Raw genomic sequence first — 72,089 nt, 5'->3', positions numbered from 1 at the left:
CCGACCTGAACTAATCGAGGGTTCTCCTCATCACCCAAGTTTATCGAGATTATTTCTTCTTTTAGAGGCTGAGCATGCCTTTCATTTTCACGCTCGATGAGGGAACGGATTTCCTTGGGGATGTCCCCATCGAAACCTATTCCTTCATCGTCGGGATCCAAACAATTTATTTCAAAATCCGGCAAGTAAGCAAAGGCGTCGTTCATTTTATTGATAGGCTCCTCGGAGGGAGGGAATACAGCAGTTGACTCAAACTTGAAGTAAAAGCTACAACGAGGAGGGCCAATAGGCACAAACTCCAACTCACTACTAGACGAAGAGTCAGTATCAGACTCAGACTCGGAGTGCGCGTTACAAATGGAACGAAAGTGCAGTTTTCATAAGCGCCCATGGCGTCCACAATGAGCTTAGAAGGGTCTTCCAGTTCATCTTCTCCCCTCAGCATGAGCACAGCCGCGTCTTCTATCATACCCTCTGGTTCCTCACCTTCGAACAGAGATTGGAGACTACCCAAACCAAAGGCTTCAAGCCAATCCAGTGCTTCAGACAATTCTTCCATCTTAGTTACCTCTTCATCATCATCCCAAGTGTCATTGGCAAAGATTTCAAACCCATGGTATTTCACTTTTGTCTCGAGGTCAATGAAAGGCTTGGGCTCTCCTTGATACGGTGCTTCCTTTTCCTTCTGCTTCTTTCCGACCGCATGAGCTTGGGCACGGTTGCGCCACCTTTTCTCTGGATTACTCTTCTTGAACTCATAACCCAGGCCAAAGCGTTCATTGCTTCCGGGGAAATGAGGGAACTCGGAGACTCCTTGCTCATAGAGCCCCAAGCCCATGCCTGGCAGGTAATTCATTCGCTTCATAATTTCCAATGCCGCAGAACTCACCAAGAAACCATCTTCAGCCCGAATGGTGCAAACCTTTGAGGTCATGACAGCATACCCCCCCATGGCCACGTCTTCTTCTCGGTGCATGATTTCCAGCAGTGGGGAATTATCTTCGAAGTGTGGACGAATACCGGAATCCCCGTGGATGATAAGAGTCCCAGAATCCAATCCTAGGATGAGTTTCTGATGCAGCGTAGAGGGTACCCCCATAACGTCAGAACGGTGGAGCCATGGTCTCCCCGGTAAGAGGTTGAACGAAGCAGGTATTTCTAGTACACAGAATTCCACGGTGGTCTTGAACTTCCCAGTTGCCAGCTCCAGGTTGATTGTTCCCAGGACATCACGCCGCGTGTTATCATAAGCACGGACACCCAGAGTCGATGGCTCAAAGTCCTTGCTTTTGAGGCCCAGGCAGTAAGCGGTGCGGAGAGGGCACACGTTGATGGCCGAACCATTGTCTATGAGTATCGCGGGGACCCACTTTCCTAGGCATTTCATGGTCACGTGGAGAGGCTTATTATGATCGGTTCCTTCAGGCGGGAGGTCTTTCTCGGTGAAAGACAAGGTGTGTTGGGCAAGGTTTGGGGTTATGAGGGCGATGAGGGCTTCTGGGGCTATGTCGGAAGGGAGCTCAAGCTTGGAGAGAGAGTTGACAAGCCTTCGGCGATGCACGCGGGAAGCTGCCAACACTCCCCACATGGACATGCGGGCAGGGGTTTCATGAAGTTGCTGGATGATGGGGTCGGCGTTGGTATTTGGGTTTTGGTGGGGAGAGGCATTTGGGTTTGAGCTGACAAATGGATCAAGGTGGGTGGGCGAGCTAGGTTGACGTGGAAGGTTATTGGAGTTTGAGGAGTTATTTTGTGGAGCTGGCGAGACAAGGGTGAGGTTGGCGGGATTCTCGGGAATGCGAGGGTTACTCTGTTGAGGGGGTGCTGCTCAGGACGAGCTCCCTTGCTGGAGGTTGGCAGGCTGGTATACCCTACCGCTTCTGGTAAGATTACTGACTACCTTGGGGACGGATTCCCACCGAAGATCCTCCCAGAAATCGGAGAGATCAGTATTGGCCTTGCGTTTTCCCTTGTCGAGCTTTGTCTTCTCCAGGGTGTCATTCAAGAGTTCCATCTCCAGGGTATCCCATATGTTCTCTTCTTCCAAAGAGTTCCAGAAGTTGTCATTGTTGCCGTTGTTGACTTGCAGAGAGCCTTCATCCAACATAGCCTTGTTGACGGTTAGCTCTTCACCATCGACCCATACGTTCACCATTTCAGCCCTACCCCAAAGGTCTTCAGGATCTAGCACACAGATATGGGGTTCGTCAGGGATCTCAACAACCGGTTGCGGGAAGAATTCATTAATAATGTACTCCTGCGGACAGAAGACATGATCCAAGGTACGGGCGAGGGCGTCAGAATCCCTGGCGATATTGATTATGGCTGAAGTGGAGAGTCCGGAGAATAAGCAGGGGTTCATCAGATCAGGGTCCTGTCCCTCTTCCTGCTCCCAGAACAAGTACACCAAAGATGTTTCGTCAAGAGGGTCTGAATCATCTATCCAGAGCCACCCACCGGGTTCCGGGTCCCATTCATCAAATTCCTCGACTGGTTCAGGCTCCAAGAATAGAGCAAACAGGGAATATCCATCAAATGGGTCAGCCATCATCTCATCCTAGACTTGTCTCCACTCACCACGTTCCAATTCTTCGACTTGTTGAGCATTAACTGACACGGGCCACACTCCGCTGACAATGGCTCGTTGTTCCACTGCAAGGAAATCACTTGCCAGGTCCTCCCACCTTCTTTGAAAATCCCAATCCACTGTTTCAAGTGCACAGATGGCTTCCTCGGCCGGAATCTCGACAATTGGCTTGGGTTCGGTGATAGGGATGATGTGAAGGCTTGGGTTGAAGGGGTGGCTTAGGGAAATGTGGTTTGTGCGGGCGTTTGAATGTTTTGGGAGTGGGTTGGAGACGGTATTGGACTTTTGGTGAGGCATAGGAAGGGTCTTGTTGTCTATGAGGTCTTGAATGGCGTGGCGAAGGCGGAAGCAGTTGTCGGTTAGGTGGCCAGGATTTTGGTGATAGGCGCAGAAGGCGTTGGGGTTGTGAGAGGTGGAGAGCTTTTGTGGCAGTGGGGTGGGAGCGAGCGGTTTGAGGAGATCACTTTCGACCAATTTTTCAAACACCGCAGAGAGAGGTGCTGAAAAATTGGGCTAACACACGGGGTTGGGACCGAGGTTGACTAGTTTGGGTTACAATCTGGTTGACGGGTTCGGCTTGGGCCGTGTTTGAGGAGGTGTTTGAGAGTTGGGTGTAATTGGAGTTTCCGAATAGCGTGCTGCTGCTACCGGAGTAGACCTTCTTGGCTTTGGGAGGAGGTTCAGGTTTGTCGAGGATTCCCAGTTGAACTGCTTCTTCGACGGCCAAGCCTGTGTCGAAGAATGTTTTAAAATCAGAGCAGGCCTGAGCCATCACCATATGCCTTGCAAGGTTGGGCTGAAGATTCCGGACAATCATCCGAATTTGATCTCTATCGGTCGGCCTATCCTTCATCTGTGCTGCCTTAGATCTCCACCTTTTCACAAAGTCTGCGAAGGCTTCCTTGGCTTCCATCTTTGTAGATTCGAGTTCCCGAGTGGTAATCTCCAGTTGGATATTGTAATCATATTGCGCCACGAAAGCCGCACATATGTCTTCCCATGAGCGTTTCTTTCTTTCATCCAACGAAGTGAACCAGTAAAGAGCATGTCCCACCAAGGTCTGGGAGAACATCTGGGCCATGGCGTCCCTTTCTACACCCCACATAGACAGTGCTCTGATGTACCAAGTCAAATGCGCTTTCGGATCCCCAGTCCCGTCGAATTTAGCAAAGTCGATTGGTCTAAACTTCTCCGGAAGCTTCGCATTGGGAAAAAGGCAAAGCTTGTTGATGTCAAAACCAGTCGAGGCAATCTTCTCGTTTCTCGCAACAGACTGTTCTAACTGGGTGATCTTTGCCAAGACCGCTGCCATCTCGGCGTTCTGCGGGGCTTCCATTTCGAGGATTGGTCGCTCTGGGTTGGGATTCAGGTTTAGATTAGGGTTTGGGTTAGGAATAGGGTTTGGATTAGGGTTTGGATTTGGATTGGGGAGTCGTCGCGCAACCCCAGTTATCATCATCATGAGTTGGGCGATTTGGTTGTCGGTACGTTCGCTCAGATGCTGAATAGCTTGCGTGACTTGCCCTATCTCTCCATTTGGGATTTCCTGGTTCGGTTCCGGGTTTGGATTAGGATTGGGATGCAGATTTGGATTTGGGTTTGGATCGCCTTCGTTAGGATTTGGATTGCCTCCGTTAAGGTTGAGGTGATTAGATTTGGGTTTGGATTGTCTCCGTTTGGGTTGAGGTTTCCGATTAGCAGGTCCATTTCCGCCCTTGAATCCGATGTACTGGCGGGGTCTGCCTAAAGTTGGAGCCGTTCCAATCTCTGCCCCAAGGGTCTGGTCCAGGAGGGTATGATATTCTTCTTCCTTGGCCCAATTGCTCAGAACTGATAGCAAAGCAAAAACCGTGCTCAGATGTGATCCCTGTTTACATTTTATGAAATTTGTGCATAATTCTTTGGAAAACGTGTGCATCACCATCACCGTCATCGACTTTGATTTTTGAAAAATGATTGAATATCTGTTATGAGAGGTTGCCTTGATCCTCGAATTTTTAGGGTGTATCCTCATTTAGGAAGCGTCGTTCTCCAAAAGATGCTAAAATAAGTTAAGTATTCAGCTAGTATTTCATCAAGAAATTGACCATCGGTTTGGAATGACTTGGGGTGAACAACGTGATACGATAACCGAAGCGGCGTAAGCAGCACATTTGCTTTCAGTCTGGGCGGTGTCGGTATCACGATGTTCTGTTTCCGTGTCATTCCTCCCTTTGGTTAATTCTCCGACCGAACACTAGTCAAGGACTTAACAAAATCCTAGTTTCCCTTAGGTTTTCGCTTGAGGACTCATACGGTTAACAACACGCACAAGGGTGCGTGACTCTTCATCGGGTCTCGGTAACCTCCCGAAGACCGCGCGAGCAAGTCTCGAGAACCGTGGCTGACAGCATGATGACGTGAGATGAAATGCATCACATAGATAGGATATAGCACATAATCCTACCCTGCAGGCTCCTGTCCTAATTTGGAATGTTCTATGGCTTGTTAAACATGTACAAAGGCCGGTTTTGGCTTGAAATGGGTTCCCCGGACTAGAGTCAAAGTATACCTCCCACTATTGAGCGTACACCCAATAATGGTACAAACGGTAGAGATAACTCATCACGGTCGAGGGTTGCTGAGAGTTTCGGGATTCCCCATCACCGGCAAGCTGGGTAGGATTGCCGAAACACAACAGCGGGGCTGCACAAGATATATACACAAGAAATAGACTATGAAACAAAATCAATTTGAAAATCCCACAAACATTTTTCAAGCTTGGCTCACAAGTTTAATTAAACCATTTCCCCAGCGGAGTCGCCACTGTGGGCTACCACAGCCCCGGGTGAGATCGGGGCGGCTTAAAAAACACATACCGCTCCATCGTACCGATTTGAGAAATTTTGAAGAGTCGCCACCCGGATTTATGGTTCGCCACCCGAGAAACCGTTTTTGGATTTGAAAATTGATTGATTTGAATTGAAAAACCAGAGATCATTTGAGGGTTCGGAAGCCATGTTATGAGGGGGGAAGGTTTTTACGGCACCCCCCTCGCCCGACGTGATGTCGGTCTCTACTAAACATTTATGGGATTTTTCAAAGGGATTTTGTTTCATTAAGCATGTAGCAGGTATCCACAGGTATAGCAAACAGAAGGTGTATGCTGGTGCTTGTGTGCAAGGAGTGATGAAATGATGATGGACACATGCATGATGGCAAAGTTGTGTAAACTGCCACTGGATCAACTTTCGAGCGCTCGAAAGAACTCTCGAGCGCTTGGGAGTGTTACTGACCAAATCCTGCAGAGTTTGTTAGTCACAAATAGGATGCCAAATAACAGTGTATGCTGGTGCACGTGTATAGGAGGGGTGATTATGTGATGAAAGATAGCAAGATAACAGGTAATGAAACACTGTTCACTGGCTTCACTCTCGAGCGCTCGAGAGCACTCTCGAGCGCTTGGGAGTATCTGAACCCCCACCTGCACTTTCTGTTAGTACTGACAAAACATAATATAAAGACTACAAAATGAAATACTATTAAACTGACCACTGACTCAGCAGAGGACTTGAAAGACTGAGATAGGACCTCAAGTTTCAAGTCATGCATCCTTGCCATTGCACGAACAGATCTACACTTTTAAAAGAGCAAATGTACACATCTATGCATGCAGAAGCTCAGAAAATACAGAAAACTGGGAAAATGGAATGCAATGGCATGCATGCACTCCCGAGCGCTCGGGAATGGCTTCGAGCGCTTGGGAGTGAGCTGCATGCCAGCTTACTCTCAAATAGAAAATGGCACCACTTCATCATGCAAACACCCTTATCTAAGTTTTCAACAAGAGATCTTATTTTTGACTTAGGATAACTTTGTTCTTACTTGAGATTTGTAAGAAACATTTCTATTTTAGGAAAAATGATCTTTTGTGTCTGCATGCCAGAATAAAACCATTTTATTTAAAAGTGCACCTCACCCCCAGCGTACTGCTTACCAAAATGCCATGCATGGGACTGGAAATAGTCCCGAGCGCTTGGGAGCACTCCCGAGCGCTCGAGAGTGTTTCCAGTAGGGGTTTTGGGAAAACATTATTCGTGGACTCTTTGCTCTTGCTTTTTCACTAAGGTCTCCCAACCATGCACCCAGCATTAAGGACTGGGACAGGCTGAGAGACCCCCCTCAGAAGGGAGAACAGCCTCTTGATTTGAACCAAGGATAGAAATATTTCTACCTTTGCTTGACACTTTGCTCCTTGGATGGTTATGAAAGGTGGATGTAGAGTGAAGAAAACCTTTGAAGAAGTATGAGTTTTTAAGCCTTTTTCCTTTGAACAAGAGAGAGAAAAGAGGAGGAGTTTAGAGAGAGAGAATTTTCGTCCCCCCTTTCTTTGCTGAAAGACAAGGTATATATAAAGAGGATATAACCCATGGTTTTTGAAAATCAAATGATTTTGAAATAAATCCCTTTTTTAAAGAAAGAAATCTTCAGCTGATCTCTTCTCTGACTGAGATTGAGTGTTGACTCATCTCAGCCGGTTCAAGGGGAATGCAATGATGGCTTGCATGGATAGTGGGAATCTTCTTCACCTATTGGGCACTGGGAGAGGTCTCGAGCGCTCGGGAGTGGTCGCGAGCGCTTGGGACTTCACTCTCGAGCGCTTGAGAGTGAGCCAGGCCAGTGGTTTTTGGAAAACAGTTTGGAGCGCTTGGGACTGCTTCAAAGCGCTTGGGAATGATTTTGGCCATTTCCTTTAAGGAGTAACGTCTCTATTGGTACATGGCTTGTTCTGATCCATATTCATCATCGGGGAGCCTCAGGGCCACAAATTAAGGAATTTTGACAAGTCCAAATTGGGGTGTCTACACCTCCCCCTGAACCGATTCGTTTGGAATTAAAAGTGGACCGGGTTCACAGCCTATAGGGCTGCACGGCATTTTGACCAAGACGCGCGGCATAATGATCAAGCATGTAGAATGTTTTGTTTTGTCATGTCGTGCATCTCTCCGTAAGCTATGCACGGCGTTATGGTCTATTTTGACAGTTCGAATTCTGGACAGATTCCTGACATTTGGGGCTATGATCATTTGGATTTGCTGGAGTTTGTTCAAAAGTAGAAAGCAGATAGAAATAAGAAAGGAGAGGGGGACTTTCATTTCATTTATAAAACTGGGAGAATCCTGGGAATTCCGTTACAACCGTTAAAAAAAAATTAAATATACATCTTCTTTATCCATGCCATGTAAGAATTCATCCTGCCCTTTTTTCATGCTTATGTTTTCATCTTCTTAGTGTGTGAATTACCTTTCTTACCATTTCACTATGATATACATATATTATGTTTATTGTTTTCCTAATTTAGTGGGATTAATTGGATTGGATTATTTTTCCAATTTAGTAGGATTGGATTGGATTGAATTGGATTGATTTCCTAATTCAGTGAGATTTGGTAAATTTTAATATGATTGATTACTTTTATTTTTTTATCCTATTACTTTTATATTTAAAATTAAATCGCATCAAAACAATCATAATTCATGATTTTTTGGTAATTTTAATATGATTGATTACTTTTATATTTGAATGATAATATTTGGAGGTATGTCATGTTTATTAAATCCGTTGCAAGCTAGATTACGAATGGTCATGAAACGTTGAAATTGACATGATAATTTAACTATGAAACGCTGATCACGATAACACCTATTTTGATGGTAATTTAACTATATTTCATGGATTAAGATCGATTTTTTTTAAGAACATGACATGATAAGTTGACCACATCTTTGCATGTTTTCTTCATTCTTAGAGTTGGCCAACAAAATAACAAAAAGTTATATTTTCCATAAATCTTATTACATGGAATATGGCTAAATTACCATAAAAAAAGAAATAACATGATATACTCAAATCGTTACATGGTTAAATTACCATGACATTACATGGTTAAATTACCATGACGATTACAACGTGAACACGATAAATATCTCATGATTCGAACAAATATTTCATGGTAAACGGTTCAAATGATTTATGAAATGAAAATAACCAAGAGTCATATTTTCTCAACGGTTTCAATTTCATGGTAAACGGTTTCATGGTATACAGTTTCAATTTCTTTGGATATTTTCTCAACAGCCAAACAAGAAATTACGGCAATAAACAAGAGTTTTGGAAGAGAAACTCTAGCAAAGGGATTTCCTCTACAACCCAGTTAAATTGAATGGGAGTAGTTGAGAAAATCCTGAATAAATTGAACCAAAATAGCCCTCAAATTATGAATCGAACCAAAACATGAATAAATCGAAAAACGTGAATAAATCGAACCAAAATAGACATCGCAACCAAAGCGCAGCCCTCGCCGACCACCAGCGCCTCAAGCCCAGCCCTCACCGACCACCGGCAAACGTTTTTCTGGCCACCGATGACCCTCGACAGATCCACTCTAGGTTCGGCAACAAGTGGGCCAACATCGCTAGGTTCCACAACAGCCGGTAGAACAACGTGATCAAGAATCACTGGAACTCCGTGCTCAAGCGGAAGCACGCGATGGTAGCGATCGACGGTGTCAAGGAGCACGGCGGTCGGAGAGGCCGCTCTCTCCAAAATCTGCAAATATGAAAATGGGATTTGGGGGGTGGGGGATGTTGTTTATTGATTTTTCCAAAATTTATGGGATTTGTTGGGTTGATAATCTTGGGATCCAAATTTTCTGGAATTGAATGGAAATCGTGGGACGGAAATCGTGATATTCTCGCGAGGACGAAAGGGATTAAGGTTTCGTCCCTAATTTCAACTATATATATATCACTTAGGATCCAATGAGGGATCCCGCACGGCCTTACCGTGCGGGACTCCCCTTTTCCGATCGAATTACGACGATCCGAGCCGCTCAATGTGTTCAGAACGTGATTTTAAGGGTACCCGCGAAAAATCAGCAAAAAAATTGATCGAGAAGGACGAAATCATAATTAGTTCAAAATGGGAGGACGAAATCTTAACTCTGTTAGGCTTCTAGGATGAATAATTAAGCCTCCCAAAAAAAAAAGAAAAAAAAATCATACTGTCTCCCCTCCTTGATCTTCGTTCTTCCTCGTCTTCAGTCGCTCCCCCCGCCGAAAGCATCTTTCCCTTGGTCCGAATCATTCGGATTCCCCTCGGAATCCTCTACAGTGTCATCAAACTCGCGCTCCGGAGCATACTCTGGGTCGTTCTTGTCATCCAACTGGTCGAACGCGAAATCCTGAAGCTTCGACACCGCGCGACGAAGGGTACGAATGGTGGAGATAATTCTCGCAATCTGTCGGTTGAGTTCTTCAATTTCCTCGCGATAGAAAGGCCATTTCGACCTCCAGGGAAACCACTCGAGCCACCAAGCTGTTGTCCGCCATTCCTGCTCTTGAAAGTCTTGAGTATAACCTGTTCTCGAACGATGTGGAAGGATTCGAAGAGACTTGAGAGAGTTTTGATGGTGGTCCATGGAATGAGGCACCACCCTCCTTTTACAGGAGCGTTAGCTGTCGGAAGGGCACGCCTGTATTAATGGGCACCCTTAAACCAACCGACTGTTCTCGAAAATCAAAAAGTTGCATGGGAAAATGAAATACCGCGCGGTACCCCTATAAACCGCACAACATTTTGGCACCACAGAATTAAATCATTTTTCTTGGAAATTTTTTAACCCAGCTACCAAAATCCCCTTGGGAATCAAATATTCCAGCCGTTTTGCAAAAAAATCTACTAGGATGTTGTGCCTTCATTAAAGGGTCCTCCGAGATCCGTAGAATTTTTCGTCCCCTAAGGACTCGCCGTGTTATGTGTTCATCCTTTGGGGCTCGTTATAATAACCCCTAGATTATACCATAATTTTTGCCTCCCGAGGGCTCGTCTTAAATCTTCGCCTCCCGAAGACTCGTCTCGAATTTTCGCCTCCCGAGGGCTCGTCTCGAATCTTCGCCTCCCGAACGCTTGTCTCGAATTTTTGCCTCCCGAGGGCTCGTCTCAAATCTTCGCCTCCCGAAGGCTCGTCTCGAATTTTTGCCTCTTGAGGGCTCGTCTCAAATCTTCGCCTCCCCAAGGCTCGTCTCGAATTTTTTCCTTCCGAGGGCTCGTCTCAAATCTTCATCTCCCGAAGGCTCGTCTCGATTTTTCGCCTCCCGAGGGCTCGTCTTGAATTTTCGCCCTTCGAGGACTCGTCTCAAGCCGTCTCAAATTTTAGTCCCCTAAAGATTCGTCTTAAAATTTTTAGTCCCCCGAGGACTTGTCTCATTTGTCTGATGGATTTTCTGACACTTGGCACTACAGGCACCCAATCTTTTCAAGTTGGTTGCATGATTTTACAATTCGTCCTCCGGGACTCGTTTTACTTGCATTGTCCCTATTGAACTACGTTGGTCTGATCCTTGCATACAGGGTACGTAGGCAGCTCCATGAGTGCGACCATCATTCGTATTTACTCGCATTTTGGTTTTCATGTGTTTTTCTTGTCTCCGTTCAAAGGCCTTAGAGCGATGGATTGAGATGCCTATTCTTTAAGCATTACTCGTACCAATCAATGGTATCCGAGTTCCGTTAAAGAGAGACTACTGTAGACACCCCAATTTGGGCCTCAGAGGTTCTTTGAATGTCTCGATGATGAAATAAAGGAAACAATACATTTGAGAGCTTGGATGAAAGACTCCTCAACCTAAAAGGCCCAGATAAAACCAAAAGCCCAGATAAACCAAAAACCCAAAAACCCAAAAACCCTAGACTGGACTTAGAATACCGTGCGGAACACTTCTACACCGCACGGCGTAGTAAAAAATTATTATTATGCCATACGAGGTCATGAGGTTAACCACACGGCATTTCAGGTAAAGTTTCCGCTAGCTCAGAAAGCTGTCGGCCATGCTCACTTGAGCTACAGCTACAAAATGGCTTAGCTGAAGAAGGCACTTCTAGCCCGCCTGGAAAAACACCTCCCCTATTTGAATTCAAAATCTTTGGCTCTTGCCTATAAATACACCTCTCCACTCAAGAGAAAAGGGTCCAAGCTCTCTAAAGAAAGGGCCCAAGCCTTGCTTCATAACCTTTCTCTCTTCTTGCCTTTACACCTACTCTCTACTTTTAAGCCTTGAGAATGTTATTCCCAAAGGACATACTTTAAGCACTTTACTACATTTTTCTTCTCACCATCAAAGTTAGTCTCTTACTAACTTTGAGACCTTATCCACCAAAATACCCAACCACCACTCACACTCACACCTATCTTTTCTCACCTGATCTCGTCCACCCACATCATTCATCATCCGCTATCATTTCTCATCATCTGTCCCCATTCAAGCTCAAGATCAAAGGTAAAAACCAACATTACAAGAAAAATTCAATTGGATGACAAACGAAAATCGTCACAAATTGCATGTTTTTCGTCACAAATAATATAGGTGACGAAAAAAAATTTGTCGACTAAAGGTTGTCGAGGATTCCTACCTGGTGACGAAATTTATTTTTCGTCACCTATAGTGCCTTTTGATGACGATATATTTCATCACCAAAAAGTGAATAATTGGTGACGAAATTTTTTCCTGACTTATTGTGCTTTTTGACAACAAAAAAATTCGTCACCGATGGGTCACATTGGTGACGAAATTTTTTGTCACTAATATAAGAAATCGGTGACGAAATTTTTCGTTGCGAAAGATGTTTTCATATGGGAAAAGAAATTCATCTTTCTTGCTCCTGCTAGGTTTCGAACCCGAGTCCCTTGAGTTTTTCGCGCAAGCTCCAACCAACTGCACTACACACACTTTTCAGTAAATATTTGAAATATCTAATATATAACACATATGTTTAACATGAAAATATATTTCGAATTCAATTTTGGACCTTTAAACATTAGAATTAGCAATTTTGATAAACATGAAAGTTGTAGGCAATTGAGTTATTGTTCAAACCCAATTTGAATTATCTCAATCGGAGATTTTAGTAAAGAGTTATGTCTGAAATACATTTAGTGACAAAGCGCAATTCATAAATTTCGTCACGAAAGGTACCCATTTGACAACGAAATATAATTTTTGTCGCTGAAAGCGTTAAAATGGTGACGAAATTATTTTTCGTCACCAAAGTTAAGCATTTGGTGACGAAAAAAATATTTCGTTACTAAATTGCTCACATTTGGCGACGAAATATATTTTTGTCACCAAATGATTATCTTTGGCGACGAAAAGTAATTTTGTCACCTTTTTTAAGTTTTCGGCGACGAAAAATGTATTTTATCACCAAATAGGTACCTTTAGTGACGAAAATATTTTTTTCGTCGCTAAACAAGCATAATTGGTGACGAAATTATTTCGTCACGAAAGTTATCAAAATAGTGACGAATTTATTTTTTCGTCACCAAATATACTCATTTAGTGACAAAATTAAATTTCGTCGCCACTTTTTCGTCACTAATTTTCATTTTTCTTGTAGTGCAAGTTTCCTTGGGCCAGGCTCTGTCCTGGCCCTGAAGGGGCTTTTATGCCATTAGGCTTAACCCCTTTTGGTTAAGTTTTGACTTAAAAATCATTTCCAGAAAAATAAACCAGACACTGTGCTGAAGATACCACGCCGTGCGGCGCCTTGATCTATTGCACGACATAGTATGTTCGAAGTGCACGGCCTTTTGTTAGCAGCTGCTTTGTTGTTCAAATGTCTGGATCATGACCATCCTTCGTTAAGCTTGTTTTCGTTGCTGATATGTCTGTCATTAGCGCTATCAGAGCAAGACCATGTCTACAAGCCAGGTTTTATCTTATAAACAAGGTTTTCTTAATCATTTCAAGCGATTACATACGTCAAAAGTTGTTTTATGTTTAAGGCTTGAAGAAATGGTTCTGTTCCGAGACGATCCAGTGTTTTTACACCTTCTGATGTTTTTGAAAAACGGCGCACATGGTTTAACATATGTCGGGTGGTGTTCAGGATGCTGATGACAGTCTGGTAATAAGATGAGTACCCCGCACGGCGTACTGTGATGCCGTGCGTGGCATTGTGGTATGCCGTATGATGGGTGGCTGTAGTCCAGGCAGTTTGTTGAGTAGTTCCTTCTTTTTTTTTATTTTTTTCTTTTCTTCCTGACATCATTCTTATCATTCCTGTACAGTAAGCACCACGTACACGCCAATGAGATATATTCCCAGTGTCCCTTCCCCTCTTACTTGCTTTATTAAAGAATTTGATTTTCTAAAAGTTATTTAAAATTTCCCCTTTTGAAAATGCTTAGTAGAGACCGGTTTACCGAGTGAATGTGGTGCTTTTTCTTAACAAAACCTTCCCCATTCATAACGTGGCTCCCGGACCCAAAGTATCAACGTTTTCATTAGATCAAAAGTCTTTTTCCAAACGAGTTTTTGGTTTCTCGAATCATCCATCTCAAAAATCAGGGTGGCGACTCTTCGAGCGCGCGTTGGTCGGGAAGCCCACAGAGTGCAGTCTAGCAATTAGCGCATGCAAAACAATTATGGGTTCACATACAATATCTCAATCACTGTCCAATGATTCGAACCCCACAAAAAACAATAACTCAATTATAAGATAGGGAATAATAATTGGCAACTCTCAACTGTTAGTTTGTGATAACTAACTCAACAGAAACAAAATTGGTAACTCCCAATTAAAATTTCAGAAAATCTAAACACCCGATTAATAGAGTAGTGATGATAACAAATATTAACAATAGAAATCATAGTTCATGGTATATGGAAACCCTTGCTTTAGAGATTATATGCAAACTAAACTCGGCAAATCCCTTTTCTCGTCACAGCGAGTGATATCAAAGATTGGCATGCGATGATGCATGGTGGGTTGAGAGAGAGGCAAACTGCAAGGGTTTTGTTGAGAGCGAGGGAGTGGCGGGGAGAGAGAAGTAGAAAGAAAAAGGTGACGAATTTAGCCGAGGAGAGAGAGAGAGAGAGAGAGAGAGAGAGAGAGAGAGAGAGAGAGAGTACAGGTGGTAAGAATTGAAAACAATTTGAATAAATGATTTAGTGTTTGTTGGGTATTCTCCTAGACGCAATCAAGGCAATAGATATTCCGTAAACGGTTAGATTAATAAGTTATTTTACCATCCATCTCAACTATATAATTTATTGTGATAACTCTAGATTGTTGGATTTATGTATAAGATTAAAAAACTTTCCTCCCTCATTATATAGATTTTTAGATAACTATTTTTAGGCTCTGCCTAGGGCTTCTAACAATAATTTAAAAGGTTCATCTCGTATTCTCTAGTGAGAGCATATTTGTAGAAAAATTAGCTTGATCAAATATTGAGAGATGTGTTTTAAAACCACATTTTTTTACAAGGTAGATGATACATAAAATTATAAATTCAAACCGTCAGTTATTTGAAATGTAACAAAAAAGTTGAACATTTACCTACTTATGTTCTATGAAACTCAATTTTTTGCAAGGAAACTGATTTTTGCGATTTACTTTTTACTGATTGCGTTTCACTTTTAACATGAAGTTAACGTGACGTTAACTTCACGTTAAAAATGGAATGCCATCAATAAAAAGTGGAATATGAAAACTAAAATCCTTTTTGCAATCATGTTTTCCTCTGCATTAGTAGCTGAGTTGAACTATTTTGATCATAATTTCATGACTAAAATTGGACCCAAAAATAATAAGTTTAGAAATTGAGGGATTGCGTATGGAGATTGTGAACCCAATTTCATTCTATCAAATGAAAAGTTTTTGGGTGGTCTTGAAGCACGTCCACGTGATATCCAATACCTTTCTCTACCACACATTTCTCTAGTTCAAAAAATTACTCCTCTCTGACGAACGCTTTTGTTGTCCAAATACATGTCATAACTCGTACAACCGATTAATTATTGGGTATTCTCGGAGTACATGCGACCCGCAAATAAAGATCGTCATGACATAATGTGGGTCACTCACACCCAACAAAAGCGAATGAAAATGTACCTATATCATAATTTGTCGCTATGTACCTACCCACATGCATGCAAGACGGATGACCTTAAATTCAAGCTCCTCCGATATCCCAAATTCACCAAAAAAGGCTTCAAGGATTCTAGACTCCTCTCTCTACTTACATAAATCAAGCTAGACAGAAAATCAAGAAAGCTTGCGATATAAACATGGTAGATATTCGGTTCATCTCCACAAGCATAGTTCGATCGACAACTCCCTATTATTCAACTGGTCATGAAATGGTTGAATTAGCTCCATGGGATCTTCATCTCCTCTTAGTAGGCCCCATTCAAAAGGGTCTCCTCTTTCCCAAGTACAACACCAATAAGATTGATCACCTGAAAACCACCATCTCCTTCACTCTACACTTCTTCCCTCCTCTCTCCGGCCGCCTTGCCTTAGCCAAACACGACGACAACACCACCTCTTTCTCCATTCACTGCAACAACTCCGGGCGGAGTTTATCCATGCTGTTGCTGAAAACGTGGTCGTTAACGATATCCTTGAGCTAGTGATTAAGCCTCCCTTTCTCCACTCTTTTTTCCCATTAAATGGGATTCGAAACTACGACGCGTTTCCAAGCCCTTGCTTGCGGTGCAAGTAACCGAGCTTTCCGACGGCCTTTTCGTTGGTTGCATCATCAACCACCCGGTTGGCGACGGTTCTGCTTTCTGGCATTTTCTGAATTCCTGGTTCGAAATAGCTCATGGTTCGGACCGAATCTCGCGGCCTCCCTCTCTTCAACGTTGGGTCCCTGAAAATATCAATTTTCCGATTCGCTTCCCTTCGTGTGAGTTCCACGTAGATGATAACTTTCTTCCACCTCACCTAGAGGAAGGGGTTTTCCATTTCACAAAAGAAAAAATTGCAAGACTGAAAGCAAAGGCCAATGGTGAAATAGGTGACGCCAAAGTAATAATCTCATCTCTCAAAGCCCTCTTGGCTCACATATGGCGGTCTGTGGTACGTTGCCGACGCATCAGATCCGACCAAGAGACTAAGTACAAGTTACTAATAGGAGCGAGGCCGCGGTTGCGGCCCCCACTCCCGGAGAATTATTTCGGTAACGCGGTTCATTTCGAGACGGTGATGATAGAAGCGGGTGAGTTGCTTCGGCACAGACTAGGTTGGGCGGCTCGGGAAATGAATGAGAGAATTGCTTCCCAGACGAATGAGAAAATCTGGGGGGTTTTGGAGAAATGGGCGGAAAGCCCTAAGTTGGTGAAAATGGGGGATGTGACCAGTAATGCTTTAGTAACTAGTAGTTCGCCATGGTTCGATGTGTACGGCTATAATATCGGGTGGGGGAAACCAGTGGCGGTGATGAGTGGTTTGGCAAACAAGCACGACGGGAAGATAACGGTGTTTCCAGGGGCTGAATAAGGGAGTATGGACATTGAGGTTTGTTTGTTGCCAGAGACATTGGAAGCAGTGGTTCATGATTCAGAGTTCATGGATGCGTTATAGACGGTGTTGTCAAAATCTTGCGATACGCGATTTGTGATGCATCTGATTATATATTCAAATGAATGATAGGTAATTAGGGAAATATGTGGAAGATGCTTATTTTTGCAAACACTAATATTTTGTTGGAGAATAAATTATATATATTGAGTGGCAGTGTAAATATTTGTTTCCTCCGAATCAATTATATTGCCTCAAATCGTCAAAACAATAGTCCCAATTAATAGAACATGACGACATGGTGCAATATAATTGATTTGTAGAAACGGTGTAAATATTATAATCTCATTTTGATGACCATGTTTTGGTAAGATATGCGTCATATTTGTCATTTGGAGCATATTTTACTAATGCAATGATGATTCATTGCATGGTTACTAAACTGTGGTCATCAAATATGGTCATGAGAAAAAAATATCAAGAAAGTTATCAGAAAATTGTGTTGTTATTTAGAATGAATTTGTTTGGCACATATCAAATTCTTGATGCATGTTTTGGTATTTTGGGCATAGGCCCCATTTCGCTAACGTTCTTATTTTTCAAGTACTTATTTTTCGTTTTATGAAACAAGTTATTCTGTAACGACTCTGATTTTTTTTAATAAATAAAAATTTCGCTATATATTGGAATTTCTTTTTAATTACTTGGTATTGTTTTAAAATTCCTTTTTAATTTATATAATCTGTCATAATTAGATTTAAGCCCTTTAAAATTATATTTCTTAACTAGAAATCCTACATGGCAAGTAGATTTAGTTTTCAACCGATTAGTTGGAGGAACCAAACTACGAATTCACCTAGTTACAATTTCCTAATCCTAGATGAAATTTTTTGACCATCTTTGAGCTTTGTGAACCCCTCCCAACCCTAATTAAACCATTAGACCATTAGAGGTAATCATTATACCCATGACTAGTCATTTCAAGGCCATACCTATCATTACCTCTTTACCCATTGGTCAATAATTGTTAAGAAAATTTTTATCCCTTGGACAATGGACATTAGATTGCCAATGAATATGTGATTTGACAAGACAAATCATGGACCATAGGAAGCCATCATTTTGCTTCCAAAAAAAGCAAACTTAGCCTTGCCATGCATGCAACCCTAAGACTAATAGCCTTAAACCTAAATTGCCTCCTAGATTCTCTAAGTACATATATGTGCTTATATATAAGTATTTACACCTCATAGCCTATTATAAGCATGCCTATATGTGTCTATATGAACATATATGCACTTTCTAGGAAAATATTACCCAATGGACAATGTTCTTGTCATTGAAAACCTTACCACTCATCATATCCCCTTCCATAGACCTATTAGGGCTACTTAGTACTTTAGTATACTTATATATATGTGTATATATATATATGTGTGTGTACATTGAACTAGAGAGAGAGAGAGAGAGAGAGAGAGAGATAGAGGGGAGGCCGAGAGAGAGAGAGAGGGAGAGTGTGTGTGTGCTTGTGTTTGGTCACTCAATCAAGTCACCTCTTTTAGCCTATCTCACACTCAAGCCTAAGTACAACTTTACAACCCATTTCTAGTTATCCTAAGCTCAATCTAGCCCTATCATTTTGTTCTTTCTTACAAGCAAGCATTTCCTAGGACAAGACAAACCATAAAACCCTTCATGATTACCTAAGTTATGGCCTAAAATGGAAGTGACAAGTCATAGCATGCTTGAAAGGCTTGATTTGACCAAACAATGGAGCAAAATCCATGAGAAAGGAGAAAGAGAGGGGGCCGGCCATGGGGGGAAGAGAGGGAGCCAAATTTTGCTATAAATAGCACCCCCCACTCACCATTCAACTCACACCTTGAAACTTTTCAACTTCTCTTTCTAGAATTCATGTGTTCTTACTTTGTTCTTCTTGTTCTTGAGTTCTTCCTATGTTCTTCAAGAAACTCATTCTAGGCCGCCACTAAGCCACCACTCGACCACCCTTTCGATCCAAAAAGTTTAGTAGTATAGTCAAGATCAAGTTTTGAGAGAAATCTTTCTCTTTCGAAGCTACCAGAAGCTTACCATAGGAAGTCACTCCGCCCGATCGTCAACTCATTTTCCGTAGCCACCCTACCGCCAAGAAAAACGGTAGAATATCCTTACTCTCTAGTTCTAAGTATAATGTAGAACATCCCTAACCGTCTTCTCTAAGTTTATAAAGTTGCTTATCACCTATAAAGTTGGAATGCATGATAGTTAACAAACTTATTTTTGCTAATGGAAGTATGAGCATGTTGGAATAATTGACTTATACTCTAATAAACATATGTTGTTTTGAACTTTCCACAAAGGAAGAAAGAACGGCTTTTGAAAGATAAGACTTTATCGTTTGATAGAAGTATTCGTATTTTGATCTTAGGATGGTTATGAGCATGTATACATGAATTGCTTGTATTACTTGTCTTGTTGTAAAGCATAAGTGATTTTCACTCCAAAGGCGTCCGTATATGTGACGTTATGCTTTAAGTAAGGATTTGAGCATGATTAGTAATATAGAGTTGGATGATCTTGCTAGTTTAGTTTCAAGATTACAATGAATAATTTATGATTACGAATGTGAAAGGCCTTACTGCGGAGTCGTTTACATGAAAACGAGACACCGAAATCGAGAAGGTTGAAACATGACACCTAGGGTGTGTTAAAAGCAAGATAAGTTTTGAAACCACAATGGGGCCAGGCTTGGCAGCCCATTGTGTGGTGTGAGTGTGAAAACGATTTCGAAAAATCCAATGAGAATCCGGACCGACGGAATCATTGTGGGGATACTCGAGAACCCGAAACGGCGGAACCGAGGGATGAATTGTGGTTTGGTTATCTGTGGAGAGGAGCCAACACGATTGTTTTAATGATTTTCAAAAAACCCAAAATGGGAACCCGGATCGGCGGAACCATTGTGGGATACTCGGGAGATCGGAATGGCGGAACCGAAGTTGGGTGTGTTAAAAACAATTTTGAAAATATTGACTTGGTAAATGAAAGGTGAAACCAGAAATATGGTCTACGAAATGTCGCGTAGGAGAAACTCAGAAAATCATGGATACCAACGTTAGCTTAGATAAGTGAATGTGGATGTGTCATTGTTAGCTGTTTTGTCAAATATGCATGTACTATGGAGAAAACATTAATTTTATGATCTATTGTTCATAAGTTAAGGGTTAGTGGGTATGGTTTATTCTATTGAGCTTTTGTAGCTCACGATGTTACCTTTGGTGACCCTGACATATTATATTGGTGGCGACACTGGTATAATGTGTCAGACCTTATAGATGAACAAGGTGAACTCTACACCTTGGAAGCTTTTGGAGCCGAAGAGTTGACTAGGATGGAGGAACAGGTGGAGCAGTAGATGGGAACTTTAGTTGATCCCCTTCCATGTTTGAATAAAAGAACTTTTGTAAGAATTATGTTGTAATATCGAGCCAAACTCTGTTTAGTTTTCAATAAAATTGTTTATTTAACGTTCTCAAAATTATGGGCCTTACAATATGGTATCAGAGCTCTAGGTTCCAAACCTTGGCCATGGGTAGAATGGGTAGAACCATAAGATAGTTTGACCATTGCACAAACGTGAATTGAGTTTAAGTTTAACGTTCCCAAAATGAGGGGCGTTACATATTCTCTCATAATATATCTCATTTAATTCAAAAATAAGAAAAATAAGTACTTAATTCAGTTAGCAAGGCCTTCTCTTTCTTGTAGTTTCTTAAAAAGTTGATTGTTTTTGTAAGAGCATCTCTGGTCCTCACTCAAAACTAATCCAAATTTGAGTAAAAGTATTTGTAAAAAAATTGATTTGATATCATTCACTCCAATCATACACCCAATTTTACTCAAAATGTAAACAACACGGATTATATGACGAGTGCGGAAGCGAGAGGTTTGGGTTAACCTGATGCAGAATAGAAATAGTTTATTATTTAAGAAATAGATATCTAGTTTTATTATTTTGGTTATAAATTGTTTTTGAATATTTCGCTTTAAGTGCCATTTGTTTTGGCAAGTTTTCTTTACCTCTCGCGAATTTTAATCGAACCAAATTGGTGAATGGGTTACGTACTTCGGATCCCGTACTAGAATAACAACAACCTCCTAAAATGGAGTGATACTTCAAGGATTCGAGGATCGAGTATCACTCTCAATTTCACAGTGCAAAACTAGCGCAAATTGCTGGTAGAGAGAGAGTTTCCTAGAACTCTTTTTAATATTTTTGTATATCTTTTGTGTGTATTAATTATGAATATCCTGCAAGAATTAGATAGAGAGAGAGCATCCTGGATGTTTTGGAAGATCTCTAATCTGATGAGATGATGATTACTTCAACCTCTAATTCTATCTTATCTTCAAGATAAGATAGGACTCTCCGATCTAATATATGGGTCACCGGGTCATGGCCACCTGGGCAACCCGATTTGGTCCCGGCCCCAAATTCTAACATCTCCCATTCTGTCCTTGCATGGGCAATGTCGCGCCCTCGATTTTCAACATAGTTAAATAAACCATTTCAATAAAAGATCCTTACATATCATATATATAATACCCAAAAGAGTTTCCCACATGCCCTATTTACAAATTCAGTCCCTAAGTTTAGATAATTACAACTTTGAAACCTCAGCCCAAATTAGTTTAGATACAAATACGAACATGTTGAGAATATTACAAACTTTAGTGAAAAGATAATTCAAGAGTAATTAGTTACAAGACCATCTTTAACAAAATGAGATCTTTACAAAGATGATGAAATAACAAATGATGTCAGCTTCCAAAAGTTTTTCACTGTCAAGCACACGATGCATGCAATCTATTGCCTGACATTTGAACCTGAAAAGAAAGATTAGGTTGAGCTACACTAGCCTAGTAGGAAAATCTTTACCAATCTTATATGCAAGTGTGATGATAAGGGTAAGAGAAGGAAAACAAGAGGATATAGCTCAACGACGAAATACAATTGACTCAAGGATGTGCCAAACATTCAAGACGATCATTCCAAAATATGCTATAATCACATTATGCCATAAGGTTCACAATACTCAAGCAAGTAACAACTTTAATACGACTCACTATCCCATATATCCACCATCGGCATTTCCACTCCTTGCATTGCCATATAACACCACGAGAGTCACCGTATTACCACCCCTAGCGTTACGGTGTACACCAATATCTAAGGTCACCGTATTACCACCCCTTGCGTTATGAGACCATCTAAGTCTTCGTATTACCACCCCTTGCATTACGAGACTTCCTAAATCAACCACCGACCCAAACAACTATTCCCTCACTCAACATACAAGTTAAGGCTTTCTAAGAACCTTATTCATTCATGAAATATGTCACAACATGCCAACAATATCACAAATATGCATAAACATTCACAAGTACCAACAATCAATAAGAAGTATTTAAACAAAATTTCAACTAAGCAATTCCTTATTTGTTCCTCACTAACGGAAGGCCAATGGGTCAAGAATATCATCCACTAATCATAGGAAGTCATAATGACAAAACAAGAATTATAGGAGTAGTCGATGGATGTTGAGAGACTGACACACCCCCACTCTAACAGTCATAACTTTTTGTGTACTTAGAATCTTTAGGTGATTTTGGTGGCAATGGAAAGCTAACTTCAAGACCTTTGAATCGGTATAAAATTTGCATGAAACGGACATCGGACGAAGAAATTATGGCCATTTGAAATTGGGCTGAATCCCAGAAGATGAGCAGAATTTTCAAAGAGGGGAGGGATCGATCCCCCCATCACCAGGGATTGATCCCTGGGCTTGCTGGACCAAAAATGAAAAGGGGGATCAATCCCTTAAGTTTAGGGATCGATCCCTACGAGATTTTGGGCGATTTTCTACAGCTTTTAAAATGAATGAAGGGAGACGATCAAAGCCCGATTCTTACACCAAACCAATATATAAACACATAAAAGAGGTAAAGAAGTTCCTACCTCGCGACAAACACCAAGATCTATGAGATTTGAGCAAGCCCTAGCCTCTTTGAACTTCAAATCTTCGATTCAAGCTTGACCCAAGGATTTCCGAGCTCAAGAACATGAATGAAAGGCTGGAGGGAGGTTGATTCTTGGAGTTCTTGAGTGATTGAGTGGTGTTTTGAGTGAGGGGAGAAGAGAGAGAGAGATCGGTGGAGAGAGGGAGAGAACGGATGAGAGAGAGATATATGGAGATATTTTTATCTCCTATACCACACATTCCCCTATATACCCCTATATCGTCAAATCACACACACACACCTTCATGTTTCCATTCTATCACTTCAATCCCCAATTTAATTAGCCACCAAACAAACCACAATTTCCCAATTAAACATTTAACAAGCAATTTCAATAATTTAAATTTTACGGGCCTCTACAGGCAAGACAAGTTGTATTAATCTCTCTTCCATCTGCCCAACTAAGAGCAAACTCATACGTGCTAATGATCGAATCGTGCGATCATTAGAGCACCTGCAAGTAAGAGCTCTACACTAGAAACTCTCTAAGAGCCAACATAGAGACATCAACCCATAAGAAAGTGTCTCATGTACCCTAGATTCATTTAGTTACACCGGACCAACCATCTTTAATCTTTCCAAAATCATGCTTGACCCCCAAAGTCATGCGTTTTCATAAAACATGTTTTGGCTTTATGACTCAACAATTTAAACAGTTAAAGGACCTTCAATGAAAACTATTTTGCTTGCGTTCGTTCGCTAAATGAAAACTATTTTACTATACTTAAAGGCTAATTTTACCCGTTTTTTTTATTGTGTTGTTATGGTCGGGCTCTAAAATGGGTAGATCTCCATATTGGGCCCAAATGAAATCTCGGGGGAAAATTGGGCCCAGCCCTAACACAGACCAATCCCTTGGGACGGGTTAAACAACGATATCCTTGCACGCAGGACAGAGAGCAAGAAAAGCTTGGTGGTTTAGAGGAGAGAGGAGAGGATATGAAGGTGGGCGGTGCAGTGGTTGCCGGAAGTCCACGTGCCGCCGCTTTGCCCTTTTTACTTCTCGGCCGCCGCAGCCCTACTTTTCGATGCTACTCCTCTTCATCTTCTGGTACGGCCCATTACTTCTCGATTCTGTACATATGTAGATGCTTACAAATGTTTACATTATCTTGTCTCCATAGATATGCTTGAGTATGTGTCAGCTTATTTGGTTTTTTCACGATCAAATTCCAATACCCACATTGTTACTGCTTCTTGTAGAACGAAACTGCTTCCTTACCTGTTTAATAAGTTGTGGGGATTTAGGCAGAATGAATGGATTTCAGTTTGAACTAATGAGCTCATTTGTTACCCACTAGTGCTTTTGCCACGTGCGTGGCGTGTGGTTCCGTTTTCATTGCCCAGCCGTTGACATTGTTAGTTAGTTTGGAGCTCAGTGTCTTGGTGAGTTCGGAGTCATCAATATTAAGATGCAGTTACGACTTCATTATGAAGACCACTTTCACGACCATCATTATGCCATCAAATTTGTTGTAGACTATAATTCCACTTGTTCATGCATTGATCCTGGTAGGTGGACCTAAGTTTTGAGCTTCTACTTATTCAACGTCACTGTGTAGTTCAATGTGGCTCTAACTACATTTTGTCAAATAAAGGGCGATGGTATTGTAATTTGATCTAATGTTCATTTGTGTCAGGGACTGTGATGAGTAACATATGTGTGGGAGACACATTTTTGTCTTGAACTTGAGTCACTTCACTACCTAGATATGTTTTCTAGCCATTAACTTCTGTTTCAGTTTGTGCAGCTTTGCTTGGAAAGAATTCTCTACCGCATGTTCTATTTGTTTGTTACTTCACCCTTCACTATGGCCTTCTATTTTCGTCTCAGTCTGCATCATGTATTGTGTTGAGTAGTGCATTGTTAAGTCTGTGACCAACTTGAAGAAGTCCCTGCTTGGATCATCAGAATTCATTTCCTGTCAACAAAGAAAATTAATGTGGTTCTCAGCATTAGAGTTATAATTGTGGAAAAAGTTACACGTATAACCAAGTATATATAAATATATATTGAGAGAGAGGGAGTTAAAATCTAGGAACACTGCATGATGATTTTGGCTCTTTCCGGGTGTGAAAAATTCTAGTAATTGTCGTCACAAACGGAATTGATGAAGATCAAGATTTTAGTGGTGTTATGGTGTGTTATTGCTTTGGGATGCCACTGGTGCTGAGTTATATGGTGCAGACAAGGTGCCTATCCACTCAATTTCAGGAGTTGTTACAATTTAACGGCACCCCTTCACTTGTGCAGTTTCTTACCATTTTGTATCTCTCTCTGTTTTTTTTTTGGACTTGGATTCTCTCCACTTGAGTCCTTTGAGGGTCCAGTCTGTACCTTTGTTGATCCTCAATATAGATCAGAAACTATGTTTTTCAATATAGATGTTCTTTGAAAACATATCAAACCATATTTGATCAATATGAGTTTTGGTTTTGCTAATTTTCTCCATGAGGTCTAAAAAATGAACGGACCTGATTGTTAAAGTGGATCCACTGAGGACAACCAATAGATAGGAGAGGATTCAATCCCTTTTTTTCCCCTTCCCTGCAAATCTCTAGTGTTCACATGTTGCTTCTCATAAGTTGTAATGTTTGGGGAGAGTCACAATTATGAGGAGTTTCTTTTCCAGTTGTGTATTAGATTTGTATTCTGAATTTGAGTAAGAGTTGGAGTGTATAACTTCTTCTTGCCTTTTGAATTCCTATTTCCTCGTGTTTGTGTATTTTCTTTGGATAACGTTCATTGGTTGGGCTTCTTTCAACGAGTGTTTCGCTCAAGTCCAAAGGGGTGGTTGGTCTTGTGTCGGTTAAGAAGGGCGTAGGAGGCAGGCATTCAAAGGAATTGGTTGGGCCGTTGGGGCACTTAAGGAAAACAAAAAGTAGAAAACACGACAGGGCTTCGTACTTTTAAAAGTAGTATAGATAGATTATTGGTTTGAAAGCATGTTAACTTAAATTCTAAATGAGTTAATATTGAATTATCTCGTTTCCTGCCTTGAGTCCTTGAAGGGTTAGGACTTGTCAAGTCATTATTAATTTGTGCGTGTGTGTATGTAGTGATATATTGGGTGTTTAGGTAAGTTTGGAACAGTAAGCATGTTCCTGTACATATTGTTGGATGTTGAAAGTGCCATTTTGAGGTTTAGTGATGGTTTAATGGTCTGTTATGAAGCATCGAGACACCTAGGAGGTCGCCGTATCCATGTCAGGCACGCCAATGATGCAGTCTGCGACATGCCAAAATATGTATTTGTGGCATGCTCATTAAACATTATGGTGGGACATGCAAGGCACCGGGGAACACATATGGGTATACGGCGGGGTGGCTTTTGTGTATTTTAAAGCTTTTTCAGACGTAAATAGTTACAACTTAAGAAAGTATTGGACCAAAGTTAAAACGAAACATGTGTATGTATATTGGAATACACACAATCAGTTGATACCGGAGCCCTAACCAAAATATTTAGTGTGTAGGTATTGATAACTAAACAGATGTTTTTGAAAAATTTGATGTGTTCCCCGTCCTGTTCATACTCCCATTTTAGAGGATTGCCTTGTCACCTGTCCGTCTCTGTGCTACACGTATGTCTGGTTTCTTTGAAACTACTACTATTTAATTGGTACAATTCCAGCAAATGAGGGAAAATGGACTATTTGTTGACCTTGTTTAATATCCACCAATTTGATTTGCCTTTCCAAGAGTTTTTGGTTAAGCATTGTTTGTTTACTATAACCTTGTTTTTTTTTGAAAAAAAGAAGAAGCTGCTATAACCTTGCTTTAACAGAATGTGTTTTGAAATGCAGACCATGTGTCATTTATCAAAGATGTAGCTGCCACTCAACCGCCTGAGCATTTGCCTCATCTTTTGAAAATGCTTCAGGTGAGAGGTAAAACTTTGATTGAACTCTAGACTACTTGAATTTTCAGTTGGAATCATTGAATGCACAAGCCTCATGTGTAGTGGCCATCATTTTATTGCACTGAACTTCCAGACCAAGGAATTTTCTTCTACTTAAATGTTTATTTGTTTTTATTTAGTCTTGGATAAGCTATCAATTTTTTATTTTTTTTTGCTGGTCGAAAGTCTCAAAACTATAGTTCGCAAGATGCTTGTCAATGATTCGCTACACTTTCAGTTTTGTCCATTCAAGGGAGTAAAGGAAACCCCTTTTCTCCTTTGATATGTAGAGTACTCACCTCTAGAGGTCGACGTATTGCAATGTCGGACACAGGCGTGTCCCATAATTTAATTTAAATTCTTGAGAGGGACACAACTAGGGACACCGATGGGGACATGGCGAGAGTCAGTGTAATTTTTAAAAAAAAATGGGGGTCAGATAATTTTTTAAAAATTTTGGGGGTCAAACTATAAATTTTAAAAAAATTTCAGGGGTCAAACTATAATTTTTTAATAGGGTTGTATTGAACTTATGGATGTTGTGTTTTGTTTGAATGGTATTGGAACTATGGATTTTCCGTTTTGTCCACATTTTGTCATTTAAACTTGGAAAAAATTGAAAAAAAAATAAAAAAATATACACATGGTGTGTTCCCCCGCCGTGTCCGTGTCCGTGTCCCCATTTTTGTTAAAATTCCCATGTCCCCATGTCCGTGTCCATGCACCATAGACTCACATACATCTTGCATTAATGAAACAGTCATACTTTCTATGCTTGTCAACACATCTCTGTTAAGGATGGTTATCCATCGCTCATTTATTTGCTTGTGTGAATCTTCTTAGATGATGATTTTCTATTGGGTTATGGTTTACAACCAAAATTGGATAGCAAGAAAAGTATTATGCAATCCTCTATTGATGATCAATTGATTAATTTAATTGTCGTGTCGATTGGGTGTGTGATTTGTGTGCATTTTTGTGATGGCACCTCTAGACACTTTTTTTGTGACAACCTCCTTTGAAAGAATGATCCCCAATTCCTTGTGTCGAAATGATAAATTTCAAGATAACTAGTCATGGTGTGATTGGCTTATTCTGTCCCACCATCATTGCTTAGGTGTCAAGAGATGTCTTGAATCAATGATGGACACTTCGATTTTAGATTGGCGATTGTATATCTTAACAATTTAGTAACAAGCATGTCAAAGAATCCTACTATAATGACATGAAAAGGCAACTGGGGCTGGGTGACCTCCCAGTTGGCAAATAAAATCATTCAATTCTATAAACTTGGCGAACAAAATTTTTCGTAAAGTGAGAAAAAGACCGATGCAAATTTGGAAAACTTTATAACGATCAAAACATAATAATGAGATGTGCAGTACAAGAAGGGGAATACAAATGCTCCCATCCATGAAGCATGACAAAGGGAAGTACACTAATTTCGGTGGGAGAGTGTCTCTTTCCTTGTTACTGAATTGAGAATATGTCACTTCTAGAATACTTTCGGTAATTTGTCTTGTCCCTTTTTTTTTCTTGATCACATTATTAGTTACGTTCTCCATGTCAGTTTTTTAAAGATGGGTTTGTCAAAGATATTGATGACTTGAGGAAGTTAGTAAAGTTGGCAATTAAAAAACATTTCAAGGGCATCAAATGCAATGGAATTTGCCCCAAAGTGCCTCCTATGGTGACGAGCTTCTACAAGTTATGTAAAATATTTAAGAAACATGGAAATCTTCATATATGAGGTAAATAGTTTGTTCCAATTTTGTCGTAGATTAAGTGTAGCATGTGGTACTTCATAATTCTCTTGCTTTTAAGGCTATGACTTCACATTATATTGCTAGGAAAACACCCAACAATAGCTTGTAAAATCCTGCAATTTCTTCCTTGACATATGTAGTACAACATAGCTGCCTAAACAATCTTTCTAACAATAAGGGGAAAGAATTTGCCACTAAACTTCCTATAAGCCAGTTAACCTCATTTTCCCAAGATTGATGAGCTCTAGAATTGCTACATAGATAGCAAACCTGCTACCAAACTAATCTAGAAAAGCTACAATTGTAGAATAGGTGGTGAAGATCCTCATTATGAGCATAAACCTTCCTTAGATTGATCATTCATACATAAATATACACCCTGCACTTGTTCTTATTTGGTTGAAGTCAGGATTATTATAATAGTAATTTTATGTTGTGAAATGTTCTTCAATTCTGTGTTGATTGATTTAGATTTTGGAATATTCAACTTGTTTTAGGTTGGTTTATATTTTGTTACGTTTAATTCCCTTCTAGAGTTTTAGTTTGACTGAACTAGTTGTGTTGCAGAGAGTTTGTGAACATCATTTATTGGCTACCTCTCTTTTTGGAACTGGGTGGATTAAAATAGATTCTTTTGTAAGATGGAAAACTTTTACAAGGGTTCATACTTAGAATTTTTTCTATATTTTCTCGAGGATGTGAGGCAAAGAAAAGGATTACCATAAAAAACAGGAGAAAAAAAATACAATAAGAATATTACTTTTCCAAATGTGTTGATTGGTTGGGTCCTTGGGAAAGAGTTGGGCAATCAAGGCAAAGATTCTCCTCTGCATATAATGGTTTCATAAATTTTGCCTCAAACATTTTTGAGATTGCGCAAGTACAGTCTTCTTTGAGGCAAAGTAGAAAGCACGTAAGTACGGCCTGCTTTGCCTGAAACATAAGTGGAGACTTACACGCTCCCCAATAATGTTTGAGGCAAAGTTGGGAAAATTTCAAAAAAGCCCCTGAACTTTCTGACAACTTGCAAAAAAACACCTGAACTTTCACTATTAACAAAAAAACACCTAAACTTTGCATTCCGTTAGCAATTAAACCCCTGCCGTCCAATTCCGTCAATTTTTAACGGATGGAGCTAACGGAAGGCGTTAACTTTTTATTTTTTTTTACTTTTTAATTCAAAAATTACTTTTAACTCTTTCTTTTTTTTATTGGTAAATAAATATACAATAAAGTTCTTTTTTTTTCTTACTATTTATCAAAAATTACTTTAACCATATTTTTTATTTTCAAATTTTACCTCCCCCCCCCCCCCCCCCCCCCCTTTTTTTTTGCTTATTAGAATCAACTCCACACCACCAATTAACCCCACAACCAACCGCCAAAGCCTTAGCCACAATTTCAGAAATTCAAAAGTTCTTTTAACCTCCTCTTTGTAACCTTTTCTTTTTTTTAGTACTTTTACTTCCAAAATTTATTTTTAACTCATTCTTTTTTTTAGTCATAAATAAATATGCAATAAATAGTAAAAATGGGTTAAAGTTATTATAAATAGTAAAGATTAGAGTTAAAGTAATTTTTGATAAATAGTAAGAAAAAAACTTTATTTCATATTTATTTACTACTAAAAATAAAGAGTTAAAAGTAATTTTGGAAGTAAAAAATATAAAAAACAAGAATGCTAAAAAAAAGAGTACTTTCGAATTTCTAAAATTAGAGCTAGAGCTTTGGTAGTTGATTGGTGGAGTGGGGTTAAAGTTCTAAAAAAAAAAAGAGGGAGAGAGAGAGAGAGAGAGAGAGAGAGAGAGAAGGGGAAAGGTACAATTTGAAAGTAACAAAAAAGATGGTGGTTAAAGTTATTTTTGTAAATAGTAAAAAATAGAGTTAAAGTAATTTTTGATAAATAGTAAGAAAAAAAAAAGAGCTTTATGGCATATTTATTTACCAATAAAAAAAAGAAAGAGTTAAAAGTAATTTTTGAATGTAAAAAGTAAAAAAAAATAAAAAGTTAACGCCTTCCGTTAGCTCCATCCGTTAAAAATTGACGGAATTGGACGGCAGGGGTTTAATTGCTAACGGAATGCAAAGTTTAAGTGTTTTTTTGTTAATAGTGAAAGTTCAGGTGTTTTTTTGCAAATTGTCAGAAAGTTCAGGGGCTTTTTTGAAATTTTCCCGGCAAAGTTTGTGAAACTAGTATATCCCGCCACTGTCGAAGTACACTAAGCTTTTTCAGGCTTTTGTTATATATTGCAACCAGAGGAGAGTCTTTGCCTAGATTGCCCAACATCTTTTCCCAACCAATCAACTGAGGCATGGCATACTCCAACACCTTTGGAAAAGTCATCTTTCTTATTGTATTTTGTTTCTCCTGTTTTTTATGCTAATTCTTTTTCTTTGCCTACCATCCTCGTGAAAGTATAGGAAAAATTTCGAGTATGAACCCTTCTAAAAGTTTTCCATCTTGCAAAAGAATCTATGTTGATCCACTCAGTTCCAAAAGAGAGGCGGCCAATAAATGAAGTTCACAAACTCCGTGCAACACAAGTAGTTCAGTCAAACTAGAACTCTAGAAGGCAACTAAATGTAACACAATATAAACCAATTGAATATTCTAAAATCTAAATCAAACAACACAGAAGTCGAGAACATTTCTCAACAAAAACGTAGTATTTTAACACTCATGGCTTCAACCAGATAAGAAGAACGAGTGCATGGCGTATATTTTTGGTATGAATGATCAATCTAAGGAAGGTTTATGCTTCAACCAAATAAGGAAGGTTTATGCTCATAATGAGGATCTTCACAACCTATTTTTCAATTGGAACTTTTCTAGATGAGTTTGGCTGCAGGTTTGCTATTTATGTAGCAATTCTAGAGCTCATCAGTCTTGGGAAAATGAGGTTAATTGGAAAATTCAGTTGCAAATCCTTTCACATTATTAGAAAGATTGCTTGGCTAGCCATGTTGTACTACACATGACAAGGAATAAATTGTTGGATTTTACAGGCTATTCTTGGTGTTTCCCTAGCACTATAAATTCGATTTGAGGTCAAAGCCTTGAAAGTAAGAGTATTATGAAGTATCACATGCTACACAGTATCCACGACAAAATTAAAAAGAAATTATTTACGTCATACTATCAAGATTTCCATGTTTTTTAATTCCTTTACAGAACTTGTAGAAGCTGGACATCGTAGAAGCACCTTGGGGCAAATTATATTGCATTTGATGCCCTTGGAATGTTTTTTTAATTGCCAACTTACTAACTTCTTGAGTCATCAATGTCTTTGACGAACCCATCATTAAAATCTGAATGGAGAAGCTAATTGATATTGTGATCGAGAAAAAAAAGGACAAGACACATTACCGAAAGTATTCTAGTTGTGACAGATTCTCAATTGAGTGACAAGGAAAAAGACACTCTCACCGAAATTGGTGTTGAAAATAACCAGCACCATTTTCACACCTGGCTGCTGGGTTTCCTTCAAGCTCTCGATCTCCTCCTGGAATTGCGTCTGAGTCATCTGCTTCATTGTCAGCTTCATAGTCATAAACAACTGCTGCTGCTTCAATGGCTATTACTGGATCTACTTCTACGACATATGGATCCGCAAAAAGATCACGTCAAGCAAGTTACCTTGGTACTTCCCATTGTCACCTACCGAGTCAAAACAGACCATATTCATACACTATCTAGACATGTGTCCGAGCACAAATAAAAAATGTCATCGTTTCCCGTTGTTTTTTTGTGTTTGGTTACTATGGATACTCTCTATAGAATGAACAGGACATGCTAGAATACTCTATGGGCAAATTTGAAGCCAGTATTGATTGGCAGTGTATTACCGAGGACACTAGTAGTCCTTAGATTTTTATCCCTTGGACTAAATGAGAAGTCACTCCATTGTTAGTTCACCTAATTTTGTTTCTGAAATAAGACTATCCTTGTTTGATTCTTTGGACAAGTATTGAGATTAAGGTATCAATGGACTGTAAGGCCCCTTTTTATATTGTATATATTTATCTTATATGGGGTAGGTGGTTTCTTCAGTGCAAAGGTAAAACATGCTCTTAGGCTCTTAGCCCAGACACAATTGGTCCCCACAGAGCGATAATGGACACTCTAATCCGGCCAATAATCCACTATTGTAGTTGGGTAGGATTTAATCTGAGGACCTGGACTGCAAATAATTGCAATTGTAGTCTAAATCAAATGGGCTAGTCTAGTCCGAAGCAAAACATAATTGTTTCAACCATGCCCTATGGTCACTCACAGGACACGTAAAGGTGTCAAACGAAATAGTTGGTCGCTGTTATAGCTTAGGGAAGTCTTGTTGTTGTGTGATAATGATATTACAATACTCAATGTTAAACACTTTTATGGCTCATGTAGTGACTCATTTAATTGATGTGGTGACATGTGGATTAAGGCATTTATGTAATTTCAATGTAGTTATAACTTGTTTTTGTATTTTTGTTGCTTTTTATTTAGGTAGCTGTCATGTAATACTAGTACGTGTACGGTAAATATATTTCTTACTCCTCAATATGTCACACTGTCAATTCTATGAAGATTTGCTGTCGAAGAGTCTAGATCGCGTTGCATGGTTGTGCCGGTGCTACTTAGGTTCCCATTCATCATTTTGAGTTTGGGTTATAGGTTCATGCATAGTGAAATTTGATAAGTGAAGGGGTAAACGATGACCCTTAGAACCAGAAGAATGACTACATTGTTGTAATGATAGAATAGTTAGCACATTGTGGCAAAGGTGGATTGTTGCTTGAACTGTCGTCGAAGATGATTGATTTTCTTAGAGAACGTTAATGGCAAGTAGAAGCAGAAAGTTCAGGTCGATTACAAAAAGAGTGTGAACAATCGAGTGGGAGTTCCTTCGAATGCCGTCTCTTTAGTAAAACGTGATTTCCTTAGTGCACTTACACTTAATGGCTTCCCAGTTGAGAAACTAGAGTAGACGAGTTGTGAAAATGTCAAAACCCGTATCTTGCTTCCTTTGTCCTCCATTTAGAGGTCAAATCAAGTTCTAATTCAGATTCTAGATCTAGTATGGCACTAAGAAACTCATACTCCACGTGATTTTCTGAGTGAACTTACACTAAATGGTTTACCAGTTGAAAAATTAGGGTGGATGAATTGTGAAATTGTCAAAACCCCTATCTTGCTTCCTTTGTCCTCCATTTACAGGTAAAATCAAGTTCTTGTTTCGATTTTATATCTAGTATGACACTAAGCTCATACTCTTTGCCTATTAAACAAACAAATATACTCCCTCCGTCCCCATTCTTTTGTCCCTTGTCCTATCCCAACCGGATAAAAAACTAATTATAACTTTTAATTGGTAATACTTTTTATATGCAATATGGATCTTGTTTAATAGATCTCAATGAGCTCTTTTAAACGATGTTTTCAAAATTACTAAAAGATTATAGATTGCAAGATATAATCAATTGAAAAGTGCCACAGACTCCCAAAAGGGACTAAAGAATTGGGACGGAGGGAGTAGCTTCTTTGTATTCTTTCCGTCAAGGCTAGTAATTTTCTTCCTTGGGCAACTTCAAAAAATTGTGAATCTTTGACATTGGTAACTTCGTTGGTTTTGGGAGAGGCAAAATATGATGATTAAAAACAGTTTAAATGCCTTGTTCGGTTGCCAACTTGGAAAAAAAAATGCAACTCCAAAAAGATTCATTACCCCTACTTCCAATCATTACTCTCATTTCTCTCTCCACTCATTACCCTATCTCCAATCATTACTCTCATTTCTCTTTCTATCTCTCTCCACTTATTTCCCCTATCTCCAATCGTTACCCTAATTTCTCTCTCCACTCATTACCCTAAAAACCAAACCCAAAAATTTTGGAGTTGGCAACAGAACAAGGCATTAATGTACCAGAGCCAATTCATACAAAACATTTAGAGAAAAAATAGATGAACTTCAATTTTAACGTCGTATTGAAACACAATGCATGAACAATTAGAAGAAATTTTCACAATAACAAGAAATTCCAAAAAGAGCAAAGACATGATGGCATATCCTTCACGTACTAGTATATTTGAGATTGTGGCCAGGCTCCTAGCTCAAGCAATGAAAGCATTGGTGTGCTAGTTGGTTGATAAAGTTCAGTATGCTTTCATACAAGGACGGCAAATTTTGGAGAGAGCTACATTGAACTGAAAAAAGGGGACATTGGATCCCTCGTCTGATACCTCTCTTCATCCCTATTTTTGTAGTGTACTAACCCATTCACCAACACTTATAATGAAGTACTGGAAATAATCTCCCAGATCTATTCACTCTGTCGCACTCCAAAACCCATCTTCTGTAACCTATCCAAAGTGTAGCCCCGATGATGGGGATGTAAGTATTTTGCAACTCAATCAACTTCTTCATTACTTTCATCCTTTGAGTGATCGTCAAATTGTTAATGGTTGAAGTGCGTTTCCCATAAGTAGTGACTTTCTGTTCAGAAAATGCATTTTTGTACGTTGCATCATGGATCAATGTTTTCTAAATGGAGTCCCCAATTACGTTTTACAGTCCTGTGAGATTGCCATTCAGCGAATAAATTACTTGTGATCTGATGTTAATTTACTTTGTTAGTAGACAAAAGTACCTTGTCACGAGTCTCATGACCATTAAGCCTCATACTGTGTGCTTGATAGTTATGTTTAAAATACGTGTCGTGCTTTCACTTCTAAATATTTAACTATTTCAATAATTCTTGTATTTGTCACATTACAATAGGCGAACCCATAATTCCTCCTGGAGCTAAACAAGGGTTTATCCCCTTGGTGATTCCTCTTGCAAAAGGCAACTCAGGTTTGTATAATCATTGCATTTGAAATCTGTTTGAATAATCATTCCTCTTACATTTTTTTTTGTTCCAAAAAATGTTCAAAAAAATTCCATTGTTTATAGGTTCTGTAACTGCATTGCTGCGATGGCCAACTGCTCCACCTGGGTATAGATTTTGAACATTGCAGACTATTTTCTCAACATCTTTCTTTCGCATTACTATTTTCTGATGCATACAGGATGGATATGCCAGTGGTGGAGGTTCGTAAGTACGGTGTGTGGCTTTTAGCCAAGAATGTGAGTTACCAATGGTTAGCTTCCATTGCTGGAGCTTCTATGGGAAGTTGGCACTATTTAGACGGATAGACAAGTACCTAAATTTTGTCTTCTGATCCAAATGCAGGTAGACCAGTATATTCATAGAATCCTCGTTGAAGAAGATGCCAAAAATTCTCTGGAAAGTGTCAATGAACTGTTTCATGCTGCAGCTGATGCTGGGGAGAACGTCTATAAGAAGGGCGACTTTGCAGCGTCAAAAGTTTCGAACTTAGACATATATCTCCTGAAAAAGGTGCTAACTGTTGAGGAAAGTTTTTTGTTTTGAAAATCAAGAATCCAAATTGTGAGGAACTGCCAAAGTGAATAGTTTGTTTTCAGGTTGGCCTGTTTCCCGACCTCATAGAACGTAGGGTGATGAACCATTTTGAAAAGGGTGACCATGTAAGACTAACCTTATTAGTGCTGATTTGTTGGGCAATTGTAAGTTGTTTACTTTACTAAGTACTCCATGCTGGTGGAAGGTTGCAGCCATGGTAACTGGGGAGTTCTATACAAAGAAGGAGCATTTTCCAGGATTTGGACGCCCTTTCGTATTTAATGCAGAGATTTTGCTGAAGTTTGTAGAGATCTTCCCTCACTACTTCCAAAGTAACTCAGTTAATGTATTTGAGTGTTCTTTAGCTGTTTTTTTGTTTGTTATCTTGTAGGGTCGGCCGTAAAAATGAAGCTAAAAATGCTGCGAGGGGGGCTCTGAAATCACCATGGTGGACTTTAGGTTGCAAATATAAGGTTTGCCTCCTTCAGGCTGCATTTGGATCTTAGATTATTGTGGGAATGTTCTGCGGAAAAATAGAAGGGAATTCGTGAAACGAATCACTGTTATTGTTGATCTTTGTGTTTTCCCTTTTCTTTTTCATGGGCACATCCCAGAAATTCAAGATTCAAAAGCAACATAAAAGATGGTTGTTTGCATATTGAATCCTCTGTTGCTCTGTAGTTTGTACCAAGGAATTTGTAGAAGGTGGTTCTTTCTCTGCAGAAGTCATTGTGTTGCTTTCTTTGGATTTTATGCAGGAAGTTGCTGATATTGCTGAATGGGAGGATGAACAAATTGAATACATAGAAGATAAGGTGTCGGAGGAAGGCAAGCAAGAAGATCTGAAGAAGGGAAAGGAACCGGCTCAGGTTTTGTAATGATTGATACATTATTGCCCTTCCAAATTCCTTTGTTTTTACATTATTGCCCTTCCAAATTCCTTTGTTTTTAAGTTTTTTCTATTTTGGGAAAACTTAGATTTTATACAAAAGGAAAAGCAAACTTTATAGAAGAACCAAAGGGAGATACTCCTGGAGTGAGTGGGTGAGCACTGGGTTGAACTGGGGGCGTGGTTCAAAATGAAGGAGGGACCGAGGGAGTAGTAATGTGAGAATTTTTCATGGATTTAGAAGATTATGAAGATGGGTAAAGTGGGTGGTTTGTTGCAAACAAAAAAAAGGGAGAAAAATATCACCACGGGCGGTTTCTTGAAGTTACGGTTGTAACGCCCCGATTTTCGAAAACATTAATTAAATCATTTTTAATTGATTTAATAACTTTAAAAATGAATTTAAGTTAATTATCCTTCAAAACAGAGCTTAGCAGCGGAAGTCTTATAATTCGAATTAAAGATAAACATAATTTAAGTCGTACAAAAGATACAGAGTTAATCATTTAAGATTACATTTCTTGGAATGGAAAATATAGTACTTAAAGTAAATACTCCTAGTATGACACCCAGGGCTCGACAAACTCCCCTTCTTGGACTGTGAGGTCTTCAACGGGGGACTGTTCGTCAGGTTGATTGTACTATTCTCCGATTTCTCGCTCGATACCTAACATAAAATGCCAGGGCCAAAATAGCACCATGAGCGAATAATCACTCAATAGCTAACTCCTACTCATAACTTACAGATAAAAAGATATACAAAACGATTAAAGTAGTGAATGATCAATTTAAATTACTAGCCTTTAACTTAGTGAATTCTATAATCTCTTCCTTTGAGAAACATCCTCCCATGTTAACCTGAGGGAATTGGGGAGTAACGCCCCGATGTGTTAGTATTAGGAAGAAATCCCATGGTTAGTGTAATGCTAAGAAGCATGGATACAAATACGGATATGGGGATACGTGATTTTTCCAAAAAGTAGGATACGATACGTTGAATATAAAATTAAATAAAAAAATATTATATATATATATATATATATAATTTTTCATTCCTAAAATTCAATTAATGATTAAAGTAACAATAGAATCCATCATGTACGATTTAAAAAAAAAAAAAACAATAATAAGGGTTTCAGTCTCGGTTAGACTGACTTTTTAAAAAAAAAAAAAACAGACGAGAGAGAGAGAGAGAGAGAGAGAGAAACGAGATATATATATGTATAATGTATATACACAGTATGTAATATATATATACACACACACATTGTACATACAGAGACAGAGATGAGAGGCAAGAGAGAAGAGGGAGACGAGAAAGAAGAGAGAGATGAGAGAGGAGAGAGAGACTTACAGGTGAGACCGAGAGAGAGATTAGAGACCAGTAGACCACAGAGAGGAATCGCCTCCTTTCTTCCTGTCTTTTTCTTTCGTTTTTTTGTTTCTGATCGATAGGGAGAAGAAACATATATCTAGCCCTAATTGCAGTTTAACCCATATATTTTAAGAAATAACATATTTACCCGCACGCATATCCGAAACATATCCAAACGTATCCGAATACCAAAAATAAAATAAAAAACAGGATACTCTAAAAAAACGTATCGGATACGTATCCGAGCGTATCTGTATCCGATACGTGTACGGTACGCATTACGGAGGCCAAAATAGAGTATCCGTGCTTCATAGGTGTAATGTGTGTGTTTGGCATTAGTTTAGTGGTTCAAGGAATGTGTGTTGGTCTCTCATTGGTGGAGAAAAGGTAATGCCGAAAATGGAGGGGCAACTTTGATGGAGGGATGGCTTGGTGATGGGGGGGGGGGGGGGGGGGTGATTACCCATGTGGTTTTATGGTGGGTGACAGTGGTAGAGATGGGTTTAGTTGGAGGTCAATGGAGTTTAGGGTATTTAGTTATAATAGGGTTGAGTAGTTAGGCGTTTAGTTGGTTGGAACAAATGAAGGGGAGTTCTCAATGCTTTCCGCAGGCTCTGCCAAAAAGTCGACTTGAATCGCAGTTCACGGTCAGATACAAATGGACACCGGCACTCGATGCAACTTGATGATTTCCTTGATGTAGAGTCGATTGACATTCCATGGTGTCTGTCATTCGTACAGGAAGTGTGCTGACTTGGTCAAACGATTAACAATTACCTAGATAGTGGTGTTGGATTGAGGCGATCTAGGCAATTCTGTCCCGAAGTCCATAGTGATGTGTTCCCACTTCCACACGGGTATGGGTAATGGTTGAAGTGTCCCACCAGGCTTTTGATGTTCGGCTTTGACCTGTTGGCAAGTGAGGCATGTGGACACGTATTCAGCCACGTCCTTTTTGATTTCGCTCCACCAATACTTTCAGCGAAGGTCTTGATACATTTTCGTACTCCCTGGGTGGACAGCGAAGTTTGAATGGTGAAACTCCTTCAGCACAGCTTCCCGAAGTGTACTAATGCTAGGTGCAAAAATTCGTTCTTGGAAATGGAGACTCCTGTCAGAGTGAATTGCCCATCCTGCAGATGCTTTCCCGGTTGACAGCTGGTACTTGATGAAATCGCACTCCTGGTCGAAGGTTTGGGCCAGAAGAATTTCTCGGTGTAAAGCCGGTGTGGCAACCAAGGCAAAAAGACAAGCTCCTTTTGCTCTTGCGGTAGGTTGGAGTCTGAACTCGTTGATGGCCTCCATCATCTTCCATTCCTTGGTAGCTAAACTAGCCACCTGTCCTCGGGTTTTGCGACTAAGTGCGTCAGTGACCACATTCACTTTTCTCAGATGATAAGACAACATAAAATTGTTGTCCTCCATATATTCCACCCACCTTCATTGTCTCATGTTCAGCTCTTTTTGAGTGAATAGGTACTTCAGACTTTCACCTCAAACTGTTCCCCATATAAGTAATAGCACCAAAACTTGAGTGCGTATACTACCGCTGCTAACTCTAAGCCGTGAGTTGGGTAGTTTTTCTCATGAGGTTTCAGTTGTCGTCATTCGTAAGCTATGACTTTTTCATTTTGCATTAAGACACTGCCCAATCCTTCTTTGGATGCATCGCAGTACACAACATATTCCATATTTCGTTCAGGAATGATCAATATGGGAGCACTAGTTAATCTCTTCTTAAGCTCTTGGAAGGATTTCTCACTTGCTTCATTCCATTCGAACTTAAGTCCTTTCTGATTCAGTCGTGTCATTGGTTTACCTAAAGTTGAGAAATCTTGAATGAATCTCCTGTAATAACCAGCTAACCCCAAGAAACTTAAAATCTCAAATACTGTCGAGGGTCGTTTCCGGTCCATAACAGATTCTAGTTTGATATTATCCACCGAGATTCCTTTTTTTGACACCACGTCCTAAGAATTTGACTTCTTTCCTCTGGTATTCGCACTTGTTGGCCTTTGCATACAATTGATTATCCTGAAGTACTTGCAGTATGGTTCTCAAATGCTCTTTCTCTATTGGTGAGTACATAAGAATGTCATTAATGAACACTACTACAAACTTGTCCAAGTATGGCGTGAAAATCTTGTTCATCAGACACATGAAAACAGCAGGGGCATTGGTTAATCTGAAGGGCATGACTATAAACTCATAGTGTCCATAACGGGTACAGAATGTCGTCTTAGGTATGTCAGTGTCTCTGACCCTCAATTGGTGATATCCAGACCGTAGGTTGATCTTCGAGAGAGAAGTTGATCCTCTCAATTGGTCAAACAAGTCATCTATTCTCTGAAGAGGATAACAGTTCTTGATTGTGGCTCGGTTAAGTTGGCGGTGATCGATGCAGAGTTGTAACATTCCTTCCTTCTTCTTGACAAATAAAGCGGGGGTTCCCCAAGGCGATGTACTTGGTCTGATAAAGCCTTGATCTATAGGAGTTCTTGTAGTTGTGTCTTCAACTCTCGAAGTTCTACCGGGGCCATAGAAATTGGCGCCGTTCCCGGGTGCAATTCAATAGTAAAGTCTAACTCCCGTTGTGGCGGTAATTCCTCGGGAAACACGTCCTTGTACTAACACACAATGTGAGGAAGACCTAATTCCATACGATCCGTCTCCTCCAGCTTGAGGCTCACTAACCATCCAGAAAGCTATCATGCCACCTCGATCGATGCGTGTTGGTAGCAGAGGGGTCTTTTATATCCCCCTTAAATTTGAAGCACGTCCCGACTGGTGAATATGCCGTCACCATCTTTCGATGGCTGTCTACGACAGCAAGGTGTGCAGACAACCAATCCAACCCAAGTATGACATCAAAGTCTGCCATGTCGATTACTCGTAGGTTGCAGGTCAATCTTAGTTTAGATATTTCTTGTTCGCACCCATATAGATTAAACCCACGGAAATCTTACCCTCTGGTGGTGAAGTTACATGCACCATCTTTCCTAGGGTTTTAGTTTCTAGTCCAAGAGCAGTGACACATGCAATAGATATGAAAGAGTGCAAGGCTCCTGACTCAAATAATGTTTGAACACAAGTACCACACAGTATAAGAGTACCTTGAATCACAAAAGGGTCATATTCTTCAGTTCCTTGGAGTGCAAATACCTGGCCTGCAGCTGGTTGATTCTGCCCACTTGGTCGGTTGTTCTGGAACGGGCAGGGTTGCTGTTGGTTCCATCTGTTACGGGGCTGACTCTGTCCTCCTTGGTACTGGTTCCCATTTCTATTTGGTTTATCCTAAAGTTGTTGATTCCCATAACCATTGTTCCCGTTGTTCTTCAGTTGAGGACATCTATTCTTGTAGTGGCCTTCCTCATTACCATTGAAGCATCTGACTGGTTCGTTGTTGCAGTTCTGCCCCAAGATCTGGTTTTGGCCTTGTCCTTGGCCCTGGTTCCTCCATGGTCGATTATGTTGTTGGGGACGGGGGTTGTTCTGATTGTTCTGGAAATAGGGTTTTGGGGTGGGGAAAGTCCTGTTGTTATTGCTATGAATTGGTCCTCGAGCTGTTGGACCTGTTCTTCTCTGCTCCAAGCTAGAGTTATGGCCAGAGCTTTCTCTCTCCATCATAAGGGCACACTTCACCACCTGAGAATAGGTGGGGAATGTTTAAGCCACAACTGGACGACGTGTGCCAAAGAGTTCCCATTCAAATTTTATGGCTTTGTCGTCATTGGTAGGTATGATAGTTGTGGCGTGACGAGACAGCTCCTTGAAATGTGCGGTGTACTGGGAAACAGGTTAATGAATTCTTGAACCATGGCTTGTTTGATTGGGGTAGGGAAGTATTTGTCGACGAAGATCTCAAATCTGACCCAAGTCATGGTTGCCGTGTCGTGGGTGTTCTCCATCAACTTCCACCAGTGCTGAGCTTCTCCTTAGGTAGCCAGTGCAATCTTGTTTCCATCACTTTGGATGTCTAGAACCTTCAAAATCTTCTTGATTTCCTCCAACCAAAAGTCACCGGCAACAAGATTTGGTTCTTGGAAATAGGGCGGTCGACGTTTGCAAAATTCGTTCCGATTAGTGTTCCACGTGGTTGTGGCTCGACGAGTGGTGGTTGTTGTGGCCTGGCGTTGGCAATGGCGATAAAGGTCTGCATAAGTTGAAATAGGTCTTGCGCTCTTATCTATCCATTAGGCTGTGGACCTCCGTTATGCCCATTACCTTGATCATTGTTTTCATGCGACCCATTTCTCGTTTCCTCCATCTAGAATGTTCATATAATCTGAACTTAAGGTTTTTTATTATTATTATTATTATCGTATTTAAAGAGCATGATAAAATGATGAATGCAATAATATATAAATGTAACAAAAAGTCATTTTTCCCCCATAGATAATCTATGGTAGAATAAGGTTTACATCCATTTACATGTTACAAATCACAAAATTACATACCTATTACTAGTACTAGTACTGCCAAGTCAATACACATGCAGACAAGTGCTCCGAATGTTTATCAAGCCTTCCCTTCTTAATATTGCCAACTACGGTGCTCTAGCACATCCCTATTCTAATCATTGAATGGTAGTTTTTCTGGATCTTTCATCCTTTGAATCTGAAGATATGTTAATGTAGATTGGGGGTGCTGCCGGTGGCAATGGAGATGGTTCAGAGTGGTAAGATTCCATGCTCTCAGGTGAAGGCAAGTGGCATGAAACATACGGCTGAGCCAAAAACCTTTATTCTCAATTTGTTGTACTTCGCATCATCCTTCGGAATCTTGTATGCTTCTTGGTACTTCAGGATATGATTCTTCATTTGGTGGTACACCAGTTGCTTCTGCTTCCCCTTCCTCGGAAACTACGTAGTTCTTGAACAACTTCTTAATGTCGTGCTTGATGCTCTCTTCAACCTGCCATTTGAGTCTCCCTTTGTGTTCGCGTTCATCCTTGGCTTTGATTTGACGTCCTTGCTTTGTATAGCCAATGGCAGAGGTAGCTAGTGGGGGGAGGTGGCATGTGTCACCTCCGTTTCAAAAATACCCAATATATATTATCATAGATAGGTCAAATAAAAAAATATGTATGGGGTTCGATTCCCCATACATATTATCATTGGCAGAGTGGTTGAGCGTGTTCCATTGAAACATTGTGTCTGGGGTTCGATTCCCCTTGACTACTTCCATTTTTTTCTTGTTTTTAATTATATCCTACTACTATTTAATTGTGCTCTATCTATCTCTCTCTAAATTTTGGCTTAAATTCTCACAAGATTTGTAATTCTTTTCACTAATTGAAAATGTATGTGAGCCATGTGGATATTAAATTTTTACTTGACCCACTCGAACACATTTTTTAAAAAGACTAATGTGGTACGACTAGGTATTTAAGGGTGTGCAAAAAAAAAATTTTTTGAATACTTTGTACAAATATTGTAAAAATTTCAACTTAGAGAATGGTTGGTTCGGATCAAGAAAAATTAATATCGTGATATCTTGCATTTGCATATCATAAGAGAACTGAAGCAAGCATTTATTTATTTTTTTTAAAAAAAGAGCTCACAACAAAACCTAATTATATGATGTACACTTATTTTTTGTCATTTTTTTTCCACTAACATTTAACTAGATTTTCATTGAACGGTGCCACCCCTGCGCCCAAATCTTGGCTCCGCCACTGAGTATAGCGTCCATATGTATCAAAACTCGAATCATATGATCCTGATGAAGAGCTCAATATTCTACATTTTAAAATTTAATGTTTAATTAGTATAATCTCCATAGTTTAAGAAAAAAAATATAATAATAATAATAATTTGGCGCAGGTGAGGGCATTAACCCTATGTATATATTTACTAAGAATGGAGATTATACTAAGTATGTATATTTATTGCCTTCAAATGTGCCAAATTGTTATTATAATATTTTTCCCTAAACTATGAAGATTATACTAATTAAACATTAGATTTTAAAATGTAGAATGTCGAGCTATTCTTCATCAGGATCATATGGTTCAAGTTTCGATACATATGGACGCTATATTGAGCGAGGACATCAGATAAAAGCCAATGATGAACGTGAGCACAAAGGGAGACTCAAATGGCAGGCCGAAGAGAGCATCAAGCACGACATTAAGAAGGTGTTCGAGGACTACGCAGTTTCCGAGGAAGGGAAGCATAAGCAACTAGTGTACCACCGAACGAAGAATCGTATCTTGAAGTACCAAGAAGCTTACAAGATTCTGAAAGATGATGTGAAGTATGACAAATTGAGAGCAGAGGTTTTGGCCCAGCCGTATGTTTTGTGCCACCCACCTTCACCCGAGCATGGAATCTTACTGCTCTGGACCATCTGCACTTCCACCGGCAACACCTTTGGTCTACATTAACATATCTTCAGATTCAGAGGATGAAAGATCCAGAGGAACTACCATTTGATGATTAGAATAGGGTTGTGCTAGAGCACCGTAGTTGGTAGTATTAAGAAGGGAATTGTCGATAAAGATTCGGAGCACTTGTATGCATAAGTGTATTGACTTGGCAATACTAGTAATAGGTTTAATTCGTAACATGTACATGGATGTAAACCTTAATTCTACCTGGATTATCTATAAAAAAAAATGGCTTTTTGTCACATTGATATTATTGCATTCATCGATTTATCGTGCTCTTTAAATACAAAAATGAAAAACCCTCTAACTTAAGATTATAAAAACATTTTAGATGGTGGGAACGAGAAATGGGTCGCACGGAAACAATGGTCAAGGTAACGGGCAAAACGGAGGCAATCATGAACTGTTATCCTCTTCCAAGGATATATGACTCGTTTGACCAATTGAGATGGTCGACTTGTTTCTCGAAGATCGATCTACGGTTTGGATATCACCAATTGAGGGTCAGAGACAGTGACATACCTAAGACGACATTCCGTACTCGTTACAACTGCTATGAGTTTGTATTAATGCCATGTGGGCTAACCAATGCCCCCGTTGTTTTCATGCGTCTGATGAACAAGATTTTCGCGCCATACTTGAACAAGTTTGTGGTAGTGTTCATTGACGACATTCTTGTGTACTCACTGACAGAGAAAGAGCTGAACATGAGACAACGGAGATGGATGGAATATATGGAGGACTATAATTTTACGTTGTCTTATCATCCAGGAAAAGCAAATGTGGTTGCTAACACACTTAGTCTCAAAACCCGAGGATAGGTAGCTAGACAAACTCCCTTCCTGGACTCGACAAACTCGCCTTTCTGGACTGGGGGGTCTTCAACGGGGTTGATTGTACTGTTCTCCGACTTATCCTATGATACCGACGTAAAATACCAAGGCCAAAATAGCATCATGAGCAAATAATCACTCAATAGCTAATTCCTAATTCCTACGCAAAACCCATGACTTATAGATAACAAGATATACAAAATGATTAAAGTAGTGAATGATCAATTTAAATTACTAGCCTTTAACTTAGTGAGTTCTAGAATCTCTTCCTTTGAAAAACATCCTCCCACGTTAACCGGGAGCCCCGATGAAACGGCATAAGTTACCTACTTAGTCAGAGTCATCAACAGCCTCCCAAGGATGTATTTCCCAGGGAATTAACCGTAACCACTGGGCCCACAAGGAACTAACCGTAACCTTTGGAGTATATAAACCATAACCTGGTACTCTAACTGGGCACATCCTAAGGTTACGAATCAACAATCAACTATCAACTATCATACCCTGGCTTCATTTCTCCTCTCCACTTGGGCTCTGTGGATAACCTCCAACAAGTCCGGATTCCACTGGATAACCTCCAAGAATTCCATTAAAACATCATTCCTCTTTGGCTAACCGCCAATCGCATCACTGAGACTGTACAGGATAACCTCCCTATAGGAGTGTTTCAAAATTCAAACAAGAAAACTAAATGCTGGAGGAATATGGTTATGCAGTGTAAGAATTAAGAAATTCAAAAAATGTAAAAATCTGGAGATTTAGGGATTGGGATTTAGAGGGATGAGAGGAAAACTACATTTATAAAAGCACATCTGGGATTTTATGTTTTAACCAGACCAAAAACCTCTGAGGAATCTTGTCTTGTGAAGGCCTTGTTGACTGCCATAGACATTTGCTCTTTGATAACAAATGTATGCGCCATGCACCCACTTTAGCCATAAGCAATGTGACCATGGACTTTGGAGCGGATATCGGGTGTGGGTATGTATCTATGTATATTGTTATAATATTCAATTTTTTTTTGTATTTTCTTTTATTTCTCAGATAAATAGTATTTACAAACTGCCTTGTGGCATTTCATGTACAATATAGGAGTTCTATTAATAATTTATGGTAAATTCGGATTAAAGAGTACATTTGCCTGGTGTATTTCCAACTAAATATGTTGGATACGGATTCGACACCCTTATACAAGTGTCGAGCGTCTGTCATGGGTATTTTATACATCCAGGACGATCCATGTGACATAGCCCATAAGGAATCTATCTTCTTTGTGAGAGCCCATAAATGCCTTTTCGTTGCGTACTATCTTTGTTCAAACTTTCCAGGGCTTTAAACCCAAGACCACCTTCATACTATTTAGGTAAGCAGATCCATTCCAATTTTATCTTTCTCCGTATTGCTTCGAATTCAGCTAACTAAAGCTTCGATTTCCATCAAAATGCTTCGGATTCAGCCAAAGTAAAGCTTTGATCTCTCTCTCTCTCTCTCTCTCTCTCTCTCTCTCTCCCTCTCTCTCTCAGCATTCACTTTCCTTTTGCAGATTGCATTGGACAAGGCTGCCTTTTTGTTAGATTTAGCCTCTGCTGAAGGGAAATGGGGTGATTTCTTGGATCGAATAGCGGAGTGTTACAAGGAAGCGGGACTCCATGACATTGCTAGATTTGTACTATATAGAGATTGAGTACTGACTACAACTTTGTGGCATTCACAGCTATTATTACATTTCAAATTTTATATTTTGTTCTTTTTTGCCCCCCAGTAAGCATGGGTTATCCCACAAGCCCTATCAAAAAATCAAAATAGTAGATTACGGGGAGAACTGTGCCAATTGTTTTCTTCAGGGGGTTGGCTGCGGCCTAGAGAGAGTTGAGGGCTGTTAAGTGTACTTTATGGCCTGTATCTACGATAAGATTTCACTTAGACATGTATGCATATTGTTAATGGTTAATGTACCAAACCAGTTAACTGTGGTTGAGAAAAAAAAGTGACAAAAAATTCCAAAGAGCCAACACATTCCAAATCTCGGGGTCATTGAAGGTTTGTCCGATCGTTACTTCAGGGTCCCGAAATAAGTCATGGTGCGCGCAAACTAGCTCAGATAGCTGATTAAAAAGGAAAGAGACCTAATGCATGAAAAAACACGTGTAGTATCATTTGATAGTGAAGTTATACAAGTGTGATAATTAATCTAATCTCATTAATGAACTTAGAACTGTGGGGTAAAGAAAAAAGGAACATAAGGTATAGAGGTTAGGTGTGAAAACAGGTGATTAAGGACTACGGCTACTATCTAGCCAAAAAATGAAAGAAAAGAGAAAGGTTAGTACTACTATGGCAATTGTCAGCAACCTAAAACAGAAGGCTCGTGAAACTTCTATTTCTTTAGGGCTTGTTTGGATGGGGGTATTGAGAAAAGGTATTAGTTTTCCCTCCTCCTAAGACCGTGAGCCCAGGTTTATCACCTGGTTTGACAACCAAAAAACGCAGGGGTATTAGGTTTCCCCCCTCTTCTCTTGTACCAACTAATACCCCCCGGGGGGGGGGGGTTGGTTATTTATGAGTGGGTTTTGGGGTGTTATTAGTTAATACCCTCAAATAAGGCCGAAATAATACCCCTTCTTCCTCCATTTCAACTTCAAAACAACCTTATTCCCCCATTTTATCTCTCATCCAAATCAAATACTATTTTATCCCTCATTTTTAGTACTTTATCCTAACCAACTACTATTTAATTCCTTTCCATAAACATCACATCAATGTGGATCATCTCTTATTAACCAATATCTCATACTATTTTATTCCCCTTCATAAATAATACCCTCAATCTTTATTCTGCATCCAAACGAGCCCTTAGTATTACTTGGAAATGCATTCGAGTACAGTCTAAAAAGTGGATTTTGGTTGTGCCTACCTAATTTTGCAGGGCATTATTGTATTTTATGGTGTACTTTCTTAATAGGTAACCCAAAACAGGAAACGAATTAATGGCTAGAAATATGGTTGGAGTTATTATCACAGCCACGTTTTTTTTACGAACAAGATCATTCCATTAGTATAATAACGATTACGATCATAATATTGTGGGCATGGATGGGTCCTGAGTTTATAAAGGTCCCAATTGAGTCCTTATCCCTTCACATTTAAAAGAAACGAAACTAAAAAAGATACTCCCTTCGTCCCCTTTTTTAGAGTTCGTTATTCTATTTTGGGCACACGGAGGGTCACCAAGACAACCGAAGGGTCCCTCTTTTGGATTCATTATATCTGGACGAATCCCTCAAAATCCCAGCTTTTATCAGTTGGTTTATACCCCATTATGTATGGTTTATGGCAGAATTCGTTTCGCTATTCATTTTCCCCTATTCATTGCTTTCAAGGCCCCGAATTCAATATTCTGGTTGTTACAATAGCTATCAAAGGTGTATATATTGGGCATCTCGTTCTTCATTATGTACGAGTTCCATGAAATAGAAAAGTCCATTCTGATAGCGTTCTTGTGTGAGAGAGAGACAGACATAGCATTCAATTCGCCAAGGCGGCTTTCTGGTGGTGTTCCGATAGCTATGGTCTAACTGTTCTATCCTGGGAGACAGACACCGGTCAACCTCCAACACTCAACTGTGAGGCAGTGAATATGTTTTAAGAAGACTGATATAGGGCTCACTTTATTTCGTATTCTGTATGTGTGCTTTGTAATCTGTTATTCGTTTATCAAATGTAATGGATTTCTGGAATTATCCGATTGTATTGCAAATTTCGCAACAATATTAATGCACTTTAGCTCTCAATGACCTTCTCAAGTTGAATTCCACCCTCTCACCATACCCAGAATGTAAGAGCCCTGAAGCAAGTGCCAATTGTCTATCCATAGGAAGGTGAAGGTCTCGCTTCCATCCCAATCACACAAGTATTTAATTAGAGGTTGGCATTTAATCAGAAGCTCTCTGGTTAAAAAGCTTAACTCTTGAAGAACTAGTACGTAGGAACAGACATGCCCCGTAGGCTCTTTCTCCTTAATAATGCATCTAAACGCGAGTCCATTTCACCCACAAAGAATCAGCTTTATCGTTGTGCCATTTTTTTTTAATTAGCTACAAACTGGTTTTCCGAGTGAAATACTTGGAGGACCTCTCTTCTTGATACAAGCTCTGGCAATGTTTACTAAGGGAGTGATGCACTTGGAGACTGGAGTTATTTCAATCTTTAGGCAGAAAATGCATGGGCCTTTGTTGGGGTCAGATTATGCATTTAATTATATGGATGGATGAATCCTACTAATTTGAGCTTGAGAATGGAACTTGGCCGGAGCGGTTAAAGTTAGTAGCTTCAAGAGCCATCCTCATATATACTGTAGAATATAGAAGTACGGGACAACTTTCTTCCTTGGTTTCGTTATATCTAACTTCAAGGGCACGTACACTTTGATTCTTCTTCTTTTCTTAATGTTTTTAAAGTTGGGTTAGTAAAAATAAGATTTTTCTATCGGCAAAAGAAATTTCATTCATCATAAATAATTAGATGCACATAGCAATTATTGAAATTTGACGAATAAAATGGGATTCTTATTCTATCTAGCTTAGGAATAGAAAGTTGGATTCAGAGAGGACTGGGTGCATGGCTCTAACGTTATGTAACAGCCGATACGTCATGTTTTTCCGGCCTTCCCATTACACTCTGATGTATACCGGTGGGAGGAAAAATCGCATGCGTATCGGCTAGCTCCCGTCACCTATCGATCGGTTTCCGATTCACAGACGATTCATGCCCGTTACGGCTGATAATCGACCGTTATGAATGATTTTGGCACTTTATACCTACCAACATTAGTTCTTTGCGCGAATGAACTGGTAGCTCTGCTTTGTAGACACAGCTCATTTCGTACTTGACTCAGGAGCTCGTGCAGTACCCGCCCCTATTTCTAAAGGGGCTTATGCACTCCACTTGATGTCTACTAGATGAGAATATATTTTTTACACTGTCGGTGTAAACATTTGTTTCTTTCAAATCAATTATATTGCGTCACGTTGCAAAACAGTAGTCCCAATCAATAAAATATGGCGACGTGACGCAATATAATTGATTTAGATGTGATCAATAATACGACACGCCAGTTTGTTCAGTATGAAATCGTGTTTTGTGGCTACATGCCATCAGGCACGGGCATTGCACTCCTTTCCTCATTTGGACTCCTATATAATGTGATCGTTTGAAGTGATATTCAAAGGGTGCTGCTACTAAATACAACTTCGAATTTACTATATGTAGCCAATTCATAAAAGGAAATTTTGAGATTCCCTTTATGAATTGGCTACATGTAGTAAATTTGCAGTTATACTTAGCTGGGCCCTATTCAAATGGCATGGCATACTCCTCCAATACCTGTTTAATTACATCTCGTGCGATTGTTTTTTGTTTTATTTTTCCTCTTTGGGCGTCACAATCGATCTCTCCTAGTCTCTAATATATAAAGTTGGAAAAAAACCAATTAACGAATGTTGAGCTTTCGAAGATATGTTCCTTACATGCATATATACCTCGTTTCCACAAGCTTAAAGTTCATAAAAACATGAAAAATAAATAAATAAAAAGGTCCATAAAGTGGTTTCATAGCACCCACTCTTTTCATTGATTCCATCCTCCCTTAAAGTCACCATATCATGCACCAAAAGTTGCATAACTGATAGTCACCCGTGACATACACAGTACAGCTACTAGATCTCTCTTGCTTCTTTTTCTTTTTGTGTTCCTTTTCCTCCTGCGTATATAGATCCTTTTTACTGTAGTAAAAAGCTTTTATATATTTTAAACAACAGCTAAAAACCCCTTCTCCTCCTTCTTCTTCTTCTTCTTCTTTTTGACATTCTACGCTTCTTTTTCTCTTTTTTCTTTTAGCCCAGTATCAAAGACTTTAAAGTCTCGTGCGAATATTATGTATGGCATGTTAATTTCTTCGGTAGAAAATAATCAAGGTCTTCGATCACTTTGCATTAACATGCTAAAAGTGGAATAGAGTTTTGAAGAATGGAGATAAACGCGAAAAGATACCTCGAAAGAGATAAATATTTAAAAGACTGAAGAAGAACTCCTTTATCAGGCGCGATAAATTATTGTTTTGAGACATAATTTGTCCTTTCATTTTTCTTATTTTTCATCGATATGTAGACACCCGTCTCCCATTTGATTTACTTCGTTTTTCGTGCTTCCCCAATGATGAATTGGATCAAAAACAATATTGAGAATGAAAATGATTTGAACTTTGAGTGTTTGGAACCCCTTTTGAATCTTAAACCCTAGTTGAAGGTTTGATCAACGTGCATTGGTATAGAACCTGTGCGCGCCAGTCAACTTGCCAGGTGGTGGTCAAAGGTCAAACTTTGACCATTGACTAGCACAGTGGTTGGTAGGACACGCGCACGCCAATCTGCAACATGCATGCGCCGGTCAACACCTGTCCTTATCACATTTTTGCTAGCCGAATTTTGTGATCATCAGGGGTCTATTATCCATAGAACCTCGGATTTCGTCGCCTGAACAGTATTCTGCAGGTTTGGGGTGCACCACTCTCAAAACCACTCTCATCACCTTTTGGGGAGTCTTCTCCACCAAGCAACCATAACCAGCCTTGTTGGTTGGTTGTATCTCCACCGTATTCACCAACTCAACCTCCTATAAATACCCCCATTCCTCTTCCAAGAAAAAGGTTACAAAATTTGAAAAGGTGAAAAAGCTTGTAAACCCTAATTCTCTCAAAACTCAAAGCATTTTTCCTATTATCATCCAAACAATCAAATTCACACCCTCAATTCAACCATTTCAGTCACTAATCATCCTTGCTCAATCCATTTTCAAACCTCAAGCAAAGGTATAAACATTTTCTGTTTTCCTGTTTTGATCCCTAAGTGGGGTTTGCAGGGCCAATGCTGGTAATCTATACCAGTCCAAGTCCAAAAGCAAGCAAGGTTACAAGAACCGTTGGCCTTCACACCTGTGCGTGCTGGTCATCATCACGCGCGCGCCAATCTTAGCTGCACGCGTAGACCTGCTTGGGGATAGGGGTGTTGGTATTTTATGTTTTTAATAGCATATAGTACACTTTGTTGCATGTTAAAACCTATTCTACTGTTTTACATGTTAAAAATGTTAGTAGTATTTCAATATGTGTTTCTGTTTCTTTGGAATACCCCTGAGTGGCTTCTGATCATGTATCAGAGCCCAGGTATGCAACACCAATTACTTGAAGTCCAGTTAGAACAGGCACGTGCCTGTCTTGGATCTGTGCGTGCAGGTGTAATCTGACTTCCAGTGAGTAGCTTTGCATGGGTAACTTGGCCTTTGGTCACTATTTTATTTCCCACACGGTTTTGGGGTGTATTTCCATTCTTTTTCATTCTATTTGTAAATATTAGTTGCTAGACTGTATATAAACTGCTTGGTTTGGTTCTGGGTGAGTACTGGTCATTCCAAAACCCCAAAATGGATAAAAATCAAAGATGTTAAGATTAGTCAACACACGCGCGCTGGTGTGAGGTTGGCGCGCGCAAGTCAGCTTGCATGCACGTAGATTATTGCATGCAAGTTGATAACTGTTCGTGCCAATTCTTCTAAGCGTACTGTTTTGGCTATTTTAATAGTATTTGACCTTTATCTCATTTATTGCTTATTGTATCATGCCATCAATTCTATTCTATCGCATCCTGCAAACTGTTACAGTTTAATCCCCATTTTGATTGTTTCTCTGTCCTAATTGCCTAAAAATCGATTAACAAAAGAAGAATATCAAAACTTTTCACAAAATGGCTAAGTAGAGACTGATCTCCGGATTGGGCAAGAGGGATGCCTTAAAACCCTTCCCCTCTCGTAACCTGGCTGCCAAACCCAGATATGGTTATAACGGGCTGGTGCTTTCACATTTTCAAATCAAATAGTGTATAAGACGTTTCAAGTTCGGTTCCTTAGGTGTCAGACCTTCAAACCCAAGTGGCGACTCTGAAAAGAGCGCTTGTCCCGCTAGCGCTCCCTCGATCTGGCCTTTTAAAGAATGGAATTTTTAAGGGCACGTTGCCCATAGTGGCGACTCTGCTGGGGAAGATCGAACCAATATTGATCTATACTTAGAGTTTAAAACACTTGTGAACAATCCCTTAAAAGTTTGTCAAAACGGTGAGCTTCGCGCTGCTAAAGAGAAGAATGGTGATTTAACAGGACCTTTGAATCCAGCCAATTCAATCTGGGACTTTTTCGATTATTCATTTGTGTTGTTTTCTCTAAACATGGATTAAATAAAGTGAGCCAAATTTGAAAAGGCATTTTGCGATTCTTCTTCTCTCAATCAATTTCTTAGCATTTCTCATTTGCATCGATGTGGGATAGCCTCGTTGGAGCGTTTTGGCAATCCGGCACGGTTTACCAAAGCCCGGGGATCCCGAATGGCTAACAACCTTCGACAATGATAAGTCATTCTACCGTTTGACTGTTGCTCTGCAGTTACGCGGGCAGTGGGAGGTATATCTTGGCTTTAGTCCGAGGAACCTGTTATGAACCAAAACTAGCCTTTGCATATACAAAGCACTAGAACTCTCCAAACTAAGACAAGTACCCGCAGGGTAAGATCTACTTGCATCTAACCCCATATATTGTCTATGTGTTACTACTTTCCCTATTGCATGCACTGTACATTCACACCGTTTTGCGTAGGAGCATGTTTAGGGTGGCTTCTACATTCTCTCTTTCGAGTCTGTCTTAGGCTTATTAGGATGTTGCCATGGCCCGATGAAGAGTCGTGCATTTTGATGGTACACGTTATCAATTTTCAAAGTCCTTAGATCAGTGAGACTTTGGGAAGTCAAAACTTTCTAAACCCTCGTCTACCCGATTGATGTTTCAAACAGAAAACAAAGAACAACGGAAAGAATGTCGTGATGCTTACACCATTTAAGTAACAAGTGCCTCATCAATTACACCGCCCAGCTAAAAGCGTTGTGTCGCTCACGCCACTTTGGTTCGAGTATCACGTCATCTATACCAAGTTGTTCCGAGTCCAAAGTTAAAACTTCGAGAACGGAGTATTCGAAGGCTTAGGCTATTTGACATCCCTCTGTATCGTTCGATTCTATCAAAGGATAAACTATCGAAAAGATTTCTGAGGATTTTGGCAGCGTCCGAACATCCTAAGACAAACTCGTCTTTAGTTTTAGAGTCTAGGAGGACATTGACAACGATGAGTGCATCTGTACTTTATTCTTTTATTTAGATAAAGTTGTTGCAGGACATCTATTGAGCCTTCTCTTACTTTGTTGCAAGTTCTGAATCATTATATCAAGGAGAAAAGAACCGAAGCAAAAGGGCAAACCCGCTTTGGAACGTCGGCATCAAAATCTGATTCAAAGGCTTGTCAAGCTCAAATCCTAGTTAGTCACAATGGAAGCTTCTCCAGGTTCACTATTGGCCGCTCTACAGTTAGGTTCTCCATTGATCTTGCAAGAAGCAATATCGCCGACTTCCCCATCTTCAACTTCTTCTTCAGGCTCATCTGAAAAACCTGCAATGGTAGATCAACCGCTCAACCTTGAAACCATGCTCATGAACTTCCAGAATAGCATCACTACAATACAGCAAAGGGCCACTCAAACTGATGCTAGTATCACCTGTCTGAATGATCTTATCAACACTTGTCTTCCCCTAGTGCTCGAAGAGGTGGGCGAGGACGAAGAGGATGTTCATGTAGACCCTGTTTCCGTCCTGGATCCGCATCATGAGGGACATCTCATTGTTTAACCCATCCCTAGAGAGGCTCATGCGCCTGCTCCAAACTCGAACCTTTGCTATTGTTAGGCCTGTTCAAAACCCTAACATGGCTGCTATTATGGCCAAGATAGCCAAGTTGGAGGAAGCTATCTCAAAATCCAAAAAGATCAGCGCAGGGGGAATAGACTTGGATCGTCTCTGCTCTACCCTAATGCTAGGCTTCCTGACAGGTTCAAGATGCCTAATTTGGTTAAGTTCGACGGGAGTGGAGATCCCAGGACTCATCTCTTCAGCTATCATGCTGCTGTGAAGCTGCTAGAAGTGGAAAGTGAGGCTATGTCTCAACTGTTCCCTCAAACTCTCTCCGAGCCAACCTTCCATTGGTTTCTGTCGCTTGACATCTCCAAAAGAAGGACTTGGGAAGAGATAGGGGCTGCGTTTATTTCGCAGTACAACTATAATTCCCAACTCAGGATGACTACACGAAGTTAGAATCCACCAAAATGAAGGCTAAGGAGTCCTTCGCGGATTTCGTCAAAAGGTGGAGAGCCAAAGTCGCTCTAATGACTGAGCGCCCGAGAGAGAGAGATTAGCTTCTCATCATCTCCCGTAACCTCCAGCCCGACTACGCCAAGTATCTGGTAATTGTTCAAGCATCTACCAACTTTGAAACCTTCTTCGAATCTGGCCTAGCCATCAAAGATGCACTTCAAAGTGGGATTTTACCAAGAGAGGAGTCTGCCAATCCTTCGAAATCAAAGCCTAGGGCTTACTCTGGGAACACCAATGTGCTCTTTAGGAGCAATACTTACACCAATGCAGCATCGAGTAACAACAACACCTCCTCTTCCAACGCTGCTAACCACATTGTAGATGTTAACCAGGTGCAAACGCCGCAGAACAACCGGCCACACACTCAACCTCGTAGCTTCTTCGCTTTCGAGGCACCACTGTCTTCTGTCATGGAGAAGTTGGTCAAATCCGGGCACCAAAAGCCCCTCAATCCAACTCCACTACCCAAAAATCCACCAGCCAACTTCAAACCTAACCTCTACTACACTTACCACCAAGGAGCTGGCCATCTCATTGACTCTTGCTATCGCCTCCGTCATGCAATTCAAGTTCTCATTGAATAGGGCACACTTGAAGCTCCCCCTCCATCACCACAGAAGCCCAATATCATCTCCAACTCCATGCCTAACCATAAAGTTGTCCCACATATTAGCCAGATATCTCTCAGCTCCACTCATATCAACCCCAACTCCACTATATTTAACTCCACCGACCATGTAATCCCAAGGGATCAACCCAAGTAGGTTGTATCCCTTCCTCTCGAATCCGAAGCCGAGGTCTCGCACATACATCTGGAGGAAAGACAGTTTTCCAATCCCAATGCGACTTCAGAGCATCTATAGAGGGGTCATTTGTATTCAGCGCAGCTATCAGTGATCTCTACCATGACCCTATTCCCTCTGTGCAGCTCAATTCTGCCTCCACTATTCATAACCCATACTTCAATGTGACTGACCCTAATCCCTTTCCAAGTCTGATGAGCAGGTTTAGGTCCTTGATGCCTACTTTACCAGCACCTAAGGTCGACATGCAATGTCACGCCCTCAATTTTTAACATAAATAATAATAATTTACGATAAATAGAATCTCTACTGAAGTATCGATAATACCCAAATGACATTTCTTCCCATGTTTACAAACTTAAATTTAAAAGATACAAACTTGGCTCAAAGCCCCAAGTTATCAATACCAAAATAATATTACAGTTTTACATTTGTCATTCTTCCAAAAACTACTTTCAAAACAAGTGACAATTGCCGCTTCTTTAATACCTTCGAAATCCATGATCGACAAGCACGCAATGCACACCATGCCAACTTCCTTGTTTTGAACCTGAAAATGATAGGTTGAGCTACACTAGCCCAGTAGGAAATTCAATACTCAAGCTATATGTAAATGCGATGAAACATGCAACAAGAATAATTGATTTGGAATAAACAGACAAGAGATACAAAGAGGCATCACATTGAACCTAAGGACTACGATTACGGGATTCTATACGTCCTAAGGCTATTCCTGACTAGTTCATACATCAAGTTAGAAGCAACATTTAAACTCCTATCGATCTAATAAATTACACCAACTGTTCAACCATCTAATAACTTTTTGAACGAACGTTGTATCAACTTCCTTAACTCATATCATTCACCATGGAATCTCATTTCATAAAACTTTCTTCTTCTTTTTTTGACTTCCAAAACAATTTTAGGGAAAACTCAAGGCCACTTCGGGTCAAACTCCGTCGATTCGAGCTTGAATGCTAGAATCCGTTGATTTGTGCCCAAATACCGGATCCGTTGATTCGCTCTAGAATACCAGAGGATTTTTATCAAAAATCCTCTTTTCAAAATCCAAATTTCTTTCTTTAGTGAAACCTTGAATAAACCAATCTTTCATTCTCTTTTTCAACAACCATAATCCCGAGTAACAAACAATCCAAACATCAACGTAGACTTCTAAAGTAAATCAAAACTCTCTTCATCATGCGAGACATTCAACTGTGTTACTCCCCCTTGCGTCACATTGAATTCTCTCCACCTGGGTTTCCGCATTACCACACATTGCGTTGCGGGGCCCTTTAGAGTCTCCGCAATACCACACCTTGCATTGCAGGACCCTCAATTCAGAATTCACAACTCACGTAAACATAAACGCATTATCAATCCGTATATAAGCAGACATCATTTTCAAAGTTCATATTCGTTCATGCATCATCAACAATGTATTACAAACTCATAAGGATACCCCATTGCACATTAATAAATACTTTAAGTCTACATTATTCCTCTAAATCTATCACTTTGCCCTATGCCACGTACCGGACCCATAACGATTCCACGACACATCACCGGCTAGGTTCTAAACGAGAATTTCATAAAACGAGTGCCAAAGGAACCTAGGGAACTCAACAAGACAAGGCACGAGGATACGAGTCTCATTAAGACACAAGTAATCATACTCGAGAGTGACTCAAACATGTTCTAATCATATAGGGAGTCATAACACGGAACGAATACAACTTAGGAATAGCCAGCAGACATTTGCAGTCCGACACACCTCCACACAAATGATCATAATTTTCTTTGTATTAAGACTTTTAAGGCGATTCTGGTGGCAATAGAAATCTGACTTCAAGACCTTCGATTCGATATAAAGTTTGCATGAAACGGACATCAGACGAGAAAGTTATGACCGTTCGAAATTGGGTGCAAACTCAGAAAACGAGACAGATTCATGACCAGAATTCTAAAATCCACCATTATTTCAATTCTCAACTGTTTTTGGGTGATTCCAGTGGCATCAGAACGGGCTCTAAGTATACTCTATTTCATATGAAGGAACCAAAATTTATTTCCAAGTTTAAGATGACCAAAAACCCCCATAAACAACCTCAAATAACGAAGCAAGGCACGATCTAGCTACACAAACACCGCACAAACGCATAACAATAGTAAGAAATTCCTACCACAACGGATTTTGAGCAAAACCCTAAGTACACCAAGTGCTATGAGCTTGAATCTACCAAAAACAAACTCCACCCAAGTTTTGCTACAAGATCTAGAGAGGATACAACCCAAAAACAAGATAAACAAGCAAGGATCAACAAGTAATTAAGAGGAAAGAGAGAAAAACGTGATAGAGGGTCAATGAGTGAGAGCAAGACCACCAAACTTACCCTTTGACCACCAAATGTAAGATTCAAGCTAGCTTGAGGTGGGAATCCCTTGAATCTTGAAGATTTGAAGTTGAAATCAAGAGTTTTGAGTGAGATTGGAGTTGGGTAGGTGAGAGGGGGTGTTTCCAGGTCTGGTTCGTGGTGTTTGGGTATGAAAAATGGTAAAGGAGGGTATTTATAGTGGTTCAAAAAGCGTGCTGAATTTGCTAAAAAAACGACGGTGGGTACCGGTACTGGAAAATGAAGTACTTGTACTGGAACCTTCAAAAGTCAAATTGTCCTAGTTCTGGACACTGGGTACCTGTACTGGAAAAGTGCAGTACCTGTATTGGCTGGGCAGAAAAATGAACATTTTTCAACGGTCGCCAAATCAAACCCAATCGCTACCAACACTTCTAAACATCATTACAACCTCAAAGTACGATATTTCACACATTTTAAACAATTAAAGAAAATAGAATAATTCACGAGTCTCTATATTCTACCATATCCTTAAAGAAATTTCGTCCTCGAAATTTGCTAAACCAAGTCACATATCGCACAACTTTGCAAAAGCCATAGCACCAAACATCATGCTATAATTCCATAATCACAAAACTTCAAATCGAAAACTCACATCGATCAAGCCAAAACAAATGTGGATAATCCCTTCTAACTTTGTCCCCCCCACCCCCCCCCCCCCCCCCCCCCCCCCCCCCCCCCCCTTTTCCACGAAATTCTCACCTACAGTCATTTATCTCAACGCAGAAAGCTTACCTCTAAATGTAACCCGATAGTCCACTCGACTTTCCAAGACTTCCATCGAGAAGGAGTGGTGATCAAGCGCCTCTTCTAGTTGGATTTCATTAGTTGTCGCTTGGGTATCCGAAAGACACACACGATACCCGACACACACAATACCCAACACTCACCCCATCTTTCTGGCGGTGAACGTTTCCCTTTCTGCCCAAAATGAGACAAACTCCAATGCGATGAAGCTCTATGGACACACAATTTTCCCCTTTTTAATTACCATGGGTGACGATGATAGCTGGCATAATCCTTTGGTCAGCCTCGCTCGGTTAGCAATCTTTGACATTTTTACCTTACTCTGTTCGGTCATATCCTCTCTCGAGCTTCCAAAATTCATTGTCGAATAGATTTCGTCATACTCCTCAATACTAAACCTAGCGGATCCAGAACACAAACCAATTCCTCAAAAAGTTGCACCAAATTCTCACACCGGGTTGGATCACTCTAGATTATGAAAAAGATTCGATTATTATCTCCAATGAAACGAGCAAGCTCCATGACCCAAACAAAACCAATCAAGAATTTAAAGAGTGGTAGCAAGGCACCCGGAATTTAAAGAATACAGGGAATCTTTTAAGTAGTTAGGCAACAAACTCAAGCACCAAGTCATGATAATCTGAGAAATCTTGAAATGATCAGTCGTAACCTTCCTATTGCTCCTCAAGTCAACGAAGTCAGTGGATAACCTCTTGACAAATGAAAGACTTCGATACCGAGGACAAGCATGAAGTGATGAGATAGATCCTTGGTAAACTAACTGATACAAGATCAAACTTTGTCCAACACCAGTATTTAACAAACTTCTAACAAGTTGAGGTTAAGCGTTACAGAACGAATCATATGCCTCCAGGATTGAGGAACCACAATAGAGTTGAACACCACCGAGAGTAACTACAAGGAGTGAATTCAAATTGAACGGCACCAACCAATGGATATCGGCAATTATGCCATCGCGAGGTTTGGCTCAAGTTTCGTCATAAGAATTTTGGGTAGGATGGTACATTCCAATGTATAAACTGGTAGCTACAGCAAGGAAACTCAAACAAACTAAGTAGGTCTAGGCTAACAAATAGATACAAGGCGGATGCGGGCAATAATAGTAACAAGTCCGAATTTATCGATACCAAAGAATTTGTATATCATAACATATGTGATCACATATTAGGTTTTAATAAGTCGAAGTTGCGACATAAGAACTTGTGTAGAATAACAGTTACAAAAGGACGACAAAACTGGTAGTCACAACAGGAGGATCTAAATTGACCACGAAAACTTTATCTCAAGCCAAGTAATGTCAACAATAAGACTTCGAATGGAAAACGAGGGGCATTTGTCATCATCAATAACTAAGGAGTCACAGGATACTTTGCCACAAGAATTTGATTGTCCCCAAGTAATGCTAAGAACGACTTTTGTGATAATTGACTCAAATGTCAAGAACTACAATAGGTCAATAGTACAATATGCTTACATAACATTGATTGTGATACAATCCCAACGAAATTTCAGCTAGGCCAACGAAAGAAGACAAACAAGGAAGCAATTCTTATGATTCACATTCAGAACATCATCTATTGCTATGGTTACCATCAATCCCTTTCCAAATCACATCAATCCTCGCTATACGTAAACTACAGGGGCCCAAGATAACATATTTATACGGGGTGTCTAACGAATAAGTCAAATGCCAAAGGAAAGAAGATACCTCAAACGTTAACATCTTCTGAGAACTAAAGAGTAGTAGGAGGTGGTAGCTTAACGACGGAACTGCATCTGTTGTCGATTAGGTGTACGATTATACAGTTGCATTGAACTCGACTCACCATGCACTCTAGATCCCCGAGGACAATTTCTCGCAAAGTGGCCCGGCTTGCGGCATACATAACAAAGTCTATCAAGCAATAGGTCTCCCTGATTCCCGGACAAAGTAGGGGGTCCAAGATTAATTTGGTTTTGCGAAGGTCGATTTGGTTCCCATTGCCTTTTCCTCTCCTGACTTCGAAGATTCCGTGGCGATGTACTCACTCTAACGGTCGGTTCCCTTCCTATATTCGGGGGTTGCGGCTAGCTTACAATCTGTGGACAGTTTCTCGTGAAATGGTCGAGCTTCCCGCAAGTAAAACAAGATCTTTGACGCCACGGACATTGAGCACGAATATGACCAGGCTGACCACATTGGTGACACACAATTTGATGCTTGAGGGTACCCCTCGGATTCCCGGTATGAGAAGGTGGCTTAAAGCCCTACTGGCCCTGAATAGAGTGACTCAGTCCCCTCGGTTTCTTTCTTCCTGAACCCTGAAAACTCCCAGAAGATGAGCTCACGCTGACGACTCGATACCTAATCTCCTCCAAAATCTCAACACCTTTTGCACACTCAATGATCTCAGGAAACATTGCCTCATCCCTAATACGCTAGTCTACCTCATTCTCCCCATATGCACTACGACCCTTGTGATCATGATCCCCGGTCTCACCCCACCTAACTTCACGTCTCAAAGACATCGTACTACGAAAATGTGCGAAATAAGGTCATCAACATTAGTCACATTGCTACATGATGCAAATCTCCAACCTTTCCAACATGAACAACAACACTACGCCATTCTACCGTAACACAAATGCAATGCCACGTTGACGCACAAACTCATTCATGCAAGCACACGCGTGTTTTGAAACCGGATGCAACAAATTTTTTTTTTGAACCCTTGAGACTAAAAGTCGCCCTATGGTCTCAAAGTATTCGAATCTAGTTACTCTGATACCAATTTGTCACGCCCTCGATTTTTAACATAAATAATAATAATTTACGATAAATAGAATCTCTACTGAAGCACTGATAATACCCAAATGACATTTCATCCCATGTTTACAAACTTAAATTTAAAAGATACAAGCTTGGCTCGAAGCCCCAAGTTATCAATACTAAAATAATATTACAGTTTTACATTTGTCATTCTTCCAAAAACTACTTTCAAAACAAGTGACAATTGCCGCTTCTTTAATACCTTCGAAATCCATGATCGACAAGCACGCAATGCACACCATGCCAACTTCCTTGTTTTGAACTTGAAAATGATTGGTTGAGCTATACTAGCCCAGCATAAAATTCTATACTCAAGCTATATGTAAATGCGATGAAACATGCAACAAGAATAATTGATTTGGAATAAACGGACAAGAGATACAAATAAGCATCACATTGAACCCAAGGACTACGATTACGGGATTCTATACGTCCTAAGGCTATTCCGGACTAGTTCATACATCAAGCTAGAAGCAACATTTAAACTCCTATCGATCTAATAAACTACAACAACTGTTCAACCATCTAATAACTTTTTGAACGAATGCTGTATCAACTTCCTCAACTCATATCATTCACCATGGAATCTCATTTCATAAAACTTTCTTCTTCTCTTTTTGATTTCCAAAATAATTTTAGGGATTCTTCTCTTTTTGATTTCCAAAACAATTTTAGAGAAAACTCAAGACCACTTCGGGTCAAACTCCGTTGATTCGAGCTTGAATGCCGGAGTCCATCGATTTGTGCCCAAATACCGGATCCATTTATTCACTCCAGAATACCGGAGGATTTTTATCAAAAATCTTCTTTTCAAAATCCAAATTTCTTTCTTTAATAAAACCTTGAATAAACCAATCTTTCATTCTTTTTTTCAACAACCATAATCCCAAGCAACAAACAATCCAAACATCAACATAGACTTCTGAAGTCAATCAAAACTTTCTTCATCATGCGAGACATTCAACTGTGTTACCATCCCTTGCGTCACATTGAATTCTCTCCACCTGGGTTTCCGCATTACCACATCTTGCGTTGTGGGCCCTCTAGAGTCTCCGCATTACCACACCTTGCGTTGTAGGACCCTCAATTCAGAATTCACAACTCACGTAAACATAAACGCATTATCAATCCGTATATAAGCAGACATCATTTTCGAAGTTCATATTCGTTCATGCATCATCAACAATGTATTACAAACTCATAAGGATACCCCATTGCACATTAATAAATACTTTAAGTCCACGTTATTCCTCTAAATCTATCACATCGCCCTATGCCACGTACCGGACCTATAACGATTCCACGACACATCACCGGCTAGGTTCTAAACGAGAAATTTATAAAACGAGTGCCAAAGGAACCTAGGGAACTCAACAAGACAAGGCACGAGGATACAAGTCTCATTAAGACACAAGTAATCATACTCGAGAGTGACTTAAACATGTTCTAATCATATAGGGAGTCATAACACGGAATCAATACAACTTAGGAATAGCCAGCAGACATTGGCAGTCCGACACACCTCCACACAAATGATCATAATTTTCTTTGTATTAAGAATTTTAAGGCGATTCTAGTGGCAATAGAAAGCTGACTTCAAGACCTTCGATTCGATATAAATTTTGCATGAAACAGACATCGGACGAGAAAGTTATGACCGTTCGAAATTGGGCGCAAACCAAGAAAACGAGACAGATTCATGACCAGATTTCTAAAATCCACCATTAATTCAATTCTCAACAGTTTTGGGCGATTCTAGCGGCATTAGAACGGGCTCTAAGTCTGCTCTATTTCATATGAAGGAACCAAAATTTATTTCCGAGTTTAAAATGATGAAAAACCCCCATAAACAGTGACCAATACTGCAAAATTTCGAAAATGAAAGGAACAACCTCAAACAACGAAGCAAGGCACGATCTAGCTACACAAACACCGCATTAACACATAACAATAGTAAGAAATCCCTACAACAACGGGTTTTGAGCAAAACCCTAAGTACACCAAGTGCTATGAGCTTGAATCCACCAAAAACAAACTCCACCCAAGTTTTGCTACAAGATCTAGAGAGGATGCAACCCAAAAACAAGATAAACAAGTAAGGATCAACAAGTAATTAAGAGGAGAGAGAAAAAAACGTGATAGAGGTTCAAAGAGTGAGAGCAAGAACACCAAACTTACCCTCTGACCACCAAGTGTAAGATTCAAGCTAGCTTAAGGTGTGAATCCCTTGGATCTTGAAGATTTGAAGTTGAAATCAAGAGTTTTGAGTGAGATTGGAGTTGGGTAGGTGAGAGGGGGTGTTTCCAAGTCTGGTTCGTGGTGTTTGGGTGTGAAAAATGGTAAAGGAGGGTATTTATAGTGGTCCAAAAAGCGTGCTGAATTTTCTAAAAAAACGACAGTGTGTACCGGTACTGGAAAATGAAGTACCTGTACTGGAACCTTCAAAAGTCAAATTGTCCCAGCTCTGGACACTGGGTACCTGTACTGGAAAAACGCAGTACCTGTACTGGCTGGGCAGAAAAATGAAAATTTTTCAACGGTCACCAAATCAAACCCAATCGCTACCAACACTTCCAAACATCATTACAACCTCAAAATACGATATTTCACACATTTTAAACAATTAAAGAATATAGAATAATTCACGAGTCTCTACACTCAAGCTGTAGGATGGGCAATAACCGACAATGAGGACTATGCCACTCCCATAATCAATGAGTGGTGTGAACTCGAGCTGGATGGGTTTCCACAGGACCTGGAATATGTTCCGTTCGATCACGCCTGGCATGAGGAATGGTTGGTTGGGTATGATCAGGCGATGCTCTATCAGTTGGATGGCATCTCTTTGTACATGCTCTTTTTGCAGCCCGAGCCCATAGCCCCCGAAGAAGAGTACTATTGGGACCTCAAACTAGCTTGGCAAGTTGCAATGGACTTAAATCCCGACCTCCTCCAACGTTATTACACGTAGGATTATCTAGCACATTATACTAAAGAGGATCTTGTTTAAGAGGACCCCTGTGTCCTAGGGGATTGCATTTTCACCTTCAACTCAATTGTCAACTCGGTGTGTGATGCTGAGCACAACCCCTATTCCTACATTACCATTGGGGGACTCCCACGTCCCGACGCTCTTTACCCTGAGCATGGGAATTGCAGCATCATGGTTACAGACCTAGTTCAGCTAGTCAATCTTTGGGGAGTCAACGAAATAGTCGATGTTACGTTTGGGGCAGATGTTTGGGCTGTTAATCGTTCTCTGTTGGACAGCAGACTTTGAGATGTTCTCGTTGTGGCGAATCTGGGCCCTATTACAAAAAAAGCAGCAGTCAAGGATCTTAGCTTTTGAGACTTGCTGCTGATGCAGAATTTGGCCAACGATTTGGGTTTGGATGGGGAAGTGCCTGTAGCAGCTCTGGTGAATGATAAAAGCGCAAACTGGCGTAGGTTCCTGCCGATCTCTGGGATGTGAACGAAGAACCTTAAGTAGTGCCTGTCTCTGGGAACGTTTATAACGTTATGAGGAGTGGACGAATCTTCCAGCTTGCTAATCTGTAAGCCGAAAGCTCGTCCAACCCTTCTAACCAAAGGAATAAGCTTCCTACTTTCCCAAGGAATGCACCGCTTGAGGCATCAATTGGCCCTCTGGACACAGATCAGATTCAGAAGCAGCTTAAGCGAATTCCTGCTCTTATCTCAATCTGGGGTCTGATATGCTCCTCTCACAAGCATCGTTAGAAGCTATGCCATACACTCTCTCGCCTAGAAGTGCTTGCTGATGTGACTCCCGAGGCCATGATCTCCCTCATCTTACCTCCTACTTCAAAGCATACCGTCGTCTTCATTGACAAAGACCTGTCGATCAAGGGGTTTGATCACAATTGCCCCCTTCATATAACAGTTAAATGCCGAGGACTCTGGGTTCCAACCGTCATCATCGACAACGGCTCAGCGGTCAACATTTGCCTTCTTAGGGTAGCTTATCATTTGGGACTTACAAAGAAGGACCTTGTGCCTTCCAATGTGGCCGTTAAGGCGTACAATAGCACTCGTCGTGTTGTCGAGGGGACTCTACTTCTCAAACTCGATGCTGAGGGTTTTGAGATGGATATTGAGTTTCATGTCCTTGACATCCCCGCTACATTCAACCTGCTGCTGGGCAGACCTTGGCTCCATAGATCAGACATCATGGCTGTGCCTTCTACTCTCCATCAAAAGGTCGTGTTGGGACTTCTTTCCGGCACACTTACTTTCTACGGGGGCTCTGGTATTTGTCCGCACAAAAAAGATGGCTCTCCTATTTTGGGGATCAACCATGACAAAGAGACGTCAATCTTGCAGGATTCTCTTTCGATACATTTGGCTCAGTACTTGCCATCAACGTGGACAGCGACTTCATTATAAGCTTTGCTGCTTTGGACATAATGAGAAGGATGTCGTACATGCCTAGTTTGAGAATGGGAATTAACCAGTAAAGGGTCCCGAAGTTCCCTACCTTTCCTTCCAGTGAGGGCCGTTTTGGCTTGGGGTATGTCGTCCCTGCCAAAAATGCCAAAAAAGCAGAAAGGTACAGAAAAACCTTGAACCCTTTATGGTGATCCAGATATCTACTTCGTGCACGAAGGAGGAAATGTTGCTTACACAGGACAGGTCGAACCTTTTGCGGATCCAGAAACTAGGGAACTACTACCTGGTTTTGAGGTTTTCGGTAATGACACCTGGTCAGACAGTGATGAGGAACCAGCAAAGGCAAAATTCAAGAGGAAGCTTAACCAGGCTAAAGTGAAGACTGACTGGCTGGGATCATTTGATCAAGGGAGCTTGGAGCTGCTATTCCAAGAATTCTCTCAAGTGGGTTTTACCGAAGAAGCTAAAGAGGCCGAAGTGCTCATGCTCGGGCCCGATGCCCTTGAGGAACCGACCTCTCTTATCGTGGAAGCCAAGGGTATTCTTAAAAATTACATTTTCAAATCGCGCTTAACTTGCATTGATGACACATCTGAGTCTGACACAGAATCTGTTGAGTCGTTTGAGTCTAAGTCTAGCTCTGAGTCAGAGTTTATGCCTCTCGGCCCTCCACGTCATAGCTTTTACTTCGAGTTTGATTATGCTGTACTTGGCAACCTTGAAGGGTTTTGTGATATGAAGGAATCTACTTCTGACTACTTTGATGACTTATATATAAACTGTGTCGACCTCGACGATGAAGGGATAGATTTCAATGGGGATATTCCCAAGGAAATCCATGCCCCCATCGAGAGGGAAGATGAAAGACATGCTCAGCCATTAAAAGAAGAAATAATTTCTATAAACTTGAAAGATGGGGGCGATCCTCGAATTGTTCAAATGAGCTCCACTCTATCCCCGGAGGAGCATTGTGGTTTTAAAGAGCTGCTCACGGAATTCAGTGATATCTTCGCATGGTCTCATCAAGACATGTCTGGTATTGACCCCGAGATAGTGGTGCATTGAATCCCCTTGCTACCTGATGCTAAGCCTGTGAAACAAAAGCTAAGGCGGATGAGGCAGGATTGGGTACAGAAGATCAAAGACTAGGTCACCAAACAGATTGACACTGGTATTCTCATGGTTTCTCAGTACCCCATTTGGGTGGCCAATATTGTTCCTGTTCCCAAAAAGAACGGACAAATTCAAGTATGTGTCGATTTCAGGGACTTGAACAAAGCAAGCCGCAAAGATGATTTTCCCTTGCCTCACATTGATGTGCTTATGGATAATACTGCGGGACATACAATGCTTTTGTTCATGGTATGAACACACGCCCCTAAAATTTGGTTTTAAAATCGGGTGTGGCCTTTTTGGAAAGCGCGGCGAAATGCTTTGATTCAAAGTCGCCACTCGAGTTTTGCGGTAAACCACCCAAGGAACCGAACTTGAAACATTTGCTACGTTTTGATTGGAAAAGGTTTTGTAGACTAGTCCATTGTCACCTTTGATATCTGAGGTTCGGGAGCCAGGTTACGAGAGGGGAAAGGTTTTAAGGCACCCCTCTCCCCAATCTGGAGATCGGTTTCTACTCGGGCATTTATAAAATGTCTGATTCTCTCATTAATCGATTTTTAGCAAATTAGGGCGGGAGAACAGTTAAAAGGGGATTTAAAATTGTAACATGTTGGTAGAATGTGATAAAATGGCATATTTGCTTATTGAAACAATTAATATAGATTGAAAACAGACTCCCGTTGGAGCTTTAAACAGACTGTAATACACTGTTCTGGAGTGACGTGAGGTGGAAAAAACTAGCATGCACTGATCGAGTCACTGCATGTTAATCCCACCTGCGCACGCTACTACTGGTCCGGCATGTGCCAGTAAGCCTAATCCCACAGTTCTTAATTTCAACCCTCTGGGCTCTGGAAATGACCAGTGCACATCTAGGACAAACCAAACAGTTCTAATTTACAAATATATACAGTAATAAACAGTTTGAATGGGCTTAGAGGCCAAGAAAAGAACAGAGCACCCCATAAACAGTGTGGGGATAAAAACAGAGGCCAAAGCCTAGTTGTCATGCAATGGCAAGCCACTGGATTGAAATGGACTGGTGCACGTGGGTAGTAGACTACCGTACGCCAGCTGTAACATCTTGTCCAGTGCTTGGCTTTACACTTTCTGAGTTCTAAGATATGTTGAGTTCTGAGACATGTTCAGAAAGACCCCAGTGGCATTCCAAAGCAGCAGATATGAATATTTGAGAAAGTAAAATTAGCAAACTTTAACTATGAAAAGTAATAAACTGGTTATTAGGCATGCTCACAATGATATATGAAAAATAAAACAGAAAACAACTAGGCATTGATCCCCACGCTAGCACTGCATGTACAGCCATGACTGGCATACGCGTACTTGGAACTAGCGTGCACCGGTGCTAGCCATGCACAGCTTTGAAACCTTACTAGCTTCAGGGCCAGGACTGGTATTGATTACCAGCCTTGACCCTGCCAACGCCCCCTTCCAAGGATCAGAACAGAGTATTGTAAACGGTGGTATACCTTTGGTTTTGAGTTTGTTGGAGTGATTGAGCTTTGAACTTGTAGTTTTGATGGATAGATGAAGAATGTATGCAGGTAGAAGGGGTGTAAGACTTGTTTATCACTTTCTTTGACAAAGAAAATGATGAACAAGAGGTTAAAGGGGTGAAGCTTTAACTAGGGGTTTCGAAGTTGGTAACCCTTTGCATATAAATGCAAAAGGGGTATTTATAGAGGAGGAAGAGGGAGGTAACCAGTTGAAATGGGTTGGTTAGCCTTGTAGTGTAAGTTTCCCATGCATGCATTAAATGCATGGGACAAGGTGATGGGAGTTGGAGAGAGGAGAAGGGAACATCCCCCTGTCCGAGATCACTTCAAACAATGTATTGGATGGCATAAAAGTCCTATGAGCGTGGCTGAATAAAGGTGATGGGACTACCTTTGACCGTCGTACGCGAGTTCCTGACTTGCGTGCTCGAGTCTCTACCTGGTCAAAGGTCAAAGCTGACTGACGACTAACACGTGGCATAGGACCAGCGCACGCGGGTTCGGTACCAGCGTGTGCCAGTACGGTTTTGCTGTAGCTTTTTGGCTCTAGCCCAAAGGGTTCAAGGGGTTTTTGGAACGTTCCAAGCTCAAACACATTAACATTCTCAGGGTGTTCTTGATCTTACTCATCATTGGGGAATCAAAGACCGTAAGTAAACTAATCTAGACAGTCCGAAATAGAGTGTCTACATATGGATGGATTCTCGGATTACAATCAGATTCTCATGGCACCGGAGGACCGTGAGAAAATGACTTTCATCACCGAATGGGGGACTTACTGTTATTTGGTCATGCCGTTTGGGTTAAAGAACATTGGTCCTACTTATCAGTAGGCTGCCACGACCATCTTGCATGATATGATCCACAGAGAAGTTGAAGTCTACGTGGATTATATGATTGTCAAGTCAAAAACTCGAGAAGGCCATATCCCTGTGCTTAGGAGTTCTTCGAGCGACTCCGTAAGTTTCGGATGCGTCTCAATCCACAAAAATGCACTTTCAGAGTTACAGCGGGCAAAATGCTTGGCTTAATGATCATTTCTAGAGGAATAAAGATCGACTCGTCGAAAATCAAAGCAGTTCTCGAGATGAAGCCATCCGAGTCTGAAAAAGGAGTGTGGAGCTTTTTAGGGAAGGTACAATTCATCAACAGATTCATTGCCAAGTTGACTTTAACTTGCAAGCCAATGTTTCGTCTACTCAAGAAGGATGTCCCATTCACATGGACAGACAAGTGTCAGGCTGCATTCCTTTCTATTCAGAATTACTTGCAGAACCCATCGGTTTTGATGCCGCGTGTACCTGGGAAGCCTCTGATTCTCTATTTGTCTGTAACACCGTCTGCCATGGGATGTTTGTTAGCACAAGAAGGGGACAAAAGAGTTGAGAAGGTCATCTATTACCTGAGTAAGAAAATGGTTAAATGTGAAGAGCGTTACACTCCTTTGGAAAAGACGTGTTTGGCTCTTGTATGGGCCTGCAAAAAGCTGAGGCACTACATGTTGGCTTATCCAATGAAGTTGATTTCTTGAATGGATCATCTCAAGTATCTGTTTGAGAAACTTGCACTCACTGGTAAGTTAGCAAGCTAGTTGCTTTTGCTGGCAGAGTTCAATCTTGAGTACGTCACAAGGAAATCAGTCAAAGGGCGTGCAATTGCAGAATTTTTGGCCGATCATCTCGTTGATGGACCAGAGGACGCTGACATCATGTTTTCATATGAAGAGGTGCTGACAATTATTGAAGACGTGTGGACACTCTACTTTGACGGGGCAGCCAACCAAAAAGGATTTGGGATTGGGGTATTACCAATTATGCCTGATGGATCTCATATTTCGCTTGCGTTCAAACTAAATTTTGACGTCACAAACAACCAAGCTGAGTATGTGGCCTGTATTGTTGGCATAGAGGCCGCTCTTACACTTGGTGTCTAAAAGCTCGAGGTTATTGGAGATTCCAATCTTGTAGTCTCTCAAGCTAACGAGGACTAGAAAGTCCGCGAGGAAAAGCTGAAGCCTTAGCATCAGGATTTGGAAGAGCTGATTCCCCATTTTATCAAGGTGACCTTCACTCATATCCCTCGTTTGAAGAACCAATTCACTGATGCTTTGACGACTTTAGCTTCCATGGTCGAGCTTCTACTAACTGTCAAGCTGCGACCTGTCCTGATTGAATAGAGGGACTTTCCCGCTTATCAGTACATCAACGCCATCGATGATGTCGATGATGGCCTACCTTGGTACCATGACATATGGAACTTCGTCGAGAGTGGGGAGTATCCGACTAAGATCACTAAAAAGGATCAAACTGCGTTACGAAGGTTGGCTACCTAGTACATCATCTGTGGAGGAAAGCTGTGCAGAAGGTCTCACTG

General features: G+C 40.5%; 3 protein-coding genes and 1 long non-coding RNA gene across 5 annotated transcripts; 3 read left to right on the top strand and 1 right to left on the bottom strand.

The window, feature by feature from the left end:
• Nucleotides 1–15,699: 15,699 nt before the first annotated feature.
• LOC131302944 (uncharacterized acetyltransferase At3g50280-like) lies at nucleotides 15,700–16,915 on the top strand. Its single transcript, XM_058329738.1, has 2 exons — nucleotides 15,700–15,991; nucleotides 16,236–16,915. The coding sequence occupies exons 1-2, from the start codon at nucleotides 15,700–15,702 to the stop codon at nucleotides 16,913–16,915; spliced, it is 972 nt and encodes a 323-aa protein (XP_058185721.1).
• Nucleotides 16,916–23,897: 6,982 nt separating this feature from the next.
• On the top strand, nucleotides 23,898–47,543 carry LOC131303850 (protein IN CHLOROPLAST ATPASE BIOGENESIS, chloroplastic-like). 2 transcript variants are annotated; one of them, XM_058330905.1, is made up of 11 exons: nucleotides 23,898–24,068; nucleotides 26,825–26,908; nucleotides 35,450–35,524; nucleotides 35,624–35,666; nucleotides 35,740–35,797; nucleotides 35,904–36,071; nucleotides 36,158–36,220; nucleotides 36,301–36,395; nucleotides 36,487–36,568; nucleotides 36,854–36,964; nucleotides 47,127–47,543. In XM_058330905.1, the coding sequence occupies exons 1-11, from the start codon at nucleotides 23,957–23,959 to the stop codon at nucleotides 47,265–47,267; spliced, it is 1,032 nt and encodes a 343-aa protein (XP_058186888.1). In that variant the 5' UTR covers nucleotides 23,898–23,956; the 3' UTR covers nucleotides 47,268–47,543. The 2 variants fall into 2 exon arrangements, with proteins under 2 accessions (XP_058186888.1, XP_058186889.1); XM_058330906.1 differs by lacking the exon at nucleotides 26,825–26,908.
• Nucleotides 24,971–26,745, bottom strand: LOC131303851 (uncharacterized). The gene is made up of 2 exons (XR_009192231.1): nucleotides 26,391–26,745; nucleotides 24,971–26,247 (listed from the first exon to the last, which is right to left on the bottom strand). It is a non-coding gene; the product is annotated as an uncharacterized LOC131303851 (long non-coding RNA).
• An 18,928-nt stretch (nucleotides 47,544–66,471) lies between the features above and the next one.
• LOC131302943 (uncharacterized) lies at nucleotides 66,472–70,747 on the top strand. Its single transcript, XM_058329737.1, has 5 exons — nucleotides 66,472–66,943; nucleotides 67,018–67,125; nucleotides 67,280–67,560; nucleotides 68,275–68,445; nucleotides 70,550–70,747. Exons 1-5 carry the CDS (start codon nucleotides 66,472–66,474, stop codon nucleotides 70,745–70,747), a joined length of 1,230 nt encoding a protein of 409 aa, XP_058185720.1.
• The last annotated feature ends 1,342 nt before the right edge of the window (nucleotides 70,748–72,089 follow it).

The sequence above is a fragment of the Rhododendron vialii genome, chromosome 10a (genome assembly GCF_030253575.1).
Source record: "Rhododendron vialii isolate Sample 1 chromosome 10a, ASM3025357v1".
Taxonomy (NCBI): domain Eukaryota; kingdom Viridiplantae; phylum Streptophyta; class Magnoliopsida; order Ericales; family Ericaceae; genus Rhododendron; species Rhododendron vialii.
This window is presented reverse-complemented; position numbering and strand designations above follow the sequence as displayed.

What these genes read in the sequence shown, in the direction of transcription:
- LOC131302943 (XM_058329737.1), top strand. Translation starts at nt 66,472, where the DNA reads ATGATCTCCCTCATCTTACCTCCTACTTCAAAGCATACCGTCGTCTTC. An exon ending in TACTTTCTACGGGGGCTCTG is followed by an intron (nt 66,944 to 67,017) that starts GTATTTGTCCGC and finishes TCAATCTTGCAG; the next exon opens with GATTCTCTTTCGATACATTT. An exon ending in AAGAAGCTAAAGAGGCCGAA is followed by an intron (nt 67,561 to 68,274) that starts GTGCTCATGCTC and finishes ATGGTTTCTCAG; the next exon opens with TACCCCATTTGGGTGGCCAA.
- LOC131302944 (XM_058329738.1), top strand. Translation starts at nt 15,700, where the DNA reads ATGGTAGATATTCGGTTCATCTCCACAAGCATAGTTCGATCGACAACT. An exon ending in CTGCAACAACTCCGGGCGGA is followed by an intron (nt 15,992 to 16,235) that starts GTTTATCCATGC and finishes GGTTCGAAATAG; the next exon opens with CTCATGGTTCGGACCGAATC.
- LOC131303850 (XM_058330905.1), top strand. Translation starts at nt 23,957, where the DNA reads ATGAAGGTGGGCGGTGCAGTGGTTGCCGGAAGTCCACGTGCCGCCGCT. An exon ending in TGTGGCTTTTAGCCAAGAAT is followed by an intron (nt 35,798 to 35,903) that starts GTGAGTTACCAA and finishes ATCCAAATGCAG; the next exon opens with GTAGACCAGTATATTCATAG. An exon ending in AGGGAAAGGAACCGGCTCAG is followed by an intron (nt 36,965 to 47,126) that starts GTTTTGTAATGA and finishes TTCCTTTTGCAG; the next exon opens with ATTGCATTGGACAAGGCTGC.